Below are 70,261 nucleotides of genomic sequence, written 5' to 3'. Positions count from 1 at the left end.
TTGGTACCATGCGTGTGCTACTGCTACTTACTTGATTAATAGATTGCCTACACCCACTTTAGGTATGAAATCTCCTTTTGAATCTTAGTTTCATGTGGCTCCTCGATTAGATCATTTAAGGATCTTTGGGTGTTCGTGTTATCCTTTAATGAAACCTTATCGGTCTCACAAGCTTGAACCTAAGACCACTGAGTGTATCTTCCTGGGGTATGCCGCTCAATACAAAGGCTTCATTTGCTATTCAATCAAAGATCACAAGTTAATTGTATTTAGACATGTGCTCTTTGATGAAGATAAATTTCCTTCTCCACATCACCTGTTTTTACTAAGCCTAAGTCATTGGTGTCTTCTCCTGTGATACATCTCAATACTTTTGAGTCCCCACCAATGACTCCCATACCATTACCAAGTGTTTTTTAACATAGTCCAACTGCAACTCCAAGTGTTACTCAAGCCCATATAGGTCAAAGTGGTGATCTTGTCCTCCCTGCTTCCTATTCTATCTCGAGCTCTACACTTAAGGTCCATACTACATCTGAGCTGCCTGCACCATCTATTTCCATAGCTGCTGGTGATTCAGAATTACATCCACTTACTACCTCTCAGGTATCTGAGTTGCAACATCTGCCTATTTCCTCCCATAATACACATCATATGCAGACCAGATCTAAGTTTGGAATTTTTAAGAAGAAAAAGGCCTTTTTGGTTCAAGTGCAGTCTAATAGTCATGTAGAACCACAATCTTACAATGTTGCTGTCAAATCTACACATTGGCAAACGAAAATGGATGAAGAAATGTCTACTTCAATTTAGCAACACACTTGGCAGCTTGTTCCTTTACCTTCCAATAAGAATTTGGTAGGGTGTAAGTGGATCTACAAAATCAGGAGGAACTCTGATGGGTCTGTTGCACGATATAAGGCGAGGTTAGTGGCTAAAGGGTTTTCCCAAGAAGCCGGACGGACTACTATGAGACTTGCAGTCCTGTTGTGAAGCCAACAACTGTGAGGTTAATAATGGCATTAGCTGCAACAAAAGGCTAGCAGTTGAAACAACTGGATGTAAAAAATGCCTTCTTGCATGGAGTGCTTGAAGAGGAAGTATACATGGCACAACCACAAGGGTACATTGACAAAGCACATCCTGATTATGTTTGCAGATTACAACGGTCTTTGTATGGTCTCAAACAGGCTCCAAGAGCCTGGAATGATAGGTTCACAAAGTTCTTACTCTCTTTAGGATTTAAATCATCATATGCTGATCCATCTCTATTTGTGAAACATGATGGCACATCAATGATTGTCTAGTTGTTATATGTGGATGATATAATTCTTACTGGTGACAGTGATATCCAGATTCAGACTATTATAACTCAGCTTACCAAGGAGTTTGATATGAAGGATTTGGGGGTTTTGCATTACTTCCTTGGTTTGCAGATAGAATATCAGGCACACGGTCTGTTTGTTCATCAATCTCAATATATCAGGGAGTTGTTACCTAAGATGAATATACTCGATTGCAAACCATGTCTCACACCCTGTCATCCAAATCAAAAACTTTTGAAAACTGGTAGTCCAGTTTATTCTGATCCCAAGACTTATATGAGTATTGTTGGAGCTTTGCAGTACTTAACTTTCACCAGGCTGGATATAGCGTATTCTGTTAATCAAGTATGTCAGTTCATGCATTCACCTTTGGACTCTCATTTTGTTGTTGTTAAGAGAATCCTTAGGTATCTAAAAGGTACATTGGATTGGGGCATGTGTTTTAGACATGGTTCCTTATTTCTCAAAGCTTATACCGATGCTGATTGGGTCAGGGATCCCAATGATTGTTGTTCCACTACAGGTTTTGTTGTTTTCTTAGGACAGAATCCTATTTCTTGGTGTTCCAAGAAACAACATACTGTTAGCCGATCTTCTACTGAGGCCGAATATAGGGCAATGGCCACTACAACTGCAGAACTTGTTTGGCTGCAGCAACTACTCAAAGATCTACACATTGATAGTTCTATACCCCTATGTTGCATTGTGATAATATTTCTGCTATGTCCTTAGCAACTAATCCAATTTTGCACTCTAAAGCCAAACACATTGAGATTGACTGTCATTTTGTGCGGGAGCGTGTTCAGCAAGGTTGCATTGCTTTGCAGTTTGTTGCATCTATGTTTTTTGCAAGGGTTTATGCTCACCTTTGTTTTCTGCACACTGCTCCAATCTTTTGCTTGGTAAGTCACATCATAAGCTTGAGGGAGAATGTTAAGATATTAAGTAATAGCAGGTGTTTAGTGATTAGTGATTAGTGTGCCATATGGCTGAATGTCATTAGTCCAAGACTTGTGTTGGTTATAGCTGTGTATTTATAAGGGCCTTGTATTGTATTATTTGGTTGGTAATGAGAATTCTGTTTTCAACAAACTCTCTGACCTTTCGATATTCTTGCTTTCTTTGTCTCCGTTGTCAACGACAACATGCCTTGCAATTTAATCTTCCTGGTGGCATTAAATCAATGGTCTCTTGTACCGCCACCTTGGCATTCCCGCTCCATACTAATAATAACATAAAGAAAATGAGATCCTTTAACTACAATCTATGAACAATTCACAGGGTGGAAGGCCATTGCTCAAGAAAAACACACCTTTTCAAACACCAAGAATACAAAGCAGCATTCTATTTACAAATTCATTCTGTACATGGATTCTCTCATTCCATCGGGTTATAATCATATTATTAGATTGAAGGAAAGAAATATGAAAAGAGATCGAAGAGTTGCGGCGAGATTTTCACAGGCGATATGTAAACGACACCCAAACTACCATCTCGATCCAGCCGGTATATGTCAAGTGGTTATCTTTGCTCACTGAAAATTACCAGGGAGGTTAGTTTCAATTCCCCAGCTTAAAAACAGTGGAGGTAAAGATATTGAAGGTGTCAGCTTGTCAGCAGGATCAAAATGCTTTACAGAGGTTGTTAGCTTTCATGTTAGATGAACACTGCTGCTTGATTGGACGACCTGTAGGACCGCATACCCTGCTCCGTTTAGGTTCAGAAATTCTCACATGTGAAACTGCAGTGGCAAGTGCGTCCACTAAACCAGAATCGTCATCATCTTCTGACTTGCAGCTATCAGAAGACGAAAGGAGACCTGAAGTTTCACTGAGAGAGCCATCTTCTGACTGGTTTAGACACGCCTTAAGTCTAGGTGGAATGACAAGCTGGCGAGATGGTTCCCCTGCTTGGTTCTTCAATCTTGATTTAAAGGGCAGTGCCTTGAGTGTTCGCTCAGTATAAAACAATATCCATGGATGCCCTGTAAAAAACCAAAATATACGTCATTTCGTTGCGCCTATAAAACCTGCAAAAGAAACCCATAACTTAAAATCACCAGAAAAAACAAAACTGTATGCGCACACTCTGTCGTGATGACAAGTGGCTTAACACTTCAGGGTTTAGTCCCTTGACTCGTACTGATAAGAATTTTAGTCCACAAGAAAATGTGCAAAAAGCTGCCGAATTGAAGTATTTAAACAAAATGAACAATGAATACTTTGCAAGTGAGAAGAAATAGGTACAATCAATATAGTAATAACAAGTAATATAATGATGTCTAACGATATTTATAATGAAAAATTGCCATAAACTATTTCATTTTCAGTCTGCTAGGGTCATTCCTTCAAAACTCCAAAAGTACTACTGTCACTGATCAACCAGCACGTGTGGGATTGTGAAAAATAGAGGTGGGAAAGAAAGGCATCATAAGATATTTCAAAAATAACGCATATCTGAGCACAAGCATCATATAGAAGACGATGTTGACAAGTTATAAAAGTCAACATCAATCGACATGCTAATTAGTTGTACTTCCTCTCCAACACCAAAACAGATCACATATAAGCAACTCCCCGAGAATGAATATGATACTTTTTACAAACATGTGAAAGGGGTTGCAACACCTAATAAAAGAGGTTGCACATAGTTAACAGTTCTCCTATTAGGCAGGACCAGAAACTTACTTAGTACTTCATCTGCTGTTATCCGTACAGAAACATCCCTTGTCAGCATTCTCCCAATAAGATCCCGAGCAGGTTTCGAAATTGACTCCCATATCCCTGAATGGAAATCAAGTTTCACGTTTTTTATTGCCTCAAAAACTGCTTCCAAGGAGTCTCCTTGAAATGGAAGAACACCAACCAAGAGTGCATGTAGGAGAACACCAGCACTCCAGATATCCACCTTCTCAGTATACTTTCCTAGCAAAACTTCTGGTGCAACATAAGCTGGACTGCCAGCCAAACCAGTCAGATTTTGACCTGCAGAAAGTACAAGAAACCATTTTGATTAACTAATCTATATACAAAACAGAAGATAAGAACATGTATAAGAGCACTAAAAGTCTCACAGAATTTCTTTGTCTAACATGATACAGTCATATGGCCAGCTCAAGCACAGTTGCGGATCTTGCATAGATACTTCATAGGTTGAAGTTTAGTTTATCATCGGGAAGGATACATATGCTGATTTAATATCTCATTATTGAGTCATGTTAAATGTAACTGGAAGCTACCATTTTATAAGAGTACTACGTTTATTTTAATCTCTTCCTTGGAGATCATACTGCTATTGAGCAGGATCCTTGACTAATCTGTCCTGTCCTCACACCCTTACAATCTGTGCTCATGATAGTTGTTGATGCTACGATGCACATAAAACATTTTATAGAAAATCATGATGCTCTACAATCAGTAAACAGGAAAGAAAAACAAAAACGTGTAGTAACAGCATAGATAAAATCCTTGAAAGTAGGGGTAAGGTATTCACCGTTTGATATTCTCATGGCCAGCCCAAAATCTGCAAGCTTTAACTTTCCTGCTTTTGTGAGAAGTATGTTCTCAGGCTTTATGTCTCTGTGTACAACCCCCATATCATGACAATACTTGACAACCAGCATCACTTCCTTGAATATATTAGCAGCCCGTTGCTCCGAATACTGAACCTCCTGAATCATTTGATCAATTAGGCGCCCTCCAGAGCACAGCTCCATCACAAGATGAAAACAATTCGACTCCTCATACACAGCCTGCAATGTCACAACCCTTGGATGACCAGACAAATGCTGCATTATCTCCACTTCCCTGTGAACAGTCTCCTCTCCTTTCTTCAGAGTCTTACATGCATACTCTGAGCCACTAACCCGGGACTGACACAACCAAACCGACCCAAACTTTCCATGCCCAAGTGTTTCACCCGAAGCATAATCTTCTTCAATCTTATTCTTCCTACCCATCTGGGTGGCAACATCTATACAACCTATCTTCCTCTTGATACCTCTTCCGGGTGCAACCAAAGACGAAGTCCCACATGGCGGAGCAGTGGCAATGCCAGCAAGCCTACTTGTATGCGAAACCACAGGTTCAGTGCTTGTATCATCTTCTTTGCACCGCTTCTTCAACCTTGTAAAATCCTCTAGCGAATAATGCGATGTAAGGGCCGCTGATCTTGAATTGCACGCCCTTGATGTCTCATCTTCAGCCTTTGATGCCACATCTTCTGGAAGATCTGGGCACGGATCCTCACCGCCTTTCCTCTTCTTCCTCATCAATTCAGAGTAATCAACCACTTTAATCCAGAAGCACACTATCAGTACATTGAAATGGAAATTCACACTTTAGGTTTTGTTCCTTCAGAACCAAAATTCCATTTCCTTTTTCCTCAATACAAAATTCAGTGCAATCAACTAAATTACAAAATTTTTGGCTACCCAGAAAAGAAATCCAACAGCTAAAGAATTCCACTATCTTAGCACCAAATTTCGAGTAAAAATCAGACGAAAAAATCACTAAACTCCGCGACTACATCATACCCAGTAAATCCAACAAATAAACCTCAACCACAAAGCAAAAAAAAAAAAATTAAAAAAAAATCCGAGCAAATAAACCAGAACCCGAACCCACGATTTTCATCAAACGACCAACAAATCGAAAAAAATTAAACAATTAGGAAAAAGAACGAAGCTTTGAGTTAACTCACCCAATATCCCTCACATTTCAGAGTTGTACAGCGAGATCGGAACGAAACCAACAAATCGGAGACAGCCAGCAGCGTTTGTCAACGAGTAGCAGCGAACCCCCGCGAATGCAAATGGACAACTCGATCGAACCAGAAACCCTAGAAATCCCCGATTGCAAGATTTGATGAGGGAAAATTTCCAATTGTTTTATTTATTACGGTAACAAAATAAGAAGAAGAGAGAAGATTGGTTTGTGTTTTATTTTACAATTATTGACGTCGAAAGGTTTGGTCGGGGTTTTAGTGTTTTGCGCCCTTTCACCTGCCGACGTGTCCTCTTTCTTTCTTTTCTTTTTTTTTTTATCAACACGTGTCCTCTTTATACGACTGATTTCGGAACCCGAAATGGAGTTGGACGCTGGGAAATCAGGCGGTGGAACTTGGTGCGACCGTGTGACTTTGACGACATGGGATGCATGTCATGTGATGTGATGTGTCGTTTGGCATGGATGCGTAGTCGTGGCCCTGAATACTATATGTTACTTGTGCAAGTCCATAGAAAGGAAAGCTAAGGACAAAGAACTAAAAGCTCATTTTGATGTTTTTTTAAAATGATTGAAAATATTTTTGGTGAAAATGTTTGCAGAATCAATTCTTGGTAAAAATACAAGTAAATCATGGAAAAACACTTAAAGTGCTTACTGAAGGAAACACATAACTGGTGCTTCTTGCAGAAAGCATTTCAAGTGCTTTTGGAACCCAAAAAGATTTTTTCTAAACGCGCTTTCAGTCATTTTAAAAGTACATCCAAATAAACCCTAAAATTTTCTAGACATTACTCTCTTCTAAAAGCTATCTCACATTATTACTAATGAAATCAATTCTGGTCAGTGAAAACTTGTTAAGGCTTCTCAATTTGGTCCTGGCGTTTCTCACTTTTTTTTCGCAGATGATCTTATGCTCTTTGCAGATGCAATACCAAAACAACCTAGGGTGATGAAGAGATGTATTGACAAATTCTGCTTAGCATCTGGCCAGGCAGTCAACTTTGAGAAATCTATCAGTCAACTTTGAGAAATCTATGTTGTATTGTTCTCCTAATACTTGTGTAAATGAGGCTAGAAAAACTAGTGCTATTTGTGGATCTCCTTTATATGATAATCTTGGAAATTATTTGGAGATGCCATTGATCCAATGTAGAGTCTCTAAGTCAACTTACAAGGGTGTGATTGATAAAGTTCAGAGTAGACTTTCTTCTTGGAAGATTAATGTCCTTTCAGTCGCTGGAAGAGCCACCTTAATCCAAGCAGTCACCTCTGCAATACCGGTGTATGCTATGCAAACTACTAAGCTTCCAGTTAGTGTTTGCGAGCATGTGGATAAGTTGAACAGAAACTTCTTTTGGGGGGACTCTCAGCAAAAAAAAAAAAATCCATTTATATCAATGGAACCTTGTTTGCAAGCCCAAATGCGTTGGAGGTGTAGGATTAAAGAAAACGGAAGAGATGAATCAAGCTTTGTTGGATAAAATTGGATGAAGAATTCATGCTAAGGATACAAGTCTTTGAGCAAAAATCTATGAGGCAAAATACTTGCAAAGGAGCTCTATTTTGGATACTAAATTACATGAGAAGTCTGACTGCTCCTACACTTGGAAAGGAATTCTTTATGGAACTGACTTGTTGCGTAAAGGAATGAAATTGAGAATTGGAAAAGGTGATGGTGTCAAGTTTTGGAAAGAACATTGGGTGTTGAGTGATCCTTTAATTAATTATGTTGATGCTAATAACTTTCTTGAGGAAGACTTTCCAATTTCTTACTTCCTTCGGAATGGTTGGTGGGACGTCAGTAAGCTAAGATCTGCTCTTCCAGAAAACTTGGTCCAAAAAATAATCAGCTGGCCTACTGGGATATTGGTGCTAGAGAGGACAAACTTATATAAAGGTGCACTTCAAATGGAACTTTCATCGTAAAGACGGCCTATAATGTGTTATATGATTGTGAAAGAAGGCCTTTTTGTTTTTTTAATTTAGGATTTGGACTCTCAAAATCCCCCCCTAAACTTAAATTCTTCCTCTGACTCATTGGTCAAGATAAGTTACTTACTAATGAGCAAAGAGCCAAAAGAAACTTAACTGTGGACTCCTCTTGCAAACTTTGTTCTTGGCCTTTGGAAACCATCATGCAAATTCTAAGGGAATGTAGCAGAGCTGAATGCATTTGAGATATTCTATGGATTTCTTCTCAATTGCGCAAAACTTTTAATTTAGACTTCAAAACCTGGTTGATGGCTAACATGGCGTCCAAGGTAATGTGGTCTAACAAAATAGCATGGAATTGTTTGTTTCTCTTTGCTTGCTGGTATATCTAAAAATCGAGGAACCACCAGATTTTTGATGTGGATTTCTCCCTCCCTAGTGATCCTAAAAAGGTTATTGTTGGAGCTACATCTAAATGGATGGATTCCCTTCTAAAAATTGATAAACCACCTTATTGGATGCATGTTATGTTGAAGTGGGAGCCTCATATTTTTGGTTGGCACAAGTTGAATGTGGATGGATCTAGAAAAATGGTTTCAAGCAACATCAGTGTTGGAGGAATTCTTCGTGACCACAATGGTGATTGTTTGGGAGGTTTCCCTATTAATCTAGGACAATGGCAGATTATAGATGCTGAAATTTGGGATTTGTATTCGAACTTTAGCTTGCTATTGAAAAAGGCCTATCTAAGTTAATCATCGAGATGGATCTGCTGTATTATTGTTGAACCAGTTTGTGCCAGATTCTTTTCACCCCCTTGCTACCCTTTTGAAAAGTTGCAGGGATTAGATGAGACGAATTGAGCATTGTGAGCTAAAGCATATTTTCAGGGAAGTGAACAATGTTGCATACCAACTAGCCAACTAGAGCTACAATTTGGACATTGAAGGTTGTATTCTTTTTAGTTTCCTCCCCAATGGCTTATGCAACATCTAACAGATAATCTTGTAGGCGCTCCTATGGGCTGCTCTGTTGTTCTTAATGCTATGTATTAGTTCGTCTGGGGTGTCTTCACCCCCTTTATTCACCCAAAAAAAAAAACGATAAAGTCTACTGTTCATTAACAGTGGCCTTTCCATTTCGCCCTTCATTTCCTTCATATTTTAAATTTTGTTTTTAGGTTGTATAGTGATTTGTCGGTTTTGCCCTCTTTTTAATTTTCTTTCCGCATGTTGCTCATGTTGGAAAGATGTTTTTATTGCTTTTGGTTTACATTGCGCCACGTGTTGATCATCCTTCATGTTTGCCTTTTCGACTCTCCTGTCTTATTTCTCTTTTGTTTCCCGCAACTCTCTTCTCTTGTTTTTCTTTCTTTTGTTTCCTGTTTCTGTCTTGCTGCTTGCACATCTGGGTTTGTAAGTTTTGTTCTCATTTTTATTGTGCTTTTTGTCTTTGATTTGGTTTTGCTTTTCAGCTTCTGTTTTTTCCTGCAACTGTGATGTCATTCTGCCATGTGTGATGTTCTTTCATTCTAGAGCACCCAATTTTAATTTGCTTTTTTTTTTGTGCTTTTGTATTCAACCAGTTCTTGCTTTCTTTGTCAGGTATTGGGTTTTTAGACTCTGTTCTTTTTATGGAGTTATTTGGGTGTTGTATCATGCGTTTCAGTGTTAAGTTGGATTTATGTTTTTTTTTTTTTTGCTGGTTGGTTTTGCTTCTGTCTAGAAACTGTGTTATGGTGATAGTGTGCTTTCTTCTTTCAATTTGTTTTTGCATTGTTTATGCGTAGATCGGTTTGGTTTTTGTGTTAAACTAGCAATTTTCATTTCATTGAAGTGCGAATGTTTCCATTTGTTATTGCTCTTGATTTTTCAATTTTTGGAAATTAGTTGATTTGGTGTTCTTATGTGGTATACAAATTTTGGTGTTGGATATGTGACTGTCTCATTGTGATGGTTGGATTTAGTGTGATGTGGCTTAATGTGTTTAAATCAGTGTTCTAAAAAACGACCTAGGCAGCGCCTAGGCGCTGCAAATCGATTGAAAAAATCGGCTAGGCTCTAGACGACCCTAGGCGGTGCTAGGTGTCTAGGCGGCTTTTTTTTTTTTTTGAAATTATAAAAAAAAAAAAAATCATATCTAAGTCTAAGTTGTGAACTTGTAGTATGTTGGAAACAAGAAATTAATGAGCAGAGAAGAGAAGCGATCAATGTGTTTTACCATTGTGCGTTGGCAAACCGTGATGGCTGAAATAGGTGAGCTGGGCTCAGGTCTGAGGTTTGTGTTGATGTGGGAGAGCATGGAGATAAATGAGAGACTTATTTCGGTTTCTAGAGAGAGAGAGGCTTCTGATTTTCTTGGGAGACATCTCTCATCTTTTAAGAGAAATGAGAGAGAAACTTAGGGTTTCTCAATTTACTCAAAAATGAGGGAAGGGGTAGCCTTTCAATTGGAATCCTAGGGAGCTCATTTTCTTGATGCACGACACGTGTGCACATCCTAAGCCTTTGTGCTACCCAAGGAGCAATGATCTGGATTAGAAAGGGTTTGGGCTCTGGGCTCGAGGTCATCAAAAGCTGAAATGAGATTGGATGTAGCTGCTAGGGTTTTTCAAATGTCAAATGATGCTACTACACTAGCTTATATTGTAGTTGTTGTAAAGGATTGACATAGGTGTGGCCTTGTATGTGTTGGTCATCGTGTCTTCATCTTTTTTGTAAGTGTTAATATGCACTTATTTACAAGATATACAAGAAATTTACCTAAATCCGCCTAGACCCCACCTAGCCGTCTGACTAGCGCCTAGCGTTTTTGAGAAACTTGGTTTAAATAAGAAAAGTGATGGTTCATTATCCTTTGTTTCTTTGGATGGGTCTCTACTATATTATTGTCAAACAATCGCTACAATTTAAGAGATCACACTTTTTATTTGGCTTAATGTGTTTGAATTTTGTCATCAGTGAATTTGATCTTTCAATTTTTTCAAATTAGTTGATTTGGTGTTCTTATGTGGTATATAGATTTTGGTGTTGGATATGTGAATGCATGTGTTATTTTGACGATTGGATTTGGTGTCATGTGGCTTCATGTGTTTAAATAAAAAAGGGTGATGGTTGATTATTCTTTGCTTCTTTGGATGGATCTCTGACTATATTATTGTGAAAGAATGGCTACAATTTAACATATCACACTTTTTATTTGGCTTAATGTGTTTGAATTATTGTTGTCAAAGAATATAGTCAGAGAATTTAACAGATCACACTATATTATTTGGCTTAAGAGTGTATATTAATATAGTCACGCTATATTATGATTTAAATAATTTTATATAGTCAGAGAATAATATAGTGTGATGTGTTAATATTGACTCTATATTATTAAAAGTGTGTAGTATAGTGTATTTTAGGCTTATATAGTGTGAATTAAAGTGTAAATTAAAGTGTGAGAAACCTAATATAACATAGCAAGAGAGGCCTAATATATATGTATATTAGCCTTCTCATGCTATAGTAAAAAAACTAAGAGTGTATATTAGGCTTCTCCTGCTGCAATTTAACATATTTATTAGTTACTTCATTCAATGAATGGCTCTTTAGTATCCATTTCAAAATCACCATGACTAATCTAGAGCTACTTTCATATTGATTCGCCATCACTAATAAGGTTTCTTTGGGCTCAAAAGAAGTCATAATTAACTATTTGCTAATATGCTGCTTTATTGTCATTGACTCTTTAGATTGGGAAGCACTTGCTTTTTTTTTTCTTTGTGTGTGTAAAAGATTAATTACATCAATGATAACTATTATGATTAAGAATCAATATGCTGTAAACATACCTCAATTTGCTTGCTTTTAACGTCAAAATTGTGGTTTGTGAGTGAGGCTTTAATTTATTCTACAACTGATAAATTGGTGATTATTCTTTGTTTGCTTTTTTTTTTTTATTTCCGAATTTGGTTGTTTGTTTTTATCTTTCCTTTTTAGAAAATTTGTAGATTTCCTATTATTGTTACTGGATTCATTTTTATGTTTATTTTGTGGTTGTGTTGTTGTGGTGGATAAGTCGTGTGAAGCATAATTTAAAGTCTTCGGATAAAACCAGAGGCAAGTAATTGTGTTTGGTTTGTTTGCGTCCAGTTATGTTTGATCCAATCTATCATTGAGTGTGTAGCTATATTGTTGTTGTGGTTTAATTGAGTGTAATGTAGGTTAATGGGGATGGCTAATTGTCTTTTGCTTCTTTGTATAAACACGTAGTTTAGTTTGTCATGTAATCAATTATGGTTTAGATTTCACTAGGCTATCAATATTTACATTTGCTAGTGTCATTGAACTTTGTTTTTTCCAAACTGTTTAGCTTGCTATTGTTATATGGCATGTAGGTTTTTTAGTTGGCTCTCTGACTATATTATTGTGGTAGTTAAATTTGGTATGGTGTAAATTAAAGTGTCTAAATAAAACTAAGGACAACTGATGATCATTGTTTCCTTAGATGCAGTCATGGATTAGTTTAGCTTATGAGTCATCAATTTTTAATTATAATTTGTTTGTTATTTTGCTTGGATCAAAGCTGATAAGATTTAGTATCTTTGCCAATTTGTTTATAAAGTGTGAAAATACTTTTTTCTTGGTTTTACTGACATGAATGAATTCCATTTAATAATTAAAGGGTGTTGAAGTCTTTCCCTTATCTCTCCGGTTCTTAATCATATCAATATGTTGGTGTAGTTGTTTAATATCAAATATTATTACATGCTCTCATCAAATTAGATGTGTACAATTTTCTTTTGCTTTTTTGCACACAGTGGTAGTTTGCGTTAGCACATCACTAATAAATTCCTTTGTCTCCAGATATTCCAATTATGATGGAAACTTTATAAGTTTTTGGCAAGTATTTAGATACAATGATTTTCAAGTTTTTCTTTCTCATGGTGTTTTAATCGTAATGTGACGTTTGAACCCATATTTTTCGTTTTGTTAACTAGATTATAGTGTTCTAGACAGGCCTATTTAATGTTGATTATTTCTTGCATGAAAATGAGGTCAAGGCTTAATGAAATTTGGTAGGATCCAAAGACAATAAACTTTTACTCTAATTCTATTAATCAAAAGAGACGGACAACTGATCTAGTAACTGTGTGTTTTCATTTTACTATTATTATTGCATAACTGTTCTCAGTCAAAATTAGATTTCAATTATCGTTTCTCTATCTATTTATAGTATTGATAAAATGGTTGATTGGTATTTTAACCTTTTTCTACGCGCCATTTATAAATTTACAAATTTTGTATTTCGTTTGTATAGATTAAATGGAAGACGAAGGTCCAACTCCGCTTGATCAATTGGTGGCATATAAAAAAGTTGTCAAAATTAAAGTGTGTGTTTGTAGAATATGGAGACCGAAGTATCTAGGCATGGACGATAAATATACAGGCCTACATTGTATATTGGTTGATGAAAGGGTTAGTGATCATTTTTTGATAAAATTAGTTTATAAACATTTGATCTTCTGTCTTAACAATGAGTTATTTGTTTTAATGCACATGACATAGTTTTTATACTCTCTATAGTAAATATTGTATACAATTTATTTCTCAACTCTTTATTCTCCGATTTTATGTTGTCAAATGATACATTCGTTTTTGCATTTACTATGTGTACTGCATAGTTTTTTTTACACGTATCCATTTCCTTTAAACGGTTAGTTACAACTGTTAATTTACTGTTGCTATTTACTATCCATGTTGTTGTTCAATATTTGTCATCTATGCCTATTTTCATGTTATTTCAACTATAAAACTTAACGATTTACTTATCCACAGTGTTTTCAATGTTTTTTTTCTTATTTTTTTATCTCTTTAATTGACACACCCCGACCCGGAATGTCCACTAGGACTTCGAATCGAACTGTGCTGGCTGACACCTGGAAGGTGACGAAGCCATAAAGTATGATAATGTGTAAAATGTGAATAAATTTAAACCTAAAAGTGCCTATATACACGAGTGTGTGGTGAGCGGTTTTGGACTCATTTCACACGTGATACAGAGCATAAGGAAAGTACAGTGAGGTAAGATAATAATTGTACCATCATAAGGAGCCACCTGAACTGGGGAGTGTCACAAGTCCTCGTTGATACGAAACTTTGCTACTAGAACCTGGAGGGGTGCAAAATAGAAAGTGTGAGTAGGCAAAAACAAAGCTTTTCATAATTATTTCAATTATCAAAGGTAGTAACCCCTCACCGTAAAACCTGTATAGTTTCCAAAACATCATACTACGTATAAGTATGAAATAAAAAGTATACTAACAGTAAATCCAGAAGTATACCATGACACAACATCTCATTAGCAATATAAATAATCATGTGCTTAATAACCCATACTAGCACTCCAGTCGGAGTCACCTATGGTGACCTGTACGACTACAACCATATCTCATCAATCAATGATAGCTCATAAGTCGGAGTCACCTATAGTGACCTGTACGACTTATTCATATCTCATCAATCAATGCTAGCTCATAAGTCGGAGTCACCTATAGTAACATGTACGACTTATCCATATCTCATCAATCAATGTTAGCTCATCACATATCCCTGCACATGAGTCGGAACCACCTCTAGTGGTCTGTACAACAGGACTGGGTATAAATAAGTACTCTAGTGGTCTGTACAACAGGACTGGGTGTAAATAAGTACGCTCAAGTGCTATGATCACGTGACGATTGTGCGAATAATCGCGGGTCACCTACGAGTCGGAACCACCTGTAGTGGTCTGTACGACAGGACTGTGCACCTAGCTTGGATCCAAGGTGAGCGTAAGGTGCGAGAGGTGAACATCACGTGAAGGATTGTGCCCTGGCCACGGGCGGGAGCACTAACACCAGGGTGCAGTGTTATGAGCTCTAACAATATTTAATATAACATATAGACTCATGGGCAACCTGTATGACAGTGTTGGAGTTGCTTATTATTGCAACCTGTATAACAAGGTTGGAGTTGCCTATTATTGCAATTTGTACGACAAGGTCGGAGTTTCCTATTATTGCAACTTGTACGACAATGTCGGAGTTGCCTAAAACATAAATGTAGTCATACGATAACTCAATCATTTCAACTAATACCATAAACTCAACTGAACTTACATGTGAGTCTTGCATTCACCTTCGCTCTTCAATGCATTCACAATAATTATGTGCAGGTAATGTACATATGGATATGCCATGATGCAATCTAAAACTCAACCATATCATAGTATTTCCAAATATATACATATATATAATATGGAACAAAATGCATAATTGTAATGCCCTACTCCTGAACTATTTATTTTCGGCATAATTATCAATGATAAGCCCAATTAGACATTAGTTTAATTAACTATCATTACTTACGTTTCCTTACTTCAATTTCTTGATTCTTCACACATTGATTTATGACCAACATTTAATCACTAAAACATAAGGTTAAATCTCACATTTTCCACCAATGTCCCTCACATTGCTCAATTCCCCAAACAAGACTATTGTCTCAATTATTGTATGGCTGCATCTAAGGTCTCGTTAGACTGCTTACGTACCCTAAACAGGGATCAAGCCATTCGTAGTTCGCACTAGTACTTCAAAGCATTCACAGTAATTATATGTTGGTAATTTGCATAAATCAACTTAAACACGTTTGTGGAATTATCAATCATATGTGTGTATATATATATATATATATATATATACACACACACAATAGAAAGGCAAAGACCCACTCACTGATATGTAGAAGGGTTGTAACCCCCGAGTCTCGCTTGACTGCGCTCGTCTTCTGGAAATGTCTCACCTATGCGAAACAACTATTTTAACGTTATTTTAAGCACATACTCAAAACTAGGTAATAACTTCTCATACATTGCTCAATTGGGGTGTTTGAATATACCAACGTGATCTACTCAACCTCACAAACATCCTCATATTTTTAGAAAAAAATTTCGATGACCCACGTGCTGGCCAAGGCACGGCCAGACGCACGGCCATGCGCAGGCACGTGCCTGGCACACCAAACGAAATCCTTAACGGCGTTAGGGAATATTCCGTTAAATAATATAATATGCCGTTATATTTACCTGACGGCATTAGCATATTCCGTCAACTTTGACAGAATATTCTCCTCCTTCTTCCTTGGTTCGCTAGAGTCCGGCGCTGGTGACCTCTGCTATTGCCGGATTCTGGAAAAACTTTAAAGTTTCATATCTCACTCATTTCTTAACCAAAATTCACGAATTTTATACCAAAATGAAGCTTAGGATGAGAGGAACAAAACCTTACCACTTTTAGGTCCTAAAACTCACGGAATCTTGCCGGAAAAATCACGATAATCCGGCCACCTCTGTAACTTGCCAAAACTGAGCTTTTCGACTTCCAAAACCTTTCAAAATCCTTCCCCTAAGCTTCGTGAAGTAGTCCTAAGGCTCACTAGAACCTTAAAATTCAACGAAACCTCCGCGATCACGTCGGGGTCACTGTGCACCACATTGGGAATTTTTGTTCCAGAGATTCCTGAAACTGTCACGTCCAACCAAGGGTATATTTCGACTCCAGAGCTCGAAAGGAGTAAAAATACAACTTTCAAAACCCCAATTCGTGAATGGAAAGCTAGGTTTGAGAACTTGTTTGTACAACTGTACGAAAATGGGAAGAAATCCGAAAGGAAGAGAGAGAAGGTCAACGGCTTTGTGTATGTGTGTGGTCCAGCTTTGGGCTACCAAACAACAACAAAACAATTAACTTTAAGTTCCAAAAACTTAGGAATAAACTAGATTGGTCCAAAACCTAAGCTTAAACCACACCACCACACAATATAACTCAATGTCCAAGGGTATTCTAGTAATTTTCATGCTCTCGAGGATAAAATAATATACACATTCGGGACAGGCTGTCACATTAATTGTCAAGCAACAAGTTATCGAAGCGTCTTCTGATGAAATGGACCATGAAATAATAGTTCCAAAAATTGAAGCGGGTGCTTGCTAAGAATTCATGAATTTTCGTACTAACAAGAAAATAGCTCAGTACATAGTTGTTCCATATGACACCCACATCATGTTTACTTCCAAGACAGTTTTTAAGAAGTTGGCAAGTGTCTTTCCACCTATTCCACGACATTTTTCTTGCAAGATTATAACATATTGTATCCTCAATTAAACAAGCTTGATATCTTGACAGGTAATGATATACATAAATAAGCAAATTAATATTTCATCCTGTCCTTTTTCAATTATGTAACACCCCAGCCTTGAATAATTTATTTCGGATAATAATTTTGATGGTAGGCCCACTTTAAACTCTTGAAAATTTACTATTCAAAGGTTAAGGTTCTTTGCTTTTAATTCTTTAATTCCACAAAATGGTCTAAACCATAATGATCTCACCAAACATACCAATATTCAATTATCTTACCAATTTATTCCCAATTTATTCTCTTAGCTCAAGACTCCAACTAACTATTAATTCTCGATTATTTAATTTCACTTATTTTATAGCTGCATCTAACGTCTCGTTAGATTGCCTACATACCATAAATAGGGATCAACTCATTCGTAGTTCACAATTCATTATTTACCAACTTCCAAACATATTCTAGTAACCACCATATTCAACATTAACCTTCATAATCCAATTCATATCAAATGGTTACCAATTATAGATTAAGAATATCTAAATTTACATGAAAAATGGCAACGTCGGCTCCCTGGCCATGCGTCGTCGCACCTGCTGCCGCCAGTGGCGGTTAGCCGCCTCGAATCGTCGAAAAATATCAACTACTTCCAAAAATTACCAAATTTTACAGGCAAATAGATCTTAATAAGAGGAACAACTTTCATACATAGGCCGAAGCCTAGTTCGGCCAGGAAGTGGTTGGAAAAACCCACGAACCGCCGGAAACCCTAGAAATGGGTATTCCTCAATTCTCAAAATCATAGCTCCGCCGCCCCAAATCTTGTTTGGGCATTGCTCCAAGCCTCAAGAGGACTTGAACAAGGGTGGTGGTGGATGGTATCACTTGCAAAAACGGCAGAATTTCCGCTGACACCTATAAATCCTGTAGGGGTGTTTTCCACCAAAATAAACCCAAATTTCTTCTAATTTTAGGTGTAAATGGAAAAGGGAATGCTAAGGAGTTATTTCTAGGTAGTGGTTTACCTTGATTTGCCGGAAAAATGACCGAATTTGGCCATGATTCTCATCGGGTCGCGCGGGTCAAAGGATGACCTGTTTCTCCCTTTTTTTTTTCTTTTTTTTCATTTCCTCCTTTCCCTCCTTTCCCTTCTCCCATTGGTCACCTCCCCTCATTTCTTCTTCCTTCCCTTCCTTTCTATTCTTTTCTTTCAATCTCAGCCGTCCATAATTTATTTTCCTTTCATCACAGCCACACACGTGGCACAACTTATTGCTCCAGATTTCTGGAGTCTTCTAAATGGAATTAAAATTACCAATATATCCCTGACTTTAAACGTTAATAACTTCTTCGTTATAACTCCGTTTCACGAACGGTTTTCGCCTACGCGCTCGTGGGATCGACCTCTATCCAAAAATATAAGTTGTGATCTCCAAAGGTCTACTGATTTTAAATAATTAATTCTCAAACTTCAAACTTCATAACCAGTTTAATTTAAAACTAAACTCAAATGAATTAATATAATTTCTCCAAAAATAACATAAAATCTCAATAATACAAACCCGTAACTTTTAATAATTTCTGGAAACAAAACTTTAAAAGTTCTCGATTAAATTCTTCATAACCATAAATCGATTTATTTTCGATTTTCTGCACATTTCATAATTATGAATATATATATATATATATAATCCATATATTTAAATTTTCAGGGTATTACAAATTAGATATCATTTATTGTGATGCACAATATCTGAAATCTATAAAACTATCTTAAAGTCTATAACTTACAATTTACAATTTTTGTTGGGCTAGATGGAAAACTATTTGAAATGTCAGTTAATACATAATATTTACCTTTTTCTGTCTTTACATTTGTTTAATGCACAAACAACATCAATACATCATCTTGAATAACACTGGTTCAACACTTTTCTTTATAGATCCAAACATTCTAGAATTGAATACGTACAAATCAGTGTGAGTCCATTCATTCTCATAGAATGAGAATCATCGTGTGGTTAATTTTTTTTTTTAACAAAACTATTATTTTTATCTCCCTATTTTACCGATGTTCAATCTAAATTATTACAGGTTTTCAAGCTGACCTCATTCTATTAGATCACTGCTTCCTTCTTCCAAGCAAGCCAATGAGGAAGAGATTTTGCAAACTGGAAAAAAAAAGGTGAGAATTGAAGAGTTAAGTTATTTGGATCCTTATTTATACAAGGCATATGCAATACTTTTTTATTTTATTTTATTGTGTTCAACAAAACCCTTTCAGTTGTTTTTTACTCCTTTGATAAAAGTTATCTATTAAAAAATTGGTATATGTGCAAATATAATTATTTTTTTTAACATTTTACAGAATGATACATTTTTTTTTTGTGTCTTCTGAATCCTTGCAACTGATAGAATACGGGGTATGAATGGTGGTACACCGCTTGCCCTATATGCGCAAAACAAATATACAAAGATCCAACAAGTGGTCAACTAATTTGCCAAAAGCATCCAAATCAGATTCCCCTCCGTGGTAATAACTCTGACAGTGTGTTTCAATTTTTGTGTCTTCTGAATCCTTGCAAGCTTAGATTGCATTAAATCCAAACTTTTTTAGGAATATAAAGTTAGAAAATAATTCGTTGTTATTTAGTGCTTTGATAGATAATGCTTGTTTAATGGATTATTATGTGTCTATGAATCTTCCCAAGTTTAGATTATATTAAATCCAAACTTTTTTTATAAATACAAAGTTGGAAAATAATTCGCTGTTGTTTATTACTTTGATAGATGATGATTATTTAAGGGATTATTGTATCGCCAGACACTTTCATAGATGAGGATTTTTTTAAACGTCTATTGGATGTACATTTTATGTTAAAAAATAATGTAATGATAATACCTTCATGAAAGAAAAGTTAGTAAAAAAGAATTAGACATAATGAGGACACTGAAATAATGAATCATAGTATACTTCAATTTTATCATATGGTTATTCTTAACATTAAAGTACAACATTTAAAATTTTAATATGAATCTAGTTTTAAACTCATTAAACAATTCGTGATTTCTAATCTATGCATTATGTTTTTAAATGAAAGTACAAAGCGTTCTTCGTCCTTGAAGACGAAACAAACGAGATCAATGCTCTAATTATTGGCAAATCGGGTGAAATTTTTTTTGGCTTGTCCCGTAAAGACTTGGTTTTCAATCAAAAATCAATAAATCAAAAATGGTTGCCAAGTGAGTTTTTTAGGCTTATAGGGCAAAGAAATTTTTTAACCTTTGATTTGGAAGTAGGAGAAATTCATTGAACTCGCATAATTTTCTCATCTACAACGTTTCTGAGGACCTGACCATTCAACTAGCAACTCCACAATCTCTAATAGAGAAATCACAGTCTTTTCTACAACAGTTTCATCTTCCACTACCCATGTTGACACAACTGGGGAATCGCATAAAACAAATAAAGAATCAGTTAGAAGAGCCCTTTTTATACCATCTGAACAAAGGTTATACTCTGTATAACAATATTTTTAATTCCATCTCAAATTGATCTCAATCTAATCTAAATTTATGTTTTCAATGTTTTTAATATCTTTGACACGATGAAAAAGAAGAAATATTTGAAACAGATATACAAGATCCTGATCAAGTTCCACTCAAGTTGTTGAAAAGAAAATTCTCGCCAACTAGCTCAAAAACATACCTTGCTCCGAACAAAAAAAATTAGATAATTCTGGTTTATTACTGGTTATTCCATGCTATAAATCTATTCATCTCCAAAATTTATTACAAGTGTATTAACATTTTCTTTCAATTTTAACTTCCTTCATTTTTTCTAAAGATCCAAACTGCTTCGAGGAAAAAACTTTTGCTCATGTGTTAAAGGATGTTGTCATGTGTTATCCAAAACAAACAAGTGTTGGTTAATATTTTGTGTATGTAAATAGTTGATTCTAACATGAATTCCCCATTCTTTTTGTGTATATAAACAATGTGCTCTTCTTGATATTTTATGTTCAAGTAGTCATACCAATGGAGGACTAGGATGACCGTCAAGGGGAATACTAGGCTAGCCATTTTTGTATATCAATGATAAGGCATTTGATAATGTCTTTCCTATATAAACTTATATAGCTTTGTAAAAATATTTGCTCAATTTTCTACTTAATGTTTATCTCACTCTTTGCATATCTATATGCTAAAAATATAATCTATGGTTATATTTTCGTTCCCGCAACAACGTGCAGGTAAAATTTATTAGTTAACTCTAAATTGTGCTTGTCTATATGCAAGCTTACTCATTTGAAAAGAATAAGAGTAAAGGCGATTACTATTTTCAAATATAAATATACATTTCTTTTTTTATGTTTTCTTGGCCTTATATTCGAAATTGGATCCGCTTCAAACCTTAATGTCTGGAGCTTAAGGATCAACTAATCTGTGTCGCACAAATTGAATCTAACGGTCTCCATAAACTTATTTTCCTAGCCCACCACAAACCAACAACTCTGATTTCCTTTACACACTAATCAGCGGCCCAAATGGATTGATCCTTAGCCTCCGGACACTAAGGTCCAGAGTGGATCCAATTCCCTTATCGTCCACTATAACTATCGCCTTAGGTTTTCGATGAAATTTTTAACCACTCTCATTGCATCACGTGTCATTATTGATTAATAATATATGCACATATTTTTATAAGATTCGCAACCATTCATGTAGTGTCATAAGTCCTTATCCAATCTTCTGATTTCCTCATATTTCTCCATAAAAAAAATAAAATAAAATAAAAAACACTTTAAACCACTACCACATCTACTCACACCAAGCCTCTTCCCTACACATTACAATTCAAATATGTTTAGAAAAGAAAGTTCTTTCAACAATGGATAACTTGAGGCACTTGCAAGGAAAAGAAGAGCGAGAAACGAGTGAGAAGATGAACAACGAAGAAGGAGGCGTGTCTAACATCATGGGCAGAGAAGCATCAATTCATCAAGTGGTGCAAGATGTCGCTTCAATCGATCAACACACCAAAGAAGAAGTTGGTTCAAGCATTGGCCGTGCATCTAATCTCAAACTACGTAGGGGAAACCAATGTGAGGTCCTATTGGAAGATCACTTTATTCCATATAGTTTGTACGCGGCAGATTATTTTCCTAGAGGATTTAGAATGAGATGACATTTGTTCAATAAAATCATCTTGTTATTTGAAATCGTGATAATTACTTTGTTCAAAAGAAGGATGTTGCGAATGCTTTAGGTCTTTTTCTTGAGCAAAAAATCACGGTTGCCTTGCGGATGCTGCTTATAGGGCATCTGCAGACTGTACATTCAACTTACATCTACAAAGAACATCACCGTCACTTGATCGAGCAATTGTGGGCGTTGAAACTTGCTTGAAATAATTGAAGCTCATTCTTATGCTTTCAATAAATGACAAGGATACCTATTATGTTGAAGTATGCTCTGTAGTTTGTTTCAAATTTTTTTTAACCGTGTTGAACTTCGTAAGTTTTTTAGCGTGTTAACTTTGTAAAATTGTTTTAAGTGGTGAACTTTATAAAGTTTGTTTAACGTGGATGATTGAGGAATGAAGAAAATAGTTAACTATTTATAGTAGGGCTGTGTTCGGTTGGCAAACCGTGCCAAATTCCTTGTGCCACTTGCCAGCCACATATACATAATTAACGAAAATTAGTTACCGTTAGCCAACCGTCTTCTTGTGTTTGCCAAAAATTAGTTCAGCCAAAATTATTGGCTGGTTCGGTTGTTAAATGGCACAATCGATAGTTTGCAAATAAGCTACAAAAACAACAGCGAAAGACTATGCACTGACCCATAAACAACAAACCAGAAAAGAGAAAAAGAAGTTGCGGTTGCAATTTTTCAATTGATGATAAACCAACATAATCATGACTTAACAAATTAAAATGAAAATCAAATCAAAACTTAATAAGCCAACAACAATGTCAGCAAACATAATCCAAATAGTTATAAGTTCACAAACTCAAAAGTCTAACTAATATAATTGTCTAAATTCAATTGCAGCAACAAATGCATAAACAAAAAACTCAAAACTCAAAAGTATGGTTTTGGTTATAAGATCCCCTTATTATAATCACAAAACAAATATTTTGTTGTTTCGATAATGCAACATCATTGAAGTAGCATCAATCAATGCATGTGAAATCTTCCATGAATCAATTTTTCGAATGACTTGGAATTGATGTTCCTACTTGAGATGTAGAACCATCAACTATTTCAATTTAAATGTTACATAAAAAAAGTATGATTAGAATAAGAAGTAATATTGAATATTAAATTAAAAATATGAATAAATATTGGATTGAAATAGTATAATTAGAATTAGAAAAAATATAGCAATACTTACATTTTTCCAGTTCTTCACATTTCAAGCATGTAAAAATTACTTAAAATATCTAAATAGAATATATATATATATATATATATATATATTGATAGGTATGACATACTGCCTGTATACAAAATCTAATACCAAAGCTATACCATTAATTATCGGTTCGGTATAATGCAACCGATTATGAAAAAATGCCAAAACTAATTCATACCATTATGAACCAACATGTATGGTTCGGTCGGTAAATCAATTTATGGCAAAATTTCCCACCCCTAATTTATAGGACTTTGTAATTTGTAATTTTGGTTTTTTTTTTACCGGTGTATTAATTCTAACATTTGATTTTTGAAATTAATGCGCCAAATTGCATCATGTGGATGCACCAGATTGTGCCTCGTGGATACGCAGATTGCACCACGTGGCAAGCTTTTACAATGGAATTTATTCGGTTTTCTCCTCCAAATTTTCTGATCCGTTAGATCAAAGCATGCAAATCTAACCGTTGAATACGAACGGCTGATGTTTCACGCAATTAAAAAGGAAAAAACCAACGACAGTATATAAAGGCGCCAACAGCTGAATCAGCGGCCACCGCGAGGATCCAATTTCAACCGCCGCGAATGGCCCAGTATACACCAACCTTAAACCCTCCCAAAACCCTAATCCCCAAGCTCTCAAATCCTAATCCCTCGTTCTCTTCATTCTCTACCTTCACAATCCCAAAACCCAAATCCATAAACTTCCCAAAATTCTCCATTTCGGTCACTGCGGCCCAAAACCAGCAGCACCGCCAACAACCGCCATCCTTGGAAGCTCTGATCAACAGTGATCGCAAAGAAGAGGTGCTTGGAGTTATCAAGAGTTCGTCGTCGCACTCCCTCTCCGAAACCAACCTTCACCTGACAGTTCCTGGCCTCAAATCCAAAACCAGAGGCAAGGTATGAAACCCAAATGAAAAAAGAACACGTTTTTATTATTGGGTTTTAATTGTTTTTTTCCCAATGCGTTTAGTGAATTTTGATTGACAACCAAGGTGGAGCTTTTTTCTCAAGAAACCACTTGTGGGTTTTTAATTTGACTGGAGAAGGACTTGCAACTTTCTGTGTTTTGCAGGTTAGAGATGTTTACGACAGTGGGGATTATCTAGTTATGGTTACGACGGATAGGCAGAGTGCATTTGACAGAATTCTTGCGTCTATTCCCTTCAAAGGCCAGGTTTGTCCTCAGTTCTTACCCCAAAGGAAGTAAATTTCTGAATATCAGTTTTCTGTATTGTGTTTAGTTGAATTTCTTACTAAAACTAGAAAACAAACGGTCACAAATCACGATATCGAAAAAATACAGTATTCATTACATGGTTGATGGATAATTAGTAGTAGTATCTGAAATCATGATCATTGTTTCTATGATATTTAGGTCCTTAATGAGACAAGTTTATGGTGGTTTGACAAAACTCGACATATAACTTCAAACGCAGTTGTTTTGGCTCCAGATGAAAATGTAACAATTGCAAAGAAATGCTCTGTTTTTCCCGTTGAGTTTGTGGGTAAGAGATTCCAATCATTGTGTTTAGCATTTTTCTTTAACTGGCCAGTGCGCTATGTCACTGTCAATGTGATTCATGTTTCTTAGAGTTTTCATTGTAATTCATATTCTTTCAATTTTGAGTAAGGGAAGATGTTACGAGGTTTAGTAAAAGAAATAACTTTTGTATTAATTTTTTTTCATAATCAACGCAATGGTCGAAAACAATAAAAAGAACTGGTAGAAGATGGACTTTCTGATATATTCATTTTGTATCCTAGTGAACAATTGCTTAATGTACCAGCATTGTACTTGGGGCGTTGGTTCATGGATTCAACTTTCTGTAAAAGAAATTATTCACCCACATTTTTCTTATTTTCTGAATTTTGGCGTCGGAAGCCTCCATTTTACTTAAAAGAATTTATGTTTTGGTAGCTTGTTTTACTGTTACCTACACTGTTTCTTCGTTTAAGAAAAATTAGATATTTATGCATCTACCTGGTCTTTTGAGTGGATAACGTAACTGTATATTATGCAAATGGAAGTTTTGAGAGGAAGCAACTATATAGAGAGGTATCCTATATTTTCTTCTCATAATCATGGAGGAAAAGTATGATAGCTTAAATCTTTTTGTTTTCTTCTTCTCATATTCATGAAGGAAAGTATATTAACTAGTACTGTAGATAAAATTTTGGCCAGGAAGATGTCATAATAAGCGTATGACAGAAAGGCAGAGTAAATTATGAAACCTAATGTTACGATCCTTCTTTTCATGAGTTTATTGGCTTGCTCTCTTTTCTTTCCTGATCATGGAAAGTTAGTAGTTGTTGAGTAAAAAAATTTCATAGTCCACAGTATTTAATATTTTCATTGTCCATCGTATTTCTTGTTGTAAAAGATGGAATTTATCTTCAAAGATAATGGTTTATTTGAATGAGGGTACTTGCAGCATTCATAAGTTCATTAAGTATAAGGTCTTTACACTACTTTTGCTGCTCATTTTGTAGTCAGAGGTTTTGTGACGGGAAGCACTGATACATCATTATGGACGGTCTACAAAAATGGTGTTCGAAATTACTGTGGCAATGTACTCCCAGATGGTGTGCTTTCTAATTAATAAGTTGGTTTTGTAAACCATTTTTAAAAGTCAAACCAATTTTTGTCTAATGGTCTATTCATGTTCTAGGCTTGGTAAAAAGCCAAAAGCTTCCTGCAAATATACTCACACCAACAACTAAGGCTGCAGATCATGATGTTCCTGTTACCCCAGACGAGGTTTGCTAACTTTGATATCATTTGCTACTTAACAGGGGAAAAATAGGGAAGGAGAAAAGAGTAGCATAATAACAGATAATCAGTCTGTGTTGTAGACGGTATTAGGTCATTACGTTGTGCTGGATTTCCTAGTGGGTTGGAATGTATTAATATTGCTTCATGCAATTTTCTCGCAGATAATTGAACGCGGACTAATGACTCAAGCCGAGTATGATGAAGTAAGCAGGAAAGCACTGAGCTTGTTTGAGTATGGACAGGTAACTTGACTTTATTCTTATCGTCTTATTGCAATGAACATTTTAAAATGTAATTATCTGAAAACATATTGGGAAATTGGGACTACTTGATAAATATATAGGCTTCTGAATGAGATTGTATTATAGCATTACTATTTTAGCATAAAAGTGGAATAGAAGAAAGGCTACAATAAGGAAAAGTTGGAAGAGCCTGAACATATTCTTTTGAACGGTTGAAAAGTGTGTGATTTTGTTTTCTCTTTTTGCTTCAATTTTTATTGGTTTCTTGTATATCATTTAGGGTCACAAGTCTTTGTTAAAGGCTTTGATCTTGGACATTAACTTTGTATACCTGGACACGACCAAGGATTTGTGTGTGTATAAGTTTATCGAGCATACATATTTGAGCAATCCAAATAAATATATTTGCCAAGGTAACCAGCTGTATATGTTTGTGGGGAGATTATCATAATTGACTTGAGTTCAGGTACTGACCGAATCAACTTCTTATTTAAATAGTAACCATCACCCAAACTTACCAGTTTTACCATTTCTTTCATGTTGCAGCGTGTGGCTTTGGAACATGGCTTGATATTGGCAGACACAAAATATGAATTTGGAAAGGGCCAGGATGGTTCCATTCTTTTGATTGATGAGGTTTAGCATTCTCTTCTGTAAAATTTTAATAGTTCTTTCTGGCTCATAAATACACTTTTTCAAATAATGTAATGAGAGTTGATTTCCACTCCTTTCCATTCCAGGTGCATACACCTGATTCAAGCAGATATTGGATTGCACATACTTATGAGGAGCGATTTCAGAATGGTCTTGAACCCGAAAATGTTGATAAAGTATGCAATGCATTTATACTGTTATGTTCTTTTCGCCCTTTTAATCTTATGATCTTATTGACAAATTATGTTTTATCTGACATTTATATCTTTAATTCTTAGGAGTTCTTGAGGTTGTGGTTCAAAGATCACTGCGATCCTTACGAAGATGAGGTAGTTCACGTGAAGTTCAATATACTTTCCTTTTTGCGTTTGAGCATGTGTAAACTTCAAATCTCACTCTGATGCTTAAAACTGTTAGGTCCTCCCTGATGCTCCTGAGGAACTCGTTTGTGAACTAGCTTGGCGGTATGCCACTTCATACCGTGCCTTACATAATTTATTGTATACTATATTATAATGCCTTCAACATGCTTCATGGATGTAAACAAGGAGTGTTAACCTGGCCACCCGACTCAGCAGGTCAGGGGTGGGTCACCATAGGCGCATTTTGAGCTGCTCGAATCCTAAATACTTGATAATAAACTGCTAATTGACTTGTTAGAAATTTGTACTTGGTAGTGTGTTTTATGATGGAATATCATATTTGAAAGACATCTGGCCTTCCCACCTTGGTTATGATGCAGTTTGTTAGGGTATTCTGTCTAAGCAAAACATGGGAATGGGGTATCTGGAGATGAAATGTTAATGTGTCTTTCCATCCTTTGTTTCCTCCGGTTCATATTGTGATTAGGAATATTTCGCTGATGACAACTCATCCTTCAATCCCTCCTCCCTCGCTTTCCTGGGTTTCCCTTCCCCCACCTCTCCCCTATCTGCCTTCCCCCTGTATCTAAGTAGAACTAGCCTTGCCCTTAATGTGTTATTGTTTGATAAGCTCCGTACAGAAGCGACTAAGTTTGAAGATTTTTGTATCTACCACTACTTGGACTGAGATTATTCTTTGATGACAGATACATTTTCCTGTACGAGACAATAACAAAATCAAAATTCAAGCTGCCCTCCACGGAGGTAAGACTTGGAGATAAAAATACGTCATCGACGTATTGCGAGTATTGTGTGGAGATTGTTGTAACATAATTTTCTGCTTTTTCATTCAGGAACCAATACATGATCGGATATCACGCAATGTTGCACAGGCGCTGTCATCTCTGACTCGATAACTTTGTAGTGTGTAGCACAAATTTTATGCTGGAATTGAGTCAACCCTTCCTTTCCACCCGAAAGAGGAAAGCATCCGAAATGATTGGAATGCAGTTTGTTGTGCTGTTTTTGGGATATTGTCTCTATGTTAGGTGCTTAACCAGTGGCTTGTATGCAACACTAGGTTAGGTGGTACTAGCTTTAATTAAGCCAAAAGCATTTTAAGCTGCCATAAGCTTTTGCTTAAAGTATGCTTGCGTGCAAATGTAATCAGACCACATTACATCGGCAGATGCCTGATGTTGTGCTTATAACTATTATTTGCAAGGATATGAAATTTTATTTACTTTTAAAACAATGATGGGTGTAAGATTTTTAACACAGGACATTGTATTATTGGATCGGGATGCTAAGTGACGGTGAACCTGTTCCATGTAAGTTGATCATTTTTTTATAGACGCTATGGTCTAGTTTATGTTTTATTCTCTAAAACTTCATCCGTTAGTCTTAGCTACCAAATTAACCTTTGTTTTTCTGACCGTACAGAGTTGACATTATGCATCTGTACATTGTTCATCAACAAAAAATGAATCCTTTAAATGGATGGATTAGGAACTTATTGCCTATAAAACTTGTGTTCATATCAGTATACATCTTACTCCCTTTCCTCTTGTATAAATGTGATTTAAAGTAGATGCATCAACTATTAAGCCTACGCATCTTGACGGGGATTTGATTGATTAGTATTTTGTTAATTGAGTTTGTTCCCTTGCTGTTTTGAAGTACATATGTTTACTTTTGTACACTTCTATCAATTTTTTGTAATCAGATCGAATGAATTAAAGACAATTAACGACAAAAAAATTAATATAAGCGTTTGAGAGGTAAAAATGATGCGTAAAAAGCACTAATTCTAAACACATGGGAAAATGATTTTGATATTCCGTCTTTATCCTCTTGTTTTTCTAGGCACCAAATTATACAATTCGACGGTGAATCGAGACAATAACAAACAAAAGAAGTGAAACAGGACATAAAAGAGTGAAAATAGTTTTAAACATATGCCATATATTAGTAAATAAGTAGTTTTTTTTTTCTTTTCAAAAAAGCAGTATTATAGTGTTCGGTAAACTTTTATATAAAATAGTTGTGACTGTATGAAATGACCAAAAATGGTATAATACTAGATGTGCCATTAATTTAATTTTCTCCATCTACATCGAGTAGTCTCTCCCACTACCCCACTACTGAACCAAACTTTCCAAAAACCAAAATCATCTTTCTAGAAGTCTCCTCCACAACCCCAATTTTCTCAGTTTTTATTTTTTTTGCTCCGTCTTCTTCACTTTTATTTTCTGCTCCATTCCTCAATCTTTCTCACATGTCATCTGATTTGTACTACATACATGGTCTAGCTACTCGAGGAGTTCATTATATACATCCAGCAGGCCCAACACTCCAGGATGCTCATTTCTTTCTTCTTCCGAGACTAATAATTTTTTCTTTTTGAAAATGTATAGTGTGAATTTGATTATACGAAGTAGTTTCCTGTATTTAATTTTGGATATTTGGAATAATTAAGTTTTGGTGTCCTTCTGGGCAATCTGGGCTCTCATAATTTGCAGAAATATGAAGATCAGTCGCCTGTAAGTGGTGCAATCTGGGCAAATCTACGATGCCAAAACCGAATCTGGTCCTTGTCGGAAAAGATGGTGGTATATCTCAACGCGATTTTGTCGTCATAGGAGTGAGATAGGACGAACAAGAGATGGGAAGAAGGACAGAGGCAGAAACAACGTCCTACGGGTATGAAATTCAAGGTCAATAGCAGTGATTGTTGAAGCTAGGAGTGAACGGCGTTGTGGCGGGATCGACAAGGACGACCTCCCAATTGAAGTTAGCGATGTTTTCCAGTTGGTATTATGTGTAATTATTTAATTGTTTAATGTCATTTTGGGTGTTTGAAAGTTTCATTAAAGGGCTTAGCGTCTCTTGCAAATTAGGTTTGCACAGAAGCTGTGGAAGCAAAAAAAGTTGGTTTTTCAAAGCTAGCTTTTGCTGCTTTGAACTTTTAGCTTTTTTTTATCCAAAATTGTGAAAAAAAGCTGAAGTTGAATGTTTACCAAATACAAAAAAGCTCCTAGATTTTTTTGATACCTGATTCTTTTAAAAGTACCTCAAATCCAAACCAATACGAAGTACGTTATATACACAATATTACAAACTTACTTAACCACAAAGCAACTAACAAATCACCTAACAACTCGTTCAACCACTTAACAAACATTCTAAAAGTTTGGCTGATGCGACATTGATTACACAGTAACCAATGACCAAAAGACATCTATCTACCTAAACTGGAACGGACTTGGATTCTCTGCCCTCCCCATCTCATGCCCTTCCTATGTCCTCCTATATTCTGTGGTCACGATTAAACCACGTTAACATTTTATATTGATTTTTTATAGAAATAATAAGACAAAAAGTAATGAGAATATAAAATATTGACGTGGCTTAACCGTGACCACATAAATAGGAGGGCATGAGGAGGGTAAGAGATGGGAAGGGCAGACAATCCAAATCCAACTGGAACACTGCAATAATAATATATCCGAATAACATAATAGAAGAAGCTAGAAGAGAAAAGTCGCTTACGACAAGTCAAAGCCGTCTCCATCTCAAACGTTGCAGGTCAAACTCAAAGTTTTAACTGCAAGAAAATTCGTCTGGTCAAAAAAGAAGGAAAATAAAAATAAAAATAAAACAAAAAAGAAAACTCAATCATTGGCTTACGTGACATCAGCAATGACGTCACAAAAGATAAAAGAAGAAATCATTGAACTCTGTCTATAAATTGGCATGCGGAATTGGGAATATGATGCCACAAAACTGGAACAATGTCTGGAGAATCAGTGAAATTGCTTGGGTACTGGGCAAGTCCTTTTGCTCTCAGAGTAAAATGGGCTTTGAAACTCAAAGAGATTGAGTACCAGTATGTTGAAGAGGACCTCCCAAACAAGAGCCCCTTGCTCCTCCGTTACAACCCCGTCCACAAAAAAGTACCCGTTCTTGTGCACGACGGCAAGCCGGTCGCGGAATCGCTCATTATACTCGAATACATCGATGAGACGTGGAAGCACAATCCGATCCTGCCGCAAGATCCCTACGAAAGGGCACAGGCACGCTTCTGGGCCAGATTCATCGATGAAAAGGTAATTGAATGAGCTATCTTGATCAACAAGTAATAATCTTTCATTCATAATATTCACAAGCACCAACTGGGTGAATTAGCATTCAAACGGACCATTTGTTGTTGTTTGTTTCAGTGTGTGCCGGCAATTATGAGTGCATTCACCAACCAAGGGGAGGAGAAAGAGAAGGCGGCAAAAGAAGCGCGAGAGAACCTTAAGACGTTGGAAAGTGCCCTTGCTGGAAAGGACTTCTTCGGAGGAGAAACCGTTGGCTTTGTGGACATAGCTGCTGGGTGGATTGGATTGTGGGCTAGAATCGTCGAGGAGATAGCAGACGTAAACCTGATTGATACCGAGACCATGCCTCTGCTCAACGCTTGGTTTGGAAGAGTTCTCGAGGCTCCTGTTCTCAAAGAATGCGTGCCCCCTCAAGATAAATTGCTGGAGCACAACAGAGGGTTTCACAAGATTTTGACAGCAGCATCAAGTTGAAGTGTTCGGTGCCATCTCTCGATGGTCCCTGCAGATTGTTATCATCATTTCATTCACAAAAATGGTTGTGTGCGAGGAATAAAATGAGCATCAGCTCAATTCATGGTATCATAAATCAATAAATTGGTAAAATACAATTAAAATGTTTGCATTTCAGCAGCGCTTTAAAGAAATAATATCAGGGAAAATAATACCTTAAAAATCATGACCAAACATTTCATCTGTTGATTGCTCGGTCGCAGTGAAGGAAAATGACCCAAGATGCAGCTATCTTCCATAATAATCTACACACTGACACAGGTGCTGCGTCCCTTACTGTATGGATTAGAAAACTGGAGGAGGAGAGACTATTGGATAAATATTTCTCTCCAACTTTAAGTAACAAAGAAGCAACTTCCCCGAATCATTGGACCTATATCTTTCATGAACAATTGCTCCTTCGAGTCATTGATTCACCAACCAACAGTCAGAGAAGCGTTAACCTGTCCTGTGAGCCTTCATAGGAAGCCTAAGTTACCATGCACAACTGTTTACCACAGTTAGTAAATAGCGTATAATAAGCGTATTATACAAGCACTTGTACGAATTAAAAAAAATGCCGACTTCCATACACATATTAATGATTCGTTAAATTGTACAATTTTTATAACTCTAACGTACGATACACCTAAGCACATGCTTTTCACGTTTAAAACACGCCATTTACAAACATTTTTCAAAAATACATATAAAATTCAAGCATTCTACCCGTATTTTTACCATATTCTGTGATTCTTTTCGTTCACTTTACGGTCCTATATATTTTGAGCTTTGTGTATATTGTTATTGTTGAACCTCACATTGGGCTATAAGAAAATCATGTATCTACTACTTGTATACAATTCATAGCAGACTCTCCGGGCACCATTGTCGGCCAAGTGACGTAGAATGCTTCAGTCCTCTTTAAGTGGCAGCTTCTTCAGCGCTGGACATTCTTCTCCCAAGATTGCATTTTGTACAAACTGAAGGCCAAGGAAGCACATGTGATTCGTCGTTCGTCGTCATTGACATCCGAGGATCATTAGGTGCTCGTTCTGTACAATAAATTTCAAATTCGTCCAAATTAGGATATTCCACAATGTGAAGGATATCAACATGTTTCATATTCTTCAGAGATGATATATCTACAACATCTGAGTGATTCTTTCCATCCTAGAGGTGTAGAGTTTGAGTGCAGGTCATCAAAAGCGTAAAGGCAGAAATTAAGCGTAAAGGCAGAAATTCGTCTGGAGCTTTACCAGCGCCAGTTCCAAAGAGACGAATATGGAATACCTGTTACCAATATCATGGCTGCTGGCCTACCGATGTATATTCTGATGTTCATCAAATCTTAAAGGAAGTCTCTGTTTCTTTTACTGTTTCTGCATGTGAAGACTAAGACCTCTTGTTACTAAATCTGAAACCAAAGATATCCAGAAGGGGCCATCCTGGGCCCAAACACGACAGGGGTTTAAGTCCCTGTTTTAGTTTGCAAGAAGACTACAAATTCATGCACACAAACAGACGCACACGTTTGAGAACCAAGAACACAAATAGCCAAAGGACAATTTTCTGAGGTTATCTGCACTTGAAAATAAGATTTGACATAGTTCACACTAGCCAAACTAATTTTTGCTAGTTGCATTCATGTGAGTGCCACACCGTATCTTGTAAACTGAAAATATGTCTTTACAATAACAATGTGCATAAAATTCGGAAGATAACAGCTAAAATCCCTACACAACAGAGATACGGAAAATCAAGATATTTAAAATCTGGCGTTGTAGGCTCTTGGGTATGAAGCATCTCCTCTTTACTAGGCTACGGGTCACAATCGAAGTCAATCCCACACTCACTTAACAAAAGGAAGGTGTTAGAGGAAATTACAAGAAGCTTCGTATATCTATAGAGAACTAATCTATTCCCTTACACATGTCATACTAAACTCGAGTAGCACTCCACTTTTCTTGATGAGTCATGTAGAAGTGGCATATCTTCAATCCAATCAGCGTAGATGCGACTCAATTTCTCAAGTTCATTCCACTCTAAGTTGCACTGCGTACTCTGACCTTGTTTATAAGCATTCGAAATCCCCATCCTAAGATTTGATGCATTGTTGCCCCTTGTATAAGTCGTTAAACTGTTAGCCTGCACACTTCCACATTCTGGTGTAGTATAGCCACAAAGCTTCCTTAGTTCTGCAAAATTAACAACAATGCATCTCAAAATTTGTTCTTTTAAAATCATTGCACAGCCGTCAATAGTGAGCAATTCTTGAATCTTGATCGGTTCTACAGGGTCATCAACTCCTCTCATTTATCATTGGAGACGGCTACAGATGAATTTGTGCCACACTTTGAAATGCCAGGTAAAATTAAATAGAAAAAGACGGTGGTTAAATTGTATGAACGACTAATGCATAACTTTTATAAAAGCATATGAAAAAGTTGCCCCACTTTAATTACAAGCCAAGACAACCAGACACAGAAAGAAACAATCTCAGTATAAACCTATATACCCAATCTGCAGCAAGACCAAAAAGAAAGTATGAGGCCACTATGAAATCATACACATCTAATATCAATTTGAATTAATCAAGTTGGAAAAGGTCTGGTCTTTTTTGCTTTCTTTCATACTTGGAGAAGCCGGGCCCCTTTTGAGATAAGAACTGAGGAAATTGCAATCAGTGATTCAGCATTATGCAATCTAAATACCTAGTTCATTAGACGAAAGTCCCGGGTGCCTCTTCTAACGTTCAAGTCCTTCAGCAGTCCAACCTATTGGCGTGATTCAATACCTTCTTAACAGAAAAAGCTCTAAAGGTTGAGTGTGGTTTCTGAATTTTCTGATACTGAACCAATTGGGTTTTACTTATGACAACTTTTCTTGTAGTGCAAGTTAAATGAATCTACCCGTATTTTTACCATATTTTTTAATAAAATAACATAAATGAATACGTTAAATCAATAAATATTAAAATTAAAATTATTGCCGAAGTTTTTCGAGGTACAGTTAGTCACACCTTGAAGGCTTGAACCAGGGCATAAGTATCTTCATCTATCTCGACTTTGTCCTCCTCCATCATCTTCAGGATGTCAGAGGCTGATCTCTGAGCAGAAAGGCGCATTCTAAGCAGTGATTTGTATAATGTCAAACTTGCAAACCCAAATAAATGGATAACTCCAATATACCAATTTGTATCCTCAATGTTCCTATGCTTTTCGAAATAATCAGCAAAGGCGATTACAGTATCATCCGATGGCCTCCAATGACAATCTTGCAACACACTAAACCCTTTTTTCATCGCTTCAATGGCTTTGTCCATGTTGCTTTTCAACCTTTCTTACATAAGGATCTCCCATGTCTTATAATTTGGTTAACCGCCTTTCTCCAATGTGTGCAGATGCAAGGCCTCAGCATTCGCAGTCATTCCATTCCACATATGCTTCCAAGGACACTGGAGACTCGAATATCATACCTAAAGCAATTGGATTCCCACTCCATAAAAATCCTCTCGGCTTCTACAATATCACCTAACTTCGCCAAGCTAAAGTAGACAAAGTTCTCCATCCAACCTCAACATTCTTATCATTCAACATTTCTTTATAAACCATCTCCACCAAACCAAACCCGGATAGCTTGGCATTCGCATTCATCCAAAGGTTATAGGATAAAACAGTTAAGGGGATCTTGTTTTTCTTCATCTGCTGTACAACAAGGGGCACATTCCCAAATTCAGATGTGGACATATACAGGTTCATCATCTCATTATACGGGTTAGGGTTCACAATGAGCCCCAACCCGCCAAGCTTCAGCATTAGTGCCTCAGCTTTCTCTGTGTCCCTCTCCACAACATAACCACAAAGAAGAGGGAGACAAGCAGCTTTTTTTGAAGCAGTGCTAAGTTGCTCAAAATACTCTTCAGCTTCCAACATACCATTCACATTTATGGTCGACTGCAACCTCATTGCATGATCACCTGGCAACGTTCGAAAATCGTTTTGGGTTTCCATCCATGTTAGCACCTGATATCAACAGAAACACAATCTACAAATTCAAAACTAACCCCATCAACCATTGCATTACGGAGATGAGCAATCTATTACCCTTCTCTTTCTAAATTCACTAAATTTCCAAACTTTAATTTGAAATTGAGAACTTTAATCTGAAAAAAAACTCTGCAGAATGACCTAATTTACAAATTTTATGAGCATTTTTGAGCAAACAGAACAAGAATTGAAACCTTGAGAGCGTGGCCGAAGCGTTTAGACTTCAAGAGCTGAACGGAGACGCCGCGGAGTTCGAAAACGCAGACCTTGCGACCTCCGTCGACCACCAATTCTGAATCACGGTGGTCGCGCTCCAAACCGGTTTTCTCAGCCCCAAAATCTTGCTCTGAAGCTCGTCGTCCCTGCGCCCATCACCTGACGAAAACGAAGACGAGGACGAAGAGCAGAGAGATGACAGCTGCCTCCGCCTTGCCGAGCTTGCGAAATGCGGGACCACCATCTCAGGCCGGCGACGAGCACACGGCCAAGCCATGGAAGTCCACGACGGCGGAGTTCACAGCAGGGTTTAAGGAAGATCCAGGAGTGTACCCGGTGGGTCCCTGTCCCAGAATATCTGAAACGAATATGTAACACCAAAACGGCACCGTCTGTGCTCGTTAAGGACTCAAACCCCCGGGGCTCGCAAAGTACGGAAAGAAAACCCAGTCGGCGGAGGGTGAAATTACCGAATTGCTACTTCTGGAGCTTCATCGATCACAGTAGCGGAATCAAACACCTCTGTAAAAAAGGATGCTAAAATGGAGCTTCCTTGGCCTGGTGAGCGACGCGAAGCTCGAAGACTGATTCTCTGTTTTTCTTCATGAATTTTGCTTTATTCATAGAATTTCATGTATTGGGATGCAGTTGCGGAGGCGTTTGGTGTCGTCGGTGGCGGTGGCGGCAGAGTCGCCTATTGTTCAAGTTGATTGGCATAGGGGCCACTCCTGGTTCAATAAGGCATTGTATCCAACACCTGGTGAGCTTATTTGCTGCTGCTTTTACTGCTCGTGCCTGACTGTTTTGTAGGTATTGTAGGAGAAGTTGGAATCGTTCTTAATTTCTATGGTTTTTGAACTTAGGTTCGAGCTCTGGCGGTGCGGTGGCTGGTTTGGCTAGCTCATTGGGAAATCGTTATTTCCATGCCTCAGGTTTTCGCACATTATAGCTCTATTGGTTCGAGCTCTGGAGTGGTGGCAACCAGAATTTTGTGGGTTTAAGGCTTAAAGTTCTTATCTTTGCAGGGTTTTGCCGCGCACCTGAACGAGATTATTATGAGACTCTCGGTGTTTCGAAAAATGCAAGCGGAGATGAGATTAAAAAGGCTTTTCGCACGGTCAGTTTTCGGATTTGCAGTTGCATGTATGAAGGATTTTGGGTGTGATTTTGAGGTCTAGTTTGTATAGAAAGAATATCGTGGCTAAGGCTATTGCATTGCATAGAGGATTCACCATATACAATGAAACTTAATATGTTAGTTCAGCGTCTGGTTCAGTTTAAAATGAGTTTGCATGTTTAAATTAAAAATTTCTGGTTGGATGTGGACTGTGAGAGGAACTTTTTCGATACGAATGAATATTGTACGAAGTATTAAGTTGGAATGTGAAATGTGCAATAATGCTCCTTTCCCTATTCGTGTTTCTTTGCACTCTTATCTGATTATAGAGTAACTTGTTGAGGGATTCTCCATAATAAACAGTATGGTAATTTTTGACACTGTTATGTATGCAGCTTGCCAAGAAATACCATCCAGATGCAAATAGGGACAATCCTTCTTCTAAAAGAAACTTTCAAGAGATAAGAGATGCCTATGAGGTTTGACTTGTGGCCGGGTTGCATTTTACCAAACTTCTATTTCTATATGAATTTTAAGGGAGCTGTCGCCAAGCAATCATAAATTTTGGTGTGTAGTGTTTGCGTTAATCTTATTTTTTTCATTGTTAATTCCAGACTTTGCAAGATCCTGAAAAGAGGGCACAATATGACAGGGTAATAACTCTGTCTCTTTCTTTCTCTCTCATACACACACAAACACCTCCACATTGTTTTAGCTAGTTTTTGTAGTTTAAAAGTTGAATCTATTTTGGTAAGTACTCAATTGTGATTACTCCCTTTTTCACTTTTTATTTTGCTTCTACTTGGAAGAAGGTGGTGTGCATGTTCTACTTGTGCCATCAAAAGTTTAATATTTTCTTTGCAATCAAAATCCTTAATCCCACATACTGTTTTTTGATCTGAGTCGGTTGTTCTTTTTGTTCAATGAAGATGCGCTCAAGTGGGTCGGAAAACGTAGGATATACTGCTGGAGGTGCAGAGGGGTTTAGAAATGAGAATCAAAGTCACGGTAGTGCTGGGGCACAGGGGTTTAGATATGGTTTTGAAACTAATTTTTCCAGTTCATTCCATAAAATATTTCAAGAGGTATTTCAGTTCCTGTTCTATCATAAAACTTAATGCAGCTTGTTACTGAAGCTTGTTGAAATCATTAATCTTACTCCGATAGACATTTGATACTGCAGATCTTTGAACATGAGTTCGATCAAGCTGGATCAAATATCCAGGTAAACTTGGTTCGCTTATGGTTACATTTATCATGTGGTTTGCGTTGTGTACTTCCAAGCTGAAATGATTAATGTTTTGAATGTGTTTCGTAGGTGGAGTTGTCACTTTCTTTCCCTGAAGCTGCTAGAGGATGCACAAAGCATCTCTCTGTCATTTCACATGTTCCCTGTGATTCGTGCTGTGAGTAGATTAAATGTTTGAAGATCCGATTGTGGTTTTTAATAGGAAATCTCTTAAATATAACATATATCTCAAAAATTAAAACCATTGTGTGTTTTGGAAACCTTTGACCATAATATAGATGACTATCTATTTATTTTCTCTTTTATATGACAATGGATTTCTTTTTATACTCTTTTTTTATTTTATTTTTGTTTTTATATATATATAATTTGGTTGTATAGAAATTAAGAATCATGACTAATATTTAGTATAAATTCTGTTGGTTAGTCGTATAAGAAACCACTTTTTGGACTCCGATTTTTTCATTATGTGTGACTGATATTTCACGTTGGGAAGTGGAATTTCTCGTTCTTGTTAGAGTCCAGGTTACGGGGTCTAGAATATGTGTTCCAGTTCAGGGGTCTGTGGCTGGACATCGGGGTTTGTATCTGAAGTACAGTTTGGGCCTGGTCAGAGTCCAAGGTCGGGTCTGGTCAGAGTCCAAGGTCGGGTCTGGTCAGAGTTCAAGGTTCTGGCTTTTGAAGTTCTATTATCTTTGATTCTGGATTAACACCAAGATTTTGGACTCTACAATCCATTTTAAGGTTCCCTCCCCAAATCACAAATCTGATAAGTTCCCAAACGAAGTACACTAGCAACATGCTATCACTTAGGATAGAAAAGAACACGAGTGAAAGAAGAAATGATTGTAGATTAGAACCATTATGACAAAAAATTGTATTCGGATGGCATTAAGCAAAACCCTGCTGTCAGGAGAGTGATGAATAACTCCACTCTATAATCCCAATGAGAAACAATAGTTCAAACAAGATTATTGTCAAAAAGTTTGCACACATTTTGGATTCATTATTTTGCGTTGTTCGTTTTCATGGTTTCCATGTAACAATTTGTCCCTTGTTATAAGTAATTTCTCTAGTACCTTATATTTCATAATGAAGATGGGCGTGGCTATCCACTAAATGCCAAGACCAAAGTTTGTCCTACTTGCAGAGGTATTGGGAGAGTAAGTCTTAAACATCTACGTTGATGATGATTATGGAAATATTTCTTCTAAAAGGAGTCAGTTTGAGCAGATGACTTTTATGTTATTTTATATTTGTCATTCTACAAGTGTGACAAATTATTAACTACAATAGTCTGTTCTGAAGTTTAATCTCCTACCAGGTTACAGTTCCTCCATTCACATCAACATGCAGTACGTGTAAAGGATCGGGCCAAATAATCAAGGTTTAACTTGATTCCCAATGAGAAAACTATTTTGGTTAATTGATGGACGCAAGTCATACTGTTGGTGTTTAATTTATCTACCTGTTGCAGGAATATTGCTTGTCATGCAGAGGATTAGGGAATATTGCTCCATAACCTAAATGTTGTGGAGGACTTAATCCTTTGCTCGCCCTAAAAAAGAGGACAAACTGGAATTGTGTCAAGCTTCTGGAATTTTATCACAGCATATGATAATTTAAATTATCATATAAAGGTCGTACCCAGTGCACAAGGCTCCCGCTTTAAGCAGGGTCTGGGAGAGATGAATGTCGGCTAGCCTTACCCCCATTTATGGAGAGGCTGCTCCCAAGTCTCGAACCCATGAGCGGTAGGTCTCGGGTTCGAGACTTGGGAGCAGCCTCTCCATAAATGGGGGTAAGGCTAGCCGACATTCACCTCTCCCAGACCCTGCTTAAAGCGGGAGCCTTGTGCACTGGGTACGACCTTTATATGATAATTTAAACTTGACCCAATGAAGGCTTGCATTCAAGTGACTCATTGTATAGAAGCTAGTATGGTTGTGAATGCGTATCCTGATATGCCCTGTCAAATTCTGTTTCTCTTTGGTGCAGGTTGACGAAGATCCTATCTTTGCTAGAGATGGTGCGGATCTTTATGTGGACTCTAATATTAGCTTTACACAAGCGAGGATGATTCCTTGCATTCATATGCCTAATAGCCACCTTGTTTCTACGTCTACATGATGAGATATTTTCTTTTGGCAACGTCTGGTGCTTTCCTTTTTGTACCATATGATATTATCTCTGTCTTTATCTTTTCCAACATTCTTTTAGCATCCTCATTATTGTTTCTTTTGGGGACTTCCATGTTTGCTCTAATTATTTTAGTTGTACTTCAAAAAAAAAAAAAAAATGGATAAAGTATCTGATGCAAGTTATTTTCCAGTAGGCATTGAAGGCAATTTTCGTTGTCCTGTTGTCCCGTGTCGTACCCAGTGCACAAGGCTCCCGCTTTACGCAGGGTCTGGGAGAGGTGAATGTCGGCTAGCCTTACCCCCAGTAAATATTTTTTTCTACAGGCGTTAAATATTACTTTTGATGGTGAATGTTTGAATATTTCAGGCTATTCTTGGTGGTACGGTTGAGGTACCAACTTTATCTGGGAAGATAGAAGTAAAAGTAAGAGTTTTCTCTTTATTTTAAGCCTCCAGTATCTAGTTAACTTGAAACTTTGTTGCGAATACCTTTTCTGTGTAGCCACTCGAATAAGTGGTCTTTGTTAGTTCTGTTAGGCAACTTGCATAGTTTATGAAGTACGCTCAACTACATGGCATGAGTTTGGGGTTCAGGGATCTTGACTACTTTATCAAGTACGATATGGTATAAGCTAAGTATAAGATGCAGTATAGCTCTGTAGTCCTATGTTGCACAGACAAGGAAACAGATACGGCGACCCGGCAAATCTCAAAAAGTAAGGAACGTATATGGCTAGGACACAGCGATTAAAATATAGTAAAAATATTACATATATTAAAAACAATACTTTGAATTCATAGATAACAAAGTACTTGTGTTCATCAAATTTATTCACCATACATAATAATAAAAACACAAACATAATGATTAAAACAACACAAACATAATAATTAAACAACACAGGATTCAAGTCTCAATGATCTTCAAGTCTCTCTTTCAATTTTCTCGTGAACTTCATTGTCATCATTACTAAGGATCATGGTCTCTAATTGGAGAGAAAGAGGACTGAAAAGGAGGTCGGCAAACTTTGGGTTTTAGAAGTTTCAATATTTACAAAACTGCCTGAAAATGTCTTTTACATTTACAAAAAAGCCCCTGCCGTGTCTTGACCATATCCGAGCTGTGTCGGAGCTGTGTCCGGGTGTCCGATACTTCGGGGTTTTGGAGTGTCCGTGCAACATAGCTGGAGTCTCTCCATCCTGCTGATTTGAAAATAAAATAAAATATTGTTAAGGTCAGGAATCTAACGTGTTGTATGTCAGTCTCGGCAGCTTTTTATGTTCTTTGCTTCTTCAGTAGGGCGTTTATTGAATTTTATATGAGGATTGAAGTACTAAAACAAATACTAAAGAATGAGAGTTAAACCCAATATGCTGTATGTTAAAAGAAACAAATGTAGTTAAATTGGGAAACTGATCATCCGTGCGTTGCCTAATATTACCACCGCCCAGTTCTCTCTATGATGACGTTCATTGTGGTGACATTCTTATTTGTTTAGGGTCAGATGATTGATTGTGAATTAGGCTGAATATTTATTTTAGTGAGTTAGTTATTGGTGCTTCCTAATGAGACTTTATTAGCTGACTTACCATATGGATTGGCTCCTTCTTGTGATTGGATTTCAGTTTTGCCTATTGAGTACTTTTCTCTTTCCATTCCGCTTGTCTTCATATTTCTCTCTGTTCCACTTTCTTCTTGATCCTACATCAAATTGACTCTTCCTTGTAATTATGGACCTGTTAGATACCAAAGGGGGTTCAGCCTGGACAACACCTGGTACTCAGAGGCAAAGGTAACTATTCTTTTTAATGCTTAAAATTTAGTACCCTTTTTTTTATTGAAATTTGCTTAGCCAGAAGGTTGTTGCAGGACTGCCAAAACATGGTTTTCTAGTTAAGCATGGAGATCAATATGTGCGATTCCGAGTTAAATTTCCCACGTAAGCTGTCTTTATAATTATGTATATTATATGTTTACGTCTTAATGCTTTCCTTTTTTGTTGTTTGCACATTTGTTTTTGGCACTGTTTACTCACATATTACATTTGTAATATGATTATTACTTGAGTCCTTTAGATCATTTAGTCCAAACATTTGTTTTAGTTGGTGTTTGTTTATATACTTGGACTTATCCTTTTTTTTCCCCTAAAGAACTGTTTAAATTTACGAAAATGCACGTTGGTCTGATCAAGTGAAAACTGTTCTACTTGCTGGTTTACCCCCGTGCTCAGAAACCTAAGTTGAACTTAAAGTTAACAACCAACGCTGGTTTGCTCTGTGAATGATTTGTGTTATAATCTGGCAGAGACGACTGACTAGCATACTCTTTTTTTTTTTAGTCAATGACTAGCATACTCTTGGTTAAACTTGTAACTGATATTTACAAATTAAAATTTTTAATTTCAAAATCTTACTGGCCCACAGGCTAAGGCCTCACTGGAACTTGTACACACTTTTTCTGTCAATTTTTTTTCCTGGTGTTGGCTGTCGTAGGGCTTCTAGATTAATTTCTACCTACACAGCTGTATACATAGTCTTTACAGACATGTAGAGGAAGCCCTATTGTTGCATGATAAGTACCTTTTAAGACTGATATCATGTTCTATATTACTGTACTTTAACGAACTGCAGTTCTAGGTGTAGTGGTTTTTTTTTTTTTTTTTTGGTAAACGGTTTAATGGTTTTTTGACATTGCAGTTAGTTCTACATTTGTGAGCTACGAGAATGCTTTTATCCCATTCATCTTTTTTTTATTTTTTTTACAAAGTGAAATCAACGAACAGCAAAATGCTATATTAGAAGACTTTGTGGAGGAGGAAATTATTCATGGAGACGGTACTTCCAATTCCAACAAAAGAGATTGGTAGGCCATCTACTCGTAAAATGCTTGTTATGTGATGCTTTTTTTCCCTCTCAGAAACATAAACATCTATAACAGTACTTGGTTGCTTGTGTAATGTGATAGTGTTTAAGCCACGTATTAGATTCTAGGGTAAGATACACTTATCACCCCTTTAGTTTCTTAACCATTTCAAAATTCATGCTTCTCTATTATGAAGAATTTTAACCGCATGTCCTTAATTTGTGTCAATCTGAATCCTGTATTCATGTTCGTTAAATGTGACTGGTGGAAGGCATTGTAAAATGCTCGACATGTGAATTTTATGTTCAAAACGGCTTGGTGAAGTCAAATGAGCATACATCAATTAACTGAAATACGGGCTAAGTATTGGTGAATCTTTTAGTCACTTTCTGATAATGATGATTATCTTTAACTGGATAACAGGCTTTATCAGCAGCTATCTACTGGTTGAACTTACAGGTTTCAGAGAATCCTTGAACGTGTTTCGGAGCCTAGGTTTATGCTTCAACTCTCGATATTCGTATTGATCCTTTTGTTGCTGAACAAATCCATGGGCTCAATGCTGGCCCCAGGCAATTTTGATCGAGATACATAGACCACTTTACAGTGATATAGAGAATGCCGTCTTTCCCATTCTTTGGAGTTCCTGTTAATTAAAGGTACCAATCTTCTCACGGCTAGTCAATATATTCCCCACCCTTTTGCTGCTGTCCTTTTTAATCTTACTTCTCAATTGGTTGTATAGAAGTGCAACTTCTCAATGTGAAAGTTTGAAAATAATGGTTGTCTAATTATTGAACTTCTTTTCAATCTTCACACTGAAATTTTTTCTTTTAGTGGTCACTTTTATTGTATATATAACATTTTTATTATTGGTTACATAATTAATTATCAAGCAAGATACGGAGCTATCGAGATTGGTAACAAGCATTTAAGATACTTCGGTGTTGATATTGGTAGTAAGCTTCAGGCCATTTTGATAACCATTTCGTTTTTTGTTTTCACTTTTTGTGTTAGTGATAGAGGGGAACTACACAGGGATAAGCAGGGATAAAGAAGAGTGGAATAAAGGATGGTGGTAGAGATGTAGAAGAAATGAACAAGGAAAGGCACAAAAAAAGAACACTAGAAACCAAAAACCAAAAACTATTTTAAGTTGTTCTTACTTTCAATGATTTGTTTTCTTTCACTCTTCCTTTTACTTCCCCTCTCCCATCATTCTTCGTCCATCCCTTCTTCTTACCCCATATCTCAAGTAGAAAAAGTGAAAACCAAAAACTATAAACGAAATGGTTATCAAACGGGCCCTTAGCTTAAAATTAGGTTTTTGAACCAGTCTCTCCTATGCCAATGAGGCTAAGTAATTTACTTACGTGGTCTTTTCATTATCAAACGGGCCTTGGTATGTATGATTTCACCATATGTTTGTATAGGTCTTACTATGTTCTTTGAACTTTCATTGATGTTGAAGTGTTTCCATGTTTACTGAAGATTAGTATTTGTAGTCATTATTATTACTACTTGTGAAGCAGCTTTCTGTGGTTGATCGTTAACTTGCTTTCTTTTTTTTTTATTTTACTTTTTGCAGGATGAACGTTCGTACAAGTTAATTGGAGTTGTTGAGGATTTACGTAAAGGAGTTGTTGAGGATTTACGTAAAGGAAATGTTATTGCAAAATATTTTGGTGACCTATAATTGAAAAACGATATGCCCTGTTTTAAATGTTTAACATACGTTTATACAAGTTCGGGCAGTATTTATGAGCCCTTGACGAAAAAAAAGTTATTGAATAAGAGTGGTGCATGTGTTTATTTTCGCCATTGATTGTAGCTTCTAAGAACCCGTTTGGGAATGCTTATGTAAAAAATACATGCTCATGCCATTTCTAGATGCACAACAAAATGATAATAAAACTTGAAATAGTCTCTTTGCAAGACGCCCGTTACTTAAACTTTAGGGCATTGTAAAAATCAGTTTTATGTTTTAGACAAACCTCCCTATTCGACAAAAAAAAAAAAAAAAAAAAAAAAAGAACACGGAGTAAAAAAACAAAGAGACAAGTGCTCATTGTAGATATCTATGTATCATTGTATCATTGATAGTTAGTACTTGGACAACAACGACAAACATTAATGTGAAAAATGAACGGTTCAAATTACGAGATTGAATCCTTATTATATGGAGATGGGGATTTATGCTTTTTGTATTAGTTATATTACAACCTAGAAGTGATAATTCAACAACTACAGCTGGCTAGATCTTAACTTAGAATATACAGTCTATTTCAGATCTATTTAGTGGTACATCCTATCGTTTGTAAAAAAAAATTTATAAAATTGTTATCACTAAACTAAAATACTAACTATTGATTTGGTAGCTAACTTAAATAAATGTCTTAAACAATTTGAAGACTTGACCTTAGTCATCCTAAGATTAGAGAGGAAAAGTAAATGAAAAGATAAAGAATCAAAACATGGCCTTACTCTTTTGAGAAATTATTGAGAATACGGCCGGCAAAGATTTTTATTTTTTTTTTAATTTTTTTAATTTTTTATAATTAATCAAAACTTGTACACATAAGTAAAGCTTAAAAAGTTGACGGTTTTTCCATGTTCTTTAACGCATACAAAGCTCCCTAATAATTTACAATTTATAATGAGAACGGTGAGTGGCACTTTAAAAATCTCATTTTGCGTTCCAAATTTTTTATAATTTGAAAGAAAAATATACTTGTAAAAAGTAGAAAATGAAATTTTTGGAGTGCTAATAACAGTTTATTTACAATCAACTAATATATGAAAACCAATGTAGGAAAATGATTCAAACAAAGCGAAATATAGAAGAATTTGTAAATGCCAAACGGCAGAGGTGGCCTTTCCCTCGTTCTCAAACTCCAACTAGGGTTTTTGACTACAGACTAGCTAGGGTTCAAGCTAGGGTTCCAGTTGTTGAGGAACCTGTGTTACTTCTGGTGTTTCTTTCTTTTTCTCTGAAATTTCGGCTTGCTTTCCCTTTTCCTCTTGCTTGCTGTGTTTTATCTCACCATAGAAGTAAGAGACAAATCCCCAGAGAGAGAGTGCAAGAGAGACTCCCTTTACTGCTTGGAATTTTTCATGGTAAAAAATAACTGCTAGGACCTCGGTTACGGGGAGCAAAACGGCAATTAGAATTCCAGAAAACAAAGATGAGGCGCAGAAGATGACTCCTACGGCTCCCAGAAAAAAACCTTGCCACAGTATAGCACTAAATACCAGCACCACATAGTAACTGGTTTCCCCCAGACCGAAGTTTCTTGCTTCTCTTGGAATAACCTGAAAAAAGTAGTAAATAAATTAGGCCATTTACCAAGCAAATATTTTTTTATATACCACTGATTTTCTACGCTCATTCAGCCCTTTATTATTTTTTTTATGAGATTAAATTGTACAAAAACTTAAGTAACAAAAATCTTTTATAAATAATGATAAAGTAATTAAAAAATACCAAAATTTTCTCAATTTTATGACATGGCTGATACATATGAACCGATAAAGTAGAATAAAGTCAAACTTATTAGTTCGTAGTTGGTACAACAACTTTTTAAATTAATAGGAAGTTTTAACTAAAAATTTACGGTACTGTTTACTTTAATGAAAAATCATATTTTTACACTAAAAAGTCAAACCTAGTCCTATTCACTTTACTCTTTATTTTGTCCTTATCGTTAAAACTCAAAGTTTTTAAGTTATTTTCATTAGTTTTCTTTAATTCAAATCATGAAGTAATCGAGCTTTAGTACACTGAGGATATAGGCCTAGGAAAAGGAAAAGAAAACGGAGTAGGATTTTTTTTTATTTTTTTACCTTCCTTTCATTTTCTTCTTATTTAAACGATCACGGTTAAATCACGTCAACATCTTATATTAAATTTTTATTAAAAAAAGACAAAATAAAAAATGTAAGAGAAGCTGATGAAAGAAGATGAAAAGACAAAGGAAGAGAATCTTAAGTCAAAGAAAACTAGTGGATTTTCTGAACTTTATAGTATCGTTTGGTATGTAGATGGAACGGGACGGGACAAGACAAAACGAGACGGAATGGAGAGGGAACAAAGATGCCCTCGGATGGAAACAAGGAGAAAGGAGGAGACAGAGATGTTATAATTTTGTATTTCACAGATGTAGAACGAGTTGTTCTAGGGGATGAGGCAGAACGAAAATTTACCCAAAACTAGTCCTGTGGAACAGCGCGTTCCATCCGTTTTAAGCATACCAAATGTGGGACGGAACGCCTCTTCCCACTCCATTCCGTCCTTTTCCACTCCGTTCCATCTCGTCTCACCTACCTAACGATAGCTATAAACATGAAAGCTGGCCAACCAAAGCTTATCTCCTCGAAATTGTAAACAAAAGCCACTTTATATATTTGATATTCTATTGGCTCTACGAGGATAAGTACTTTCCCTTCGCACTTGGGAAAGGAGTGTTGGTATTTTAAAGATATTTACTAATTATTATGTGTCGCTATTCTTATACATTTTTAAGATTCTACAACTTTACTTGGATGATCTTTTTTATAGACAGTTCAAATCATCACGTCTTTATTTTTACAGAAAGTGTAACTAATTTTTTTTAAAGATAAAGATTCAAAGTGACTAAGAAGGCAGTTCAAATCATCACGTAGAATCTTTAAAATAAAAGATAAAGAAAAGATCAAAGGAAAATAGTATTTATATATGTCTGATTTATTGAACAATATAAAAAAATAAAAAGAGAAGATGTGCATAACAATAGAGAGAAAGATAGAAATATGTAATTGTGAAGTGTGTGACACCCCATTGTGCCTTTACTTATAATAAACTCTTTACCCCAATAGAATTACAACTCTAATATAATAATACTCTAATATGATAATATCTAGTCTAAAAAATATGGTAAAATCTACAAAGATATTTCAGACACAATACGATTTACACAACTGTATTCCTAAACTACTAGGTTCTGCAACAATAACTAGCATTCTTCTTATTATGTTGTATTGATCATCGTTTTGTTACAAGTTGGTCTCACATAGGAGTGATCTATCCCAATTAGACGGGGTCCAGATAGCTAGTGAAGAGAGAAACGTTACCTGCAAACTCTTTACCCATATCTGGAAATTACATTAGCACTTGTTTTTTTTTTTTTTTTTGGGTCGAAAATAATATTTCTTGTTAGACTGTCTATTCGTACGACCGTTAAGTAGAGCTTGTTGTAAAAATTTGGGGTCTAGAAACTCACACAAGAGAAGCATATGTGACTAATTAACAAGCAAGAAAACACTAACATATGTGAAGTAGAATTGGATGATAATTAAGCACAGGCCGGATACAACTAACCTTGAAGTCGTTGTCGATAAACATTCCCACGGTGCAAAAAAGAGTAGCAAACAAACACATAACCAATTGAATCTCCAGAACCAAAGCATATGTAATGGTCTGCTTGGCCTTCTTGTATGTCAACTCTATCAACGGCAGCACAAATCCATACAAAGCAGCCGCCGCCACCGTCATAAAAAACCCGGCAATATACTCCTTATTCGATTCCCCCTCTGGTCGATCAGAGCTGGTGTTCAACCCCAAAACAGCCGCGCCAATAGTCAACAGCACGACGGCGTTTATGGAGAATGAGGTGAACTTCTGCTTCACAAGAATAAAGGCAAAAAGGGCAGTGAAGGCTAGCTGGCCAGCGATGATTAGGGCTGACGTGGAGACCGGAAGTCGGGCCACGCCGTAGGCGTAAAGGTAGTCATCCAGGCCGGTGAGGACGCCGATGACGGCAGAGGCTATAAAGAGTGGGAGCTTCATGAAGATGATTTTTGTTGATGGGCCTTCAGTCTTGCGGCGGTGGTAATAAGCCATGACTAAGGGGATGAAGGTGATCGGCCAGCCGCCGGTTTCGAGCCAGCTCGAAAGCCAGACGCGTTTGCCTCCATGGATGAAGTAGAGGCGCATAACCAATGGACCTCCAGCTGTGCCTATGGATAAAAGGATGCAGCTTATAACGAGAAGGAGCTTTTTTATGGCAGCGTTACGTTTTTCAACATGATCGGTTTCCATTTATATCTACGTGAGGCCCTCACACACAGATTCAGAAATCTCAGGACCGGACCAGTAATGAATATGTGTTTCTCTGTGATGTTAAGTGTTGTAGGGCTGGAGAGAGCAAGAAATGAACCGGCTGTGTCGGAGTGAAATAATGGAGCAATGGATGGCGACACCGAGGGTGTGACAAAAGAAAGGGCGTCGAGCAACGTTTACATCAAGAGTAGTGGAGGTGCCAATCATGAAGCGTAAGATTATTGAATAGTCAATGGTATACATAGACATCTTTGACTTGTCGTATTGAAAATTGGTTCTCATTTGTGTAATTTTTTTCCTCAATTTTAACTATGAAAGTTAAAGAGAGATTTTGTATTTGATCCATCAATTCGGGATCATGGAAATGTGGACGTTTCTAACGTACTTGGGAAATAAAGGTGTTTGGGCCCAAAATATTGGTTTGGGCCGATAATAAAAGCCGAGATTTATTCTCGGCCCGGAAGGCCTTACGAAAAGGTTACCGTGGATCGTTTAGTTCATGGGCTTCCTAACCTAGGCCGGCCAAGTCATGTTGCGAGACAAGTAATTGAATCCTGGCACAATAAGGCGTCTCGGCAAGATATAGATATTGATAACCCGGAAGTGAATCCGGCTTGATGAAGGATTGGGTTCAAAGTCATAGTGAAAATAGGACTGGTCGAGATAGTGTTTGATTAGAATAAGAAGTCCTAATTCGAGTAGGGTTTTAACTCGATCTAGAAAGTACTTGATGCTATAAATAGAGAAGGTTGTGCATCGTTCAAAACCCTATCCAATTCAACACACAACTGCCCTGCACAAATTCTCTTAACAACCTTGAGACATTTTTCCTTTTCTTTTTCGCCGACACACCTTCAGTTTGGATAAACAACACTGTGAAGGCAACCGGTGATATCTTTAGTCAGCATAGATAACACTGTCACTGTAGAACCAGCCGGTCTCACAGCATCTTCAGTCGGCATAGATAGCACTGCGTTGAGGGTGACTGGTTATTTATCCAAGTCTCGGTCGAGAAGGATTTCTGAATCCTTATTGGTCGAGGTCATCTCATTAGCCTTCTCGGCGAAGTGAGGTGTTACAGTTATTAGGCTCGGCACATTGCAAGCCGAGTTAGTTTATGATTGGATACTCTTAAGTGAGATTTAGAGTTCGGCATTTCGACGGTCGAACCACGTTTATTGTTAAGACATATATCCACTTTGAGTATTTGTGCCTTTACACTTTGGTGTCGATTCGGCGTGAGTTTACTTTGACGAATACCATCACTGTGACCGAATCTGACAACGACGATTTATGAACTTCGTAAGAATAGTAGCCTTGTCTTCAGGTTCAAGAACCCAAAAGGCAGGACTTTTCCTTCCTCGGTCGTAATCGTAAGACGCAGAAGTTGGCCGCGAACCCAACGCAACATCAACAAATTTTACTTCTCGGCCGAGCTCGACCGACGAGTTGGCATGCCCCGCATACAACCGAAGGACGTAGTTAGCTTACTAATTACTCGGCTTGCGCGCAACATAGGCTTGGTAGTTTTTAGGGTCAACATTTTGGCATGCCCGGTGGGACCCAGTGTTAAAACTATGAAGTTCATGCCAATTGAAACACGATCGGTTAAAAAGAAAACAACTATGGGAAAATCAACAACCGATTTGCCAATTCAGAATGTAGGACAAAGTGTATCATAGGCACAGAATCCCCTTAGTGCCGTGACACCTAAGTCCACAAGCGCGACTCGCCGAGAAAAAGAAGTTGGTCTCGGCGGTTAGCTTTGCAGTCTAGAAATCCCTATAAAAAACACATGCGTTCTAAATGAAGGGATAATGGATGACTGTGATGAGGATGGTGGTGAAGGCTCTGATCCACCAACAAGATCGTTTCTTCGAAGACGACTTGACGAACAGTCTCGGCCAGTTGAACAGACGTTTAGTCGAGGAATCGATAAACTGCACGACGTGATATGCAGTACTAGTGAGGTACAAAATAAATTGCTTAAAATACTGGTTAGCAAGGTCTGTGACGACAAGTTATTCAATCTTTCCTGGCAATTGCCACCAAGGAATAATCTGTTACCAATAGTACAGGCCAAGCCAATCCTTACTCAGCTCAGGCCAATTAACTTAGAAAAAAATGAGGATCGAGTAGCAGGACAGATGAACCCGACCAGAGAGTGGAAGTAACGTCCGTCGATATGATCGAGGTCCAATGGATGATTGATTTGGCCATGAAAAAGGGGCCGAAGTTCTCTAAATTCATCCATCCATATCCAGCTTACGTGGAACGGTTTGAATATCCTAAAGGTTTCAAAATTCTAGATTTTAGTCTTTTCGCTGGAGAATCGTCCTTATCCTCGTTAGAACATGTGGCTCGTTTCACTGCGCAATGCGGATATGTCAACAGTGATTTTCACAAGTTGCAGCTATTCAACTTTTCATTGACAGGTTCAACATTTGCATGGTATATCAACCTCCCACCTAATTCCATCCAAAGTTGGGAGGAATTGGTCAAGAGATTTCACGAGCAATTTTATCGGCCAGGGATGGAAATGTCAGTTTCCTCGTTGGCAAGGATGGCTCAGGCATCTGATGAGTCACCAATGTCAGTTTCCTTGTTACCAGATTTAAATCTGCCAGGAATTGGTGCCGAGTACCTCTCCTTGAAGTCGAGTTTGTTAGACTTGCTTTGAACGGACTCGATGTAGAATACAAAAAGAAATTTTTGGGGGCAAACTTTCGGGATATGTATGAATTAGCCTAGCATGTCGAGCAATATGATTATTTTCTCCGAGAAGAGAAGATGTTGAAACCCCCATCTTGAGGGATGATTTACAAAAACCCTACGGTCAATTATGCGTCGACCGAAGGTGAGGAATCTCAGTACGTCAGCGTGGACGCGGCCAAGATAGTGATAGATAAACCATACATGTGCAAGGCATTGACTCAAATTAATTCCACGAAGGTCAAAACCCGCTCGGCCACTGAAGAAACAGCAAAGACATCAAAAGTTTATACCTTTGATATCACAAAGGCTGAAGCAATTTTTGATCAATTGCTATTAGCGAAGATCATTAAGCTTCGGCCAGGGCATAACATTCCCAGACCGAAGAACTTAAAGGAATGACATATTGCAAATACCATAACTCGACAAAGCATGCAACAAACAATTGTGTCATATTTCGTGATGATATCCAGAGTTGGATTGACAAAGGCAAGTTAAAGTTTCCTGAAAAATGCATGACGGTTGATACAGATCTATTCCCTTCAGCGACAGTTGGCATGGTCGACGCCCATTTGCCGAAGAGCGAAGGAAAAGAGAAGGTCGAATTTGTCCTAGTACAACACATCCGAAAGCAAAGCTCTTAACCTCGACTCAAGATCGGCCTATTTTCCAACGCGCCACCTACCGAGCTCTCAGGACCGGCCATAGTTGAGCCAATGTTAAACTACAACGATGAAGAAAATGGTGGGCCAATAGTACCACATATCTTAAAGAAAGGTTCCCAACCTTGACTTAAGATCTACTTGTTTTCTAATGCACCACACACCGAACTCTCAGGACCGGCCATAGTCGAGTCCATGTTAGACTCCAGCGAAGATGGAAATGACGGGCCGATAGTTATGTGTAGCAATTGTAAGGCACGCGTTGTATTAACCGAGCTCAAAAGGAAACTGCCTCCGATGCCAATGCCAACATCACAACACCAATCGACGATTATGGCGAAACCTTCAAATGAACCTAGTGAAGGCCAGCACCAGAAAGTATTCGACAGGCTCGGCCCAAGGAAATAGACAGATGGTCCTGCATCGGTCAGACGACACCTTGATTTCGATGCACTATTTTACAATGAGGATTATTATTCCTGCAATTCCAGTAGTTCGAGCTCATCAGCAAATCAAAAAACCTTCAAGCCACCTGAACCACATGACCAACGTTGGTACAACTATAATTCTCCCACCGACATGTATACCATGCTCTCCAAATCTCAGAAACATCGACGTTAGTGTATAGATTGCTTAGCTCGACGGCAAGCGGCCCAGCCTGTTTCAGCCATTAAATGGCAGCCGAAAGAGACGGCAGGAAGCGGAGATGATCGGCCAACCTCAACAATCATGGCTGAATTACAAGGGCAGAAGGAAACCAATCAGGACTTCGAAACTACCATTGAAGCAGCTAAGAAGCGCATCAAACTTCTTCTTCAGCCTAGGGAAATGAAAGCTCGTTTCAAGCAATTTAAGAAAGAGGCCGAAAGCCAACTGCCTCCGTTACTTTTGAAAGAACCACTAATCAGAGTTCGGAGGAACCTACACTCCCCATTTCTCAGCGAATCATTAGAATATATGAAAGAATTTCACAAGAAATATTCAGCCAACGACTTGTATGGGTTGCCCAAAGCCTGCTAAGAAGCTCTTGACCTGGCATTAACTTGCCCCGATGCTGAGCAGATCATCCAAAAAACCATTATCCAGCAATGAAAGCCAGATTCCAGCACATTCGAGAGGCTAGGGTTCTCGGCTTTGAGGTTGACCCATACACGGATATTGACACAGCTAAACTCCCTTTTTTCTTTTGAAAACCTTCAACACCTTCGATACCACTTTGAAGTTTTTTTGGCCGTCTCCTTGTTCAGTTTAATGGCCGATGAGACAGAGTGGGTGGCACGTCTGGACGCTTACCTAGACACAAGGAATGCTCGGATCACTTATGAGGAATGCGTTCGCAAAATACGGCAGGAGCAGAGTCCGACACCAGATGCATGCAAGCCCGAAGATGACAAGGACACAGAGTCGGATTGTGTGGCACAAGCGCATGTATATGTTAAGACACACAGTGATACGGCCGCGAATGCTTCAACACACGATGCTATAGTCCTCACCACCCCGGAAGATGACGACCAGGATCCAATGGGCCCTTCAGTCATTGAAAATATGGAAATCAGTATGGTCCATGTTTTACCTGCTGAATTTCAGCTGACTACACACCAACCAAGTTCCTTGGACGGTGACGTGGTTGCTGAGGAAGCAACACAAGTTGATTTCGTCACTACTAAGGAAGACTAGTCAACAAACGGCGACGATAAACTTAAAATAGCCTTGGACATTTTGTTTCCTCGTTCTTCCTCGACTAATCTTCAGCATTTAAAACCGTTGTATGTTACGGCCCATATTGAAGGCTACCCAATCTCCAAAATTTTTGTCGATTGTGGAGCAACAGTCAATATCATGCCTGTATTCGTCATGAAAGCATTACGACGATCCAACGATGAACTCATTCCTTCAGGAATCACCATGAGTAGCTTTGTCGGTGACAAGTCTCAGACCAAATGGGTACTCCCTCTAGAGGTCAACATTGCAGGTCGCAATCACATGACCGTATTTTTTATCGTCGACTCAAAGACCGAATATAATGCTTTGCTCTGTAGGGATTGGATTCATTAAACAAATTGCATTCCTTCTTCTTTATACCAAGTCCTTATTTTTTAGGATGGTAAATCGGTCGTGGTCCACCCAGCCGATACTCAGCTGTTTGAAACCAACATGATTCAGGCCCGCTATTATGATGATCACGTCGGCTATATTACCCTACAAGGTTTCAATGAAGATAGACGGCTGACTCGGATATCAGTTTAGAAAGCCATTGAGGTAGGCGTCGAAACTGTCCATCAGGATTCGGCGAGACTCGGTTTGGCCAATTTGCTCCTTACCTCTGATGCCTGACATCAAAAGTGAAAGGCGTCGGGCCGCGGTTTCATCCACGATGGAACGCCTGTTGGCCCATTGGTATGCTATTTCCAAATATCCACACTTAGGCATCAACTTAATCAAATTTCTGGCCTACGAAGATAACGGCCCGGTACTATCGTTAGACAAAGTTCAGGCCGCACCGACCGACCTTGGCCCCAAGTTAAGGACCCTCTAGAGGAAATAAATTTTGGAACAGCCGACGATCCTCGACCATTGTTTATTAGTGCGTTACTACCCCATAACATGAAAGTTGAACTCCGTCAATTACTTCGTGAGTTTAAAGATTGTTTTGCGTGGAGCTACCATGAGATGCTTGGCCTTGACCGTACCCTTGTCGAGCATGAATTATGTATCAAACTTGGATGCAAGTCGTTTTGACAACCTCCTCGACGGTTCTCGACCGAAGTACAGCTCGGTATTAAAGATGAAATTGTTGGACTTTTAAATGCCAGATTTATTCGAACTGCTTGATACATCGACTGGCTGGCAAATATCATACCAGTCCTTAAGAAAAATGGGGTTTTATGCATTTGCATTGATTTTCAAAATTTTGGCAACACCTAAGGATACATATCCCATGCCAATTTCAGATTTGCTAATCGACACTGCAGCTAATCATGACATGTTGTCATTCATGGATGGACATGCCGGTTATAACCAGATATTTATTACTGAGGCCGATGTTCATAAAACTGCTTTCCGTTGCCCGAGGGCACTTGGAACCTATGAGTGGGTAGTCATGCCATTCGGTCTCAAAACACTGGTGCCACATATCAACGTGCGATGAACACTATTTTCCATGACCTGATTGGCACAACCATAGAAGTGTATATTGATGACGTCGTGGTCAAATCGAAAAGTTACCGAACGCATATTGATGATCTTCGGCAAGCTTTCCTTCTCATGCGTCGACATAACCTTAAGATGAACTCGGCTAAATGCGCCTTTGGTGTGTCGGTCGGCAACTTCTTAGGATTTCTTGTCCACCATCGCGGCATCGAGGTAGACGAGAACAAAGCTCGTGCGATTATTAACGCTCCACACCCGACGACTAAAAAATAACTCCAGTCCTTGTTGGGGAAAAGAAATTTTCTTCGCCGCTTCATAGCTAATTTTGCTGGCAAAATGACGGCATTCTCTATGCTTTTGAAACTTAAGGACTCAGATAAGTTTGAATGGTGTGAAGAACATCGAGCAGCTTTTACGTAAATCAAGGTTACTCTTGCGACTCTGCCTGTCCTCGTACCGCCTCAACGCGATAGACCTCTTAAGCTTTACATTTCAACGGCCGAAGAATCCATCAGTTGCCTCCTCGGGCAAGATACTGACATTGGGCGAGAACAAGCTATTTTCTGTCTCAGCCGACACCTCAATCCCCCAGAGATCAATTATTCACTAGTTGAGAAGCTTTGCTTGGCTTTGTTCTTCGCCGCATCAAAACTCCGACACTATATGCTCCCATCCGTTACTCAGGTCATCGCCCAGACATATGTCATTCGATATATGCTCACTTGACCAATCGTCAAAGACCAAATCGGGAAATGGACACTGGCACTATTTGAGTTTAGTTTGCAGTACGTCCCATAAAAAAGCTGTCAAAGAACAAGCGCTTGCTGATTTCTTAGGGGCAATGACGTTGAAATTGGAATGGTAGGAGCACGTGACAATTATTAGACGATGTATTTCGATGGTTCTAGCACGTCGACATCGACCGACGTGGGGATCGTACTTCAGTCCCCACACCAACACTGTTGGTTCTTTTCCTTCAAGTTGGATTTTGATTGTACCAACAATCAGGTCGAATACGAAGCCCTTGTTATCGGCCTTAACGTACTTCATGATTTGTACGCTACTCGTGTCCTCCTCTTCGGTGATTCGGAGCTTGTGATTAACCAACTCAATGGAACTTTTCGGTGCATGAATTACACTCTGGTGCCCTATCACATGGTGGCCAGTTACTTGGCCGAGTCATTCGACGGTATCATGTTCAATCATGTTTCCCGTGGATGGAACACCGTCGTAGACGAACTCACTCAGATAGCTTCCGGAGCACAACTATTGGGGGGCGAGAGTGGACCATTGATACCCGTTTTACGGTAATCATATCCGGCTTTGGTTAATCAACAAGTCCTTCAGCGCGACCAAGTCATCCATACACGGGTAATGTTCTTACCTTCGTTATTGGAACGGGAAGATCCTGTAGATGTTTGCACGGTCGAGACGCTACCAAACGACTGGAGAAGGCCAATTATGCAATACCCTGATGATCTCAGAGGCAAACACGACCGAAAGACAATGGTCCATGCCACAAATTACATCTCGTACTAGAATGAGCTGTATCAAAAAGGCGAGGGCGGCTTACTACTCTTATGCCTCGGCCCGCAAGAAGCTGCCCAAGCAATCACAGAGATACATGAAGGAATTTACGAAGCCCATCAATCAGGACGTAAGATGCATTAGCTACTTCGCCGGCACAGATACTTCTGGCCAAGCATATTGAAAGATTATATTGAGTATGCACGAGGATGCGTCCAGTGTCCAATTCATGGACCTATCCAAAGAACCCCGGCCGAATTACTTCATTCGGTCACCAAACCTTGGCCGTTCAAAGGATGGGCAATGGACGTGATTGGAAAAATTACGCCATCTTCTGGAGCAGCGAAACATGCATGGATACTCGTGGAAACCGATTATTTCACTAAATGGGTTGAAGCAAAATCATACGCCAAATTAACATCTAAGGAAGTTTGTGATTTTGTGGAGAAGCATATTGTGACTAGATTCGGCGTACCAAGAATGATCATAACTGATAACAGCATAATCTTCACGGCCGAAAGGGTCAAAGAGTATACGGAAAAATTAAAATTTGGCTTGAGCAGTCCATACCATACTATCCACAAGCGAATGGACAAGCCGAAGTAAGTAACAAGGTTTTGATCGGTATTCTAAAAAAATGATAAAAGAAAGACCTGGCATGTGGCATTTAAAATTAAATAAAGCTTTATGGGCATACCGAACTTTACCTCGGTCGGCAACGGGGACCACCGCATATGCGTTAACCTATGGACATGACGCGATGTTACCAGTCGAGCTAAGCGTAAACTCTTTACGCGTGATCGAGCAGAGTAGTTTGTCCAACGTCGAATATAACCAGGCCATGTTACAAGAGTTAGAAGATTTGGAAGAAGATCGGCTTGACGTTTACAATCTTCTAGTAGCACAAAAGAAAATTGCCGAGCGAGGTTATAATCAAAGAGTCAAACAAAAAATGTTCGGCGAATGAGAGTTAGTGATCACTCATATATTTCATGCATTTATACCATCCATTTCTAAAGTCTTTGTGATGTTTTTGTGTTAAAATTGTGGCATTTTACCTTACCTTGTGTTAATGTGCAGTTAAATTTGTTTTACGATAAATTTCAAGCAAATGGGAGTGGGAGAGACACGGAGAAAGAAAGCAGTGGAGGACACGGGCTGAGTGGAAGAATAAAAGAAAAGAGAGAGAGGGCAGGGAGCAGAAATAATGGACTGATGGAGGAATAAACAAAGGAAAAGAAGAAGGGAGTGCGGCACAGCAAAAAGAAAAGAAATAAAACAAAGAGAGTGGAGGAAAGACTGAAATAAAATAAGAAGAAGTGGATGGCATACTGACAGAGGAATAAAATATAAGAAGCAGTGAAGGTGCGGGAAAAAGATATAAGAAGGTAGGCGCAGGAAAAAGGAAGAGACCAGAGGAAAGTGAGAAGCAGAGACTGACGAGAGACTGACAGAGAGCAGACTGGCGGGAGGCAGGATGCGGAGAGACTGACGGAAGGGAGCAGGGCGCAGCAGAGGCAGGGAAGTCAGAACAGAAAAAGAAAACAGAAAAAAATAGGAGAGATTGACGGGAGAGGGCAGAGAGCGACAGAAGAAAAGGGTTTTATCTTCTCAAACTCATGTTTAACATTTGGTTTAATTTGAGAATAATGTGTAACTAATTTTTAGTAGTTAGGGGCTGTTTTGAAGCCCCGAATATGATTGTAAGTTTGTTGTGATATTTTGTTTGAATGACTTTTATGAAAGGATGAAAATTGTTTCACTACTTATGTCATTGATAAATTCTTTATGTGTTTCTATGGATGCATACATAGTGAGCATATCTAGGATTTTAATGCTATGAATATATGTTTACCTGCCCTTATTGAATGAGGACCTACATATGTTCTAGAGTAGCACTTGTTAATTGTGGTTAACATGTGAACCGATTTCTAGGATAAGTAAGACAACGCCAGTACTTACCATGCCTTGTGATGACTCAAACTCTTTTCGTTCTTAATGATTTCTACTTGTTAAATCTATGAACACGCCATTCTAGATTGCATGTTAGGGACTACGTTAAGTTGAAAACGCCATTCTCTTAACATACTACGTAAGAAAGAGTAATAGGTTGTGTTCTAACATTGAGCCAACTTGAGCATCTTCATCCAGAAATAAAAGGAATTTGAATGAAACATAACATGTTTGCATGATTATTTGGTGGTGGATAGCATTTCCCCTAACTCGTTTTCTTAACTTGTGAATTAAAATCTATTGGTATTATTTAAAACTTGTTGAGGTCCTGTTTTGTCCGATTTAATTTAAATAGCTAACCAACTCCAAAAATCCCAAAAATATGTGTGAGCATATCTTGGTGTGTCTAGTTTATGTGTATAACATTTCGTTGCATTTGGATAAGTGTAAGTTAGTCTAATAATTATTGTTCGGTGGCTGGTCAGTGGAGACAGCCACCCTGTTTTTGTGACATTTTAAGTATTTGGATAAAACAATCTTCTGTGGGAAAGACCCTTATTTTCATATGCTACAATTGACAAATCCTAGTGTTAATAAGGAAAATTAATAGGATATTTGTGTGCTACTTTGTGGTGTGCTTTTATACGTACCAGTTAGTTTGGCAAACTGTGTTACCCGTGGGAATTAAAGACCCTAGGTTCGGTAAATGGTCGCCGAATTGGGAAGGATCGTTTGTCGTTCATAAAGTCCTCAGAAAGGGGGCATACCATCTTAGAGATTGAACCGGTATTATTCACAAGTTGCCAATTAATGAGAAGTTCTTAAAAAAATACTACCCAGTCACATGGGAGATGCAAGAATAAAAAGCTCATTTTGCTTCATTGATAATTCGATTTACAATCAAATCGTTCTATGGTGATGAAGGAAGAAGAGTTCCAAGAAGGGCCTTCAGCTCCAACCACCTCACCTCGCACATTATGACCTCGGCCTGCCGGTTCTTCTTGTCCAACTTCAGCTGCTTGACTCGCTTCGCGTTTGCCGTGAATTTGGTTAAACAAGATTTACTGCCCGACTCAAAGTCCCTTGCAAGCTCAGAAGCAAGGGTCGACCTTCGTTTTGCCAGTTCGGCCATTTGACGGTCGAGGTCGGCCAAGGCTTTCTCTTTCGCCTTTAAGGCATCGATATTCGGACAAAGAGTGTCTTGAATGGCCATTGCAGCTTTCAAGTCATCATCAGCCTGAAGAGTGTTCTCGAAAATACTGAAGGATTCCCAAACTCGCTCCAAGGCGGACGATGCTTGAACGACAGCTTCGGCGCTCATTTGACCATCTACTCCGAGACCTTTATGCTCAAGGACTTGTGACGCCGAGAGAGATAAAATTTATTGTAGTCGAACCAGAGCAGTTGAATTGGTAGGTGCAGTCGTAGCGGTCGAAGGACCAGCCGCTCCAGAAGTGCTTGACAAGAGAGCATTAAACTCGACTTCCCATGAAGGCTGCACACAAAAATCATTTTAAGCACAAGGAAATTACGAAAGAATATAGCAAAAAGGTTTTTGTTTTAAACCTGCCGAGAGGAGACTTCGGCCATATCTTCGGGTTCGTTGCTTGAACCTAATGAACTTAATGGCCGAGCCCAGTGTCTTAGACTGCTTCTCAGTTCACGCGGCCGATGGAGGTTATCTACGTTCGATGGCCACTGAGGCGGCCAAGAAATATAGATAACATCATTCGGCGCGTAAAATTTTTGATGAAAAGAATGGGTAGGCACTTGACATTCAGTATCTTCTTGGTTTAGAGTTTTAAGGTAGAAAAGTAACCAAAGGAAAATGGTAGGGGTACTTACGAAGGCCGAAGTGGCTTCTTGAGGAGGAATGTTGAGGTCCTGGTCCTGCAGGTGAACAGGCATTTCCGCCATCGCTTCTGGCTCACGACAGGTCATTTGCCACAGTTGGCCGCAGAAGGGTCGACTTGGACAACTGCCTCGAACTTAGGAGAAGGTTGATTGTGTGGTTGAAGGTGACTCGTTAGTGGGATCTCGTCGCTCATGTCGCTATCTTCTAGAACGACTGCCGTGTGTTTTGGATGTTTGGGATGATTTTTCTCGGCCAAGGGGACTGCCCCTTCCAGGACAGGTGCAACAGTTGACCCCGAAGCCACAGACGCCTCGGCCAGTGGAGCGACAACTGTTTCAACAACCTTAGAAACAGGCTGTACTTAGGCTGCCTCTTTAGCCAGAATTGACCGTTTCTCTGTCGAGGCTTGGAAAATGGGGGGACAAGGGGAAACACTAAGAGTCGTCACTCCCGTAGTCTGACTGGAGATAACATGAATCTCTCGTTCTCATTTCTTTGCCAGCTTCTTGACCCGTTTTATGAGTAGAGGGGGTTCGATGGCCGGCTCGACCTCTTGATGAGGACGTTTGCTCAGCAAGGCCTGCGCGGTGGTCTCAGCCCTTTTGGAGATGGTTGATTTTTTCCTAACTGCAGCCGCAGCGACCACTTCTACCTTTTTCAGTGACCGATTACCTAAGAAGGTAAAAGCAAATCAGTAGAGTTCAAAGTTGAAAGAAGAAGGTAGGAATAGACCATTACCTTAGGATTGAGGGGCAGAAGCCTTATTAGGTCGATTGCCGAAGATCTTGTTCAGGATGTCTTCGACCGGAGCACCAAAAAAGTTTTGGGTATACTCTTCCCACCAATCACCGAAAGTGTTAGTGCTAAGGGATTCTGGAACGGTGGGTCGAAGGCAAAATTTTTGGCACTGTTCTTGAAACTCATTTTTGGCATCCTTGTACTCTTTTTCTGAAGAGCCAGATAAGCGTCCTCGGCTCAGCAGGGAGCAAGAGGTAAGAAGAGGCACCGGGCAACCCTAAAGATAGCCGAGTTGTCGAGCAGTGAATTGGGGGTGATATACTTCCCAACTTGCTCGGTGCGTGTCACACCCAAGAGGAAGGTCGCGGGTAAGCATAAACGACCCCCAGGATTGACGGAGATCATCATCATCATTTGCACTCCATGCTGATATAGGAAGTTTGATCGACAAATGATATTCTCGACGACGGAAAATCAAGAATTCGTCGTCGGAAAGGGCATCAAGGTTGAAGAAGTATCTGAACACGTCTTCAGCTTAATGAGGAGGTACTGGTTGAGAAGCCACCTGAAGGCCGAGCGTTTCAGTAGGTGAGAAGCTGGCAAGCTTTGGTCGAAGGGTGATGAAATAAACCTGTAGCCAGAGTTGGAATACCCAGAGGGGGCCACTCTGGTGTGGGTCGATCTTGTGAAGGATCATCTCGGCTAAACAGCGCAGGAGATAGGCAAGAATGGCTGGACTAAGCACCAGGGTATGACCGTTAGCCAGGGCTTTGGCCACTGGCATGTTATCGACCAAGCATTTGTTGGACTTGGTACAACAAATAAATTTGTTATACCAGTAGAAGAGGAAGGCTTCGTGTTCCCCCCGTCGGAGGTTCTCATCCCCTCGGCCGGTAAAGTGGAAGTAAAGAGTGTTGTAGTTGAGGAAGTTCTTATAAAGTTTCTGAACTTCTTCCTTTGAGGGTTCTTGACCCTCTCCGCTCAACGTTTCGATGGCCCGATCATTGAAAAGAGACTTCAGGTCGATGGTCGACGGGTACCCAGAGAGGGTAGTGTCAACTGGGATGCCGAAAGGGGAAGTCCCTAGGATCATGGTAATATTAAGGATAGTAGGGCCCATGGGGCCGAGGGAAAGGACCATAGTGTTGGTAGCTGAGCACCAGAAGCTTAATAAGAAGCTCATTGTCTACGACAAGTTCCATAGACGAAAGATGAATGGCATCGTAAATGCCAAGAGTTTTCCATTGCTCGCCGAAGATCTTTTCCATCCGTGCAACCCAGGCTGCCCAGGTCGTAGTGGTCGAGGGCCAGGAGCCTTGGTATTTTGCTGAATCCCACTTCGACCATTCAAACCCTGGCAGTAAGGGTGTTAGACACAACTCCTTGAAGAGTTTGGTGATGGCTGGTGGCACTGCATCCTTAAAAAGTGGACCAAGGATCTGATGGGGGTGCTCATGTCGTTCTTAAAGCGTAGAGTCTTGATTGAGTGCTAATCGATGATTGTCTCGCATTTGTCACATTCCTTAGAAAGCTTGGAGATGAAGGAGGCCATTGGAAATGGTTTTGAAGGTTTTTTGGGAGAAAGTCAGGGGGTTTTCTTTTAATTTTTGAACAAGAGAGAGTTTGGAAAATTTGAAAACGTAAAGATTGAATCATAGAAGGCCGGGTATTTATAGACTCGTGGAATGGAAGATCAAACGGGGAGAGTGATTGGGAAGATCGCTAATAGTTATGGAGTGATAGAGAATATTAACAAACCCAGGAGAAAGAACAAAAACTCGCAGATTAAGGGGTCATGATGATATCGTGACGGTGTCCTTTTATGGCATGCGGCGATAGGTATAATGATTTGTGGACGTTTGGATATCTGCACATCTTGAGGAATTCAAAAATCTAGCGGATCAAGGGGGTAATGATGGAAGGACACTTCACGCCATGTTGAAAAGAGGACAATTGGCGAGATATCTGACGAGATCAAGATCGTGCAATCGTGTTTCATAAATGCACCTTGGGAGACGGAGTCTGGTGTCGCTTCTTCAAGGCCAGGGCTCAGCCAGAGACTTCAGGCTGAAAAAGTCCTCAGAAGCAAGGGGGCAATGTTTGGGCCCAAAATATTGGTTTGGGCCGAGATTTATTCTCGACCTGAAAGGCCTTACGAAAAGGTTACCGTGGATCGTTTAGTTCATTGGCTTCCTAACCTAGGCCGGCCAAGTCATGCTGCGAGACAAGTAAATGAATCCTGGCGCAATAAGGAGTCTCGGCAAGATATAGATATTGATAACCCGGAAGTGAATCCGGCTTGATGAAGGATTGGGTTCAAAGTCATAGTGAAAATAGGACTGGTCGAGATAGTGTTTGATTAGAATAAGAAGTCCTAATCTGAGTAGGGTTTTAACTCGATCTAGAAAGTATTTGATGCTATAAATAGAGGAGGCTGTGCATCGTTCAAAACCCTCTCCAATTCAACACACAATTGCCATGCGTAAATTCTCTTAACAACCTTGAGACATTTTTCCTTTTCTTTTTCGCCGACACACCTTCAGTTTGGATAAATAATACTGTGAAGGCAACCGGTGATATCTTTAGTCGGCATAGATAACACTGTCACCGTAGAACCAGCCAATCTTGCAGCATCTTCAGTCGGCATAGATAGCACTGCGTCGAGGGTGACTGGTTATTTATCCAAGTTTCGGTCGAGAAGGATTTCTGAATCCTTATTGGTCGAGGTCATCTCATTAGCCTTCTCGGTGAAGTGAGGTGTTACAGTTATTAGGCTCGGCATATTGCACGCCGAGTTAGTTTATGATTGGATACTATCAAGTGGGATTTAGAGTTCGGCATTTCGACAGCCGAACCACGTTTATTGTTAAGACATATATCCACTTTGAGTATTTGTGCCCTTACAGTTTGGTGTCGATTCGGCGTAAGTTTACTTTGACGAATACCATCACTGTGACCGAATTCGACGACGACGATTTGTGAACTTCCTAAGAATAGTAACCTTGTCTTCAGGTTCGAGAACCCAAGAGGTCAAGACGTGTTCATTCCTCAGTCGCAATCACAAGATGCAGAAGTCGACCGCGAACCCAACGTAACATCAACAAATTTTACTCCTCGACCGACGAGTTGGCACGCCCCGCATACAACCGAAGGACGTAGTTAGCTTACTAATTACTCGGCTTGCGCGCCATGTAGGCTTGGTAGTTTTTAGGATCAACAAAAATATACAAACTGATTACTAAAATTATACAAATCCATGGAGTTAAGAAGCAAGGAATGAAGGCCCTATCTCTTGGGTGATTATCCTTTGCTTATGCAAAGAGGAATCAACAAAGGTATAAATTTCTCAACTCATTTTTGTTTTGAGTTGAGTCTTGGTTCACCCATCTACTGGGCTTTGAATTTCATGGGTAATGTTTTGTTTTAGAGTGCATACAAGCATGATTCCGCCTTTAAATGTTAATTGCATGTTATAGATGTTGCTCAAATGAACATGTTTTTCACAAAATTTCCTTCAAAGACAAAACAAAAGCTTGGTTTACAACTCTATACTGGAAGGGAGGACCCAATTGAACACCTCAACCTCTTTGAGTCCACTATGGCATATCGGATGCACACCGACGAAAAGCGATGTCTTCTCCTCCCCTCCACCCTCTCTGGCGGAGCTCTAAACTGGTATTGCCCTCTTCCACCTAAGACAATAGACTCATTTGAGGAATTAAGGAAACTGTTTATCTCTCAACACATCTTCCAGACCGATCACTTGCATTCTGCATATGACTTGTACACTATTCGCCAGAAGCCGGACGAGTCACTACGAAAGTATGCTGGTCACTTCAGCCATGAGTATTCTCGCTGCGCTGAGGCAGATGACAAGACCGCCCTCAAGGCCTTGACGGCAGGCCTACGTGATTGTTTCTTCAAGTACATGATCAATGCCAACACTTGGAAAACTTACTCTGAGGTGATGGCATAGGCTTACAACCACGTCTCCGCCGAAGCAAGGACATACCAAGGGAACCCCTATATGGTTAACCCCTATCAACAAATGGGAAGTGGAAGTCAAGTTCTACCAAGTGAGGAGATATTGGCCATTCAGACACCCATTGCATCATGTCTTGCCTCATTTAGCTACTCGCTAAGTCACCAAACGTATCTGTCTCTTGGTAAGAGGAAGGATTTTTACTTTCAGCAAGCCCATTACAACAAGAGGGATAAAAATTCGTATCAAGATAACCAGGGGTGAACGTACCGTCGACTATTATGACTATGGGGTCAAGCCTCACTCTTTCAAAGTGGAGGACTAGGTACTGAAAGAAATGCTATTATAAGAAGGCATACACATTACAAATGTTTTGACTCTCAATCGCTTGAGATCTTTTGTCACACAAGCTATTCGGCAAATATTTAAAGAAGAGGGAATTCAGACAACTTCTTCTGAGTCTTTTACGTTCTTAGTACTGGAACACTTGGTCTATGCTGACCTACCCTTATACTCCAATTCAGAGCTTCAACATGCGTACTTTGACACAAAGTATGTGATACTAAGTGTTACAACCAACATGGTTCACATATCAAAAGCATGGATCCCTTCATGCATAGAAAAACATTCATAAGCATCACTCATATCAATCAACATAAACATTATACATTCTAACACATTCATACATAAACATCATACATTCCAACACATCCATACATAAGCCAACTGTGCTTCGAAAGCGTTCAACATACTTTGTGCCTTCAACACTTGCTATAATGTGCCTCAACACATTGCCCTTATTCTCACCAACTAGGTGATGAAATGTGAAGAAGGAACTCATCTTCATGCCACTAACCAGGTGATGAAATGTACAACCCGTACTCTCCTTCATGCCACAAACTAGGTGATGAAATGTACAACCCGTACTCTAATATCATTTGGCAACTTGCCAATCATGCCACCAACCAGGTGATGAAATGTACAACCCGTACTCTCCTTTATGCCACCAACCAGGTGAAGAAGGAACACATCTTCGTGCCATCAACCAGGTGATGAAATGTACAACCCGTACTCTCATTCATGCCACAAACTAGGTGATGAAATGTACAACCCACACTCTAATATCATTTGGCAACTTGCCACTCATGCCACCAACCAGGTGAAGAAGGAACTCATCTTCATGCCACAAACCAGGTGATGAAATGTACAACCCGTACTTTCCTTCATGCCACCAACCAGGTGATGAAGAGTACAACCAGTACTCTAATATCATTTGGCAACTTGCCACTTATGCCACCAAACAGGTGAAGAAGGAACTCATCTTCATGCTACCAACCAGGTGATGAAATGTACAACCCGTACTCTCATTCATGCCACCAACCAGGTGATGAAATGTACAACCCGTACTCTAATATCATTTGGTAACTTGCCATTCATGCCACTAACCAGGTAAAGAAGGGACTCATCCTCGTGCCACCAACCAGGTGATGAAATGTGATGAAGGAACTCACCTTCGTACCACCAACCAAGTGATAAAAGCAACTCACCATTCATTCCACCTACCAGAAGAGGAGTGGTACAACTTGTACATGTGAACTCCTAGCATTCACAAATAATCAAAAACCTTCAAGCTTGACAACTCAACTAGGGGAGCACTTATGCCCAACAAGAGTTATAGTCACCAACAAAGTCTTATTGCAAGCCAACAACAACTTCAGTGCATGGCATACGAATATCAGGCAATTCAGCCTTCTTGTATTTGCTTCAAACATTTCCCCTCTGTAACAATGCAAACACTACAATTCTCAAAAGCTGAACACACTCTTGACCAATTTATGGTGCCAACAAGAGCTTCATCAATGGAGGGCAACCACAATTCTCAAAAGCTGAACACACTCTTGATCAAGACAGTGTGAAGCAAAACCAATTTATGGTGTCAACAAGAGCTTCATCAAAGGAGTTCAACCACAATTCTCAAAAGCTTCACACACTCTTGATCAAGACAGTGTGAAGTAAAACCAATTTATGGTGTCAACAAGAGCTTTATCAATGGAGGGCAACCACAATTCTCAAAATCTTCACACACTCTTGATCAAGACAATGTGAAGCAAAACCAATTTATGGTGCCAACAAAAGCTTCATCAAAGGAGTTCAACCACAATTCTCAAAAGTTTCACACATTCTTGATCAAGACAGTGTGAAACAAAACCAATTTATGGTGCCAATAAAAGCTTCATCAATGGAGGGCAACTTCAATTCTCAAACCTTCGAAGCAAATTCAAGACTGTTCGAAGTAAATTCAATTTATATGGTTCATCCAAACCTTCGACTACTACAAAGTGTGGCTTTCATCGCAATCTCTTGCTCAATAGTGTGGAAGCAAAATTTGTATATGTTGTCTCTCCCACATTCAACAAAGCTTCATTAATGGAGGACAACTACAAATTCTCAAAAGCTTCACACTATCTTGATCAAGACAGTGTGAAGCAAAATCAATTCATGGTACCCAACAAAAGCTTCAAGTCCAAAGCTTCACCAACAAAGCTTCAACTCCAAAGTTTCACCAACAAAAGCTTCACTCACAAAAGCTTCCCCCACCACAAAAGCTTCACCCATAAAAGCTTTACCCATAAAAACTTCACCAACAAAAGCTTCACCTAGCACAAAAGCTTCACCCACAAAAGCTTCACCCAGCACAAAAGCTTCACCCACAAAAGCTTCACCCAGCACAAAAGCTTCACCCACAAAAGCTTCACCTACAAAGTGTCAACACAAAAGCTTCACCTATAAAAGCTTCACACTATCTTGATCAAGATAGTGTGAAGCAAAATCAATTCATGGTACCCAACAAAGCTTCAACCTCAAAGCTTCACCTACAAAGCTTCAACACCAAAGCTCCACCTACAAAGCTTTAAAATATATATATATATTTTTTTTTTCTTTCAGAAATTCGAAAATTCCAAAATTCAAAAAAAAAAAAAAAAAAATCGGAAAAAAAATTTCGAAAAAAAAAAATTGAAAAAAAATTGCCTAGGCCTCCTTTTCTCTGGGCCTAACAACTGTCATAACAAAAATATATGAAGAAGGAGTTTTGGGCTACCACTTAGAAAGGAAATGCCTTATTCGTCAACTCCCTCGACTGGAGACTTGGGGGACTCCTACCATATGCTAGTGCACCTTGATACTCGGAAGTCTCACGACCACTCAGTGACTTGGATTTTTCAAGTCTCCAAACGAGAAGTTTTCCTCACTCGGGAAATTAAGGGAGCACTACCTCAATCTACATGTTTCACTCACAAAGCTTCAACATACAAGCTTCAACAAAACGAAAAATTCAAAGAACTTAATGAAGAAGGCCTTGGTGTATTTAACACAATACGTTGAAATGAAGCAAAGCTTGTTTATTGATATCTCCGATAAGTTACAAATATGTACATATACATGAATCAAAATAAAAAAACAAGAGGGAGCCTTCACAAAGGTTGCTCAGGAGAAGTCTCAGCAGTCGGCAAAGCCCCAGAAAGAGGAGGCACCAGAGGGTGATTATTTAGAGCCTCAGTACTAGGCAGAACCCCAGAAAGAGGAGGCACCGAAGGTTGATCATTTGGAGCTTCAATACGCGGTATAGCCCCAGAAGACGAAGGCAATAAATGCCTTTGGAACAAACCCACAAACCTCTGATGATCAAGTAAAATCTAACCATCAGATTCCTGCAGCTGGTCGAGCTTCCTTTTCATGTTTGTA

General features: G+C 38.5%; 6 protein-coding genes and 1 long non-coding RNA gene across 20 annotated transcripts; 3 read left to right on the top strand and 4 right to left on the bottom strand.

Moving 5' to 3' along the window:
* Positions 1–2,618: 2,618 nt before the first annotated feature.
* On the bottom strand, positions 2,619–6,317 carry LOC114819265 (serine/threonine-protein kinase PEPKR2-like). Of its 2 annotated transcripts, none has more exons than XM_029107180.2 (4): positions 6,027–6,317; positions 4,818–5,615; positions 4,013–4,309; positions 2,619–3,309 (listed from the first exon to the last, which is right to left on the bottom strand). In XM_029107180.2, exons 2-4 carry the CDS (start codon positions 5,593–5,595, stop codon positions 2,948–2,950), a joined length of 1,437 nt encoding a protein of 478 aa, XP_028963013.1. In that variant the 5' UTR covers positions 5,596–5,615; positions 6,027–6,317; the 3' UTR covers positions 2,619–2,947. The 2 variants fall into 2 exon arrangements, with proteins under 2 accessions (XP_028963013.1, XP_028963012.1); XM_029107179.2 differs by having other exon boundaries at positions 4,818–5,633; positions 6,027–6,283.
* Positions 6,318–24,106: 17,789 nt separating this feature from the next.
* On the top strand, positions 24,107–28,863 carry LOC114823106 (phosphoribosylaminoimidazole-succinocarboxamide synthase, chloroplastic-like). Its single transcript, XM_029098458.2, has 12 exons — positions 24,107–24,474; positions 24,650–24,751; positions 24,953–25,082; positions 26,068–26,160; positions 26,247–26,335; positions 26,512–26,592; positions 27,139–27,228; positions 27,333–27,422; positions 27,525–27,575; positions 27,664–27,710; positions 28,316–28,373; positions 28,463–28,863. The coding sequence occupies exons 1-12, from the start codon at positions 24,157–24,159 to the stop codon at positions 28,523–28,525; spliced, it is 1,212 nt and encodes a 403-aa protein (XP_028954291.1). The 5' UTR covers positions 24,107–24,156; the 3' UTR covers positions 28,526–28,863.
* Positions 28,864–31,156: 2,293 nt separating this feature from the next.
* On the bottom strand, positions 31,157–31,439 carry LOC139198471 (uncharacterized). Its single transcript, XR_011584001.1, has 2 exons — positions 31,299–31,439; positions 31,157–31,215 (listed from the first exon to the last, which is right to left on the bottom strand). It is a non-coding gene; the product is annotated as an uncharacterized lncRNA (long non-coding RNA).
* On the top strand, positions 31,199–32,331 carry LOC114823108 (glutathione transferase GST 23-like). The gene is made up of 2 exons (XM_029098460.2): positions 31,199–31,717; positions 31,832–32,331. Exons 1-2 carry the CDS (start codon positions 31,403–31,405, stop codon positions 32,186–32,188), a joined length of 672 nt encoding a protein of 223 aa, XP_028954293.1. The 5' UTR covers positions 31,199–31,402; the 3' UTR covers positions 32,189–32,331.
* Positions 32,332–33,760: 1,429 nt separating this feature from the next.
* Positions 33,761–36,624, bottom strand: LOC114819232 (pentatricopeptide repeat-containing protein At5g27460-like). The gene is made up of 3 exons (XM_029098461.2): positions 36,450–36,624; positions 35,229–36,231; positions 33,761–34,404 (listed from the first exon to the last, which is right to left on the bottom strand). The coding sequence occupies exon 2, from the start codon at positions 36,217–36,219 to the stop codon at positions 35,740–35,742; it is 480 nt and encodes a 159-aa protein (XP_028954294.1). The 5' UTR covers positions 36,220–36,231; positions 36,450–36,624; the 3' UTR covers positions 33,761–34,404; positions 35,229–35,739.
* Positions 36,625–36,855: 231 nt separating this feature from the next.
* LOC114823109 (chaperone protein dnaJ 1, mitochondrial-like) lies at positions 36,856–45,662 on the top strand. 13 transcript variants are annotated; one of them, XM_070827268.1, is made up of 19 exons: positions 36,856–37,032; positions 37,120–37,231; positions 37,335–37,403; positions 37,497–37,588; positions 37,984–38,067; positions 38,203–38,241; positions 38,518–38,673; positions 38,772–38,813; positions 38,907–38,994; positions 39,936–40,000; positions 40,162–40,224; positions 40,836–40,866; positions 41,173–41,210; positions 41,285–41,402; positions 42,723–42,771; positions 42,849–42,918; positions 43,746–43,841; positions 44,301–44,500; positions 45,430–45,662. In XM_070827268.1, the coding sequence occupies exons 1-14, from the start codon at positions 37,006–37,008 to the stop codon at positions 41,366–41,368; spliced, it is 990 nt and encodes a 329-aa protein (XP_070683369.1). In that variant the 5' UTR covers positions 36,856–37,005; the 3' UTR covers positions 41,369–41,402; positions 42,723–42,771; positions 42,849–42,918; positions 43,746–43,841; positions 44,301–44,500; positions 45,430–45,662. The 13 variants fall into 13 exon arrangements, with proteins under 13 accessions (XP_070683369.1, XP_070683370.1, XP_070683372.1 ...); XM_070827269.1 differs by having other exon boundaries at positions 44,265–44,500; XM_070827271.1 differs by having other exon boundaries at positions 41,173–41,256; positions 41,346–41,402.
* A 907-nt stretch (positions 45,663–46,569) lies between these two features.
* LOC114823107 (purine permease 3-like) lies at positions 46,570–50,298 on the bottom strand. Its single transcript, XM_029098459.2, has 2 exons — positions 49,198–50,298; positions 46,570–47,153 (listed from the first exon to the last, which is right to left on the bottom strand). Exons 1-2 carry the CDS (start codon positions 49,915–49,917, stop codon positions 46,776–46,778), a joined length of 1,098 nt encoding a protein of 365 aa, XP_028954292.1. The 5' UTR covers positions 49,918–50,298; the 3' UTR covers positions 46,570–46,775.
* Between the last annotated feature and the right edge of the window lie 19,963 nt (positions 50,299–70,261).

Source organism: Malus domestica, chromosome 08 (assembly GCF_042453785.1).
Source record: "Malus domestica chromosome 08, GDT2T_hap1".
NCBI classification, from domain to species: domain Eukaryota; kingdom Viridiplantae; phylum Streptophyta; class Magnoliopsida; order Rosales; family Rosaceae; genus Malus; species Malus domestica.
This window is presented reverse-complemented; position numbering and strand designations above follow the sequence as displayed.

What these genes read in the sequence shown, in the direction of transcription:
- LOC114819265 (XM_029107180.2), bottom strand. Translation starts at nt 5,595, where the DNA reads ATGAGGAAGAAGAGGAAAGGCGGTGAGGATCCGTGCCCAGATCTTCCA. An exon ending in GGCCATGAGAATATCAAACG is followed by an intron (nt 4,310 to 4,817) that starts GTGAATACCTTA and finishes TACTTTCTGCAG; the next exon opens with GTCAAAATCTGACTGGTTTG. An exon ending in AACAGCAGATGAAGTACTAA is followed by an intron (nt 3,310 to 4,012) that starts GTAAGTTTCTGG and finishes GGTTTTTTACAG; the next exon opens with GGCATCCATGGATATTGTTT.
- LOC114823106 (XM_029098458.2), top strand. Translation starts at nt 24,157, where the DNA reads ATGGCCCAGTATACACCAACCTTAAACCCTCCCAAAACCCTAATCCCC. An exon ending in CTATTCCCTTCAAAGGCCAG is followed by an intron (nt 24,752 to 24,952) that starts GTTTGTCCTCAG and finishes TATGATATTTAG; the next exon opens with GTCCTTAATGAGACAAGTTT. An exon ending in GTTTGTGAACTAGCTTGGCG is followed by an intron (nt 27,711 to 28,315) that starts GTATGCCACTTC and finishes CTTTGATGACAG; the next exon opens with ATACATTTTCCTGTACGAGA.
- LOC114823108 (XM_029098460.2), top strand. Translation starts at nt 31,403, where the DNA reads ATGTCTGGAGAATCAGTGAAATTGCTTGGGTACTGGGCAAGTCCTTTT. An exon ending in CCAGATTCATCGATGAAAAG is followed by an intron (nt 31,718 to 31,831) that starts GTAATTGAATGA and finishes TGTTTGTTTCAG; the next exon opens with TGTGTGCCGGCAATTATGAG.
- LOC114819232 (XM_029098461.2), bottom strand. Translation starts at nt 36,219, where the DNA reads ATGGAAACCCAAAACGATTTTCGAACGTTGCCAGGTGATCATGCAATG.
- LOC114823109 (XM_070827268.1), top strand. Translation starts at nt 37,006, where the DNA reads ATGCTAAAATGGAGCTTCCTTGGCCTG. An exon ending in TTAAAAAGGCTTTTCGCACG is followed by an intron (nt 37,589 to 37,983) that starts GTCAGTTTTCGG and finishes TTATGTATGCAG; the next exon opens with CTTGCCAAGAAATACCATCC. An exon ending in TGTTCCCTGTGATTCGTGCT is followed by an intron (nt 38,995 to 39,935) that starts GTGAGTAGATTA and finishes TTCATAATGAAG; the next exon opens with ATGGGCGTGGCTATCCACTA.
- LOC114823107 (XM_029098459.2), bottom strand. Translation starts at nt 49,917, where the DNA reads ATGGAAACCGATCATGTTGAAAAACGTAACGCTGCCATAAAAAAGCTC. An exon ending in TTATCGACAACGACTTCAAG is followed by an intron (nt 47,154 to 49,197) that starts GTTAGTTGTATC and finishes TACTTTTTTCAG; the next exon opens with GTTATTCCAAGAGAAGCAAG.